At 38.5% G+C, this 70,915-nt stretch overlaps 2 protein-coding genes across 4 annotated transcripts; one reads left to right on the top strand and one right to left on the bottom strand.

Moving 5' to 3' along the window:
* Positions 1–439: 439 nt before the first annotated feature.
* Positions 440–31,773, bottom strand: N4BP1 (NEDD4 binding protein 1). Of its 3 annotated transcripts, none has more exons than XM_068202622.1 (8): positions 31,386–31,773; positions 27,145–28,904; positions 22,708–22,838; positions 22,218–22,314; positions 20,861–20,968; positions 19,262–19,369; positions 16,832–17,193; positions 440–458 (listed from the first exon to the last, which is right to left on the bottom strand). In XM_068202622.1, the coding sequence occupies exons 1-7, from the start codon at positions 31,626–31,628 to the stop codon at positions 16,863–16,865; spliced, it is 2,778 nt and encodes a 925-aa protein (XP_068058723.1). In that variant the 5' UTR covers positions 31,629–31,773; the 3' UTR covers positions 440–458; positions 16,832–16,862. The 3 variants fall into 3 exon arrangements, with proteins under 3 accessions (XP_068058723.1, XP_068058722.1, XP_068058724.1); XM_068202623.1 differs by lacking the exon at positions 440–458 and adding an exon at positions 19,028–19,085 and having other exon boundaries at positions 17,073–17,193; XM_068202621.1 differs by lacking the exon at positions 440–458 and having other exon boundaries at positions 16,674–17,193.
* LOC137481171 (circumsporozoite protein-like) lies at positions 12,350–13,393 on the top strand. Its single transcript, XM_068202695.1, has one exon. The coding sequence runs from the start codon at positions 12,350–12,352 to the stop codon at positions 13,391–13,393; it is 1,044 nt and encodes a 347-aa protein (XP_068058796.1).
* Positions 31,774–70,915: the final 39,142 nt, after the last annotated feature.

Below are 70,915 nucleotides of genomic sequence, written 5' to 3' on the forward strand. Positions count from 1 at the left end.
TTTCATATCGAACTCAGCAATCAAAGACCTGTGCACTAACAGGAAAAACTAAAAAAAAAAAAAAAAAAAAAGGCCTTTATGTTTTTGCTTTCTAGGATTCCTTAGATGTATAACATTAAAACTGATCAAGTTCACAATCAGCACAAATTCCCCCTTCTCCCTTCCATCAGATTGCACAACAAAAATGATTGAGCAACCCATCATAGATATCTTTAAGATTCCTTTAATTATCCTGGTCATAGCTCAGTATGGTTTTTATTATAAACAACTAGATAACCAAATGCAAACATAAAAATTATGAGATTAATGATGAATTAGAAGAAGTGATATTACATGTTATGCACAAGCCAACTGTAGGAACTGTCATTTCTGACTATCTACAAGCAAACCAGCTCTGGGTAAGTAACTTTTTCCCCTTCACAATTAATTTTCCTATTAAATTGATAATTATTAGTCAGAGCATTGTGATCTTACCTCGGCACACAAAGAATTCCCTTTACTTTGCAATTTTATTAAGCTGACTACTCTCATTTCTTCCTAGTTGCTTAAAATCCAGCTGCTTTGTTTTGAGATGTTAAAATCCCCCTAAAAAACTGTTTTGACCCTACGTGTTCCCATAGCGTTCTAAAAGTCTTTTTAAACACTGACAAACTTAAGTAATGCATGATGGAGCTTAGCAAAGTAAGGCCTTTTCAGCCATCACCTTGGCCCTCACATTGTTTTCTAATTACTGCCTGTTTGAACTTGTGCCAAACAACACACCCTTTGCTAAGCATCCGTTAAAACAGTAAATTACTCAGGTTGTGCAATCCCTTTTAACTCTGTCAAGTCAAATAAATATTGCCTGGACATTATGGAGACACTTCGGGAAACCAAACTGAAATGTACTCATAATATATAACCTGAGCTGTTTTCAATTAATAATAAAAACTTCTGGCAGAAGGGTAGTGCTCCAAAAGCATTTGTTTTCCTTTGACATCAATAGGAAGGAGCCAGTTAGGCACTTCTGAAAATTCCATTATGTAGGTATCTGAATATTCAGTTACCAGAAATGTATTTATAGCCAGAATTTTCAATGAGCTAGAGTGGTCTGGATAGATTGCATATTTACAATCCATTGTGGTAGCTAATGCTGCGGATTATACTTTTGAGAAGAGACACACATCTTCTGAAGCAAAGGATACCCAGATGTATTCTCTGCATGACTTTAAAGAAGTCAATAGAGTTTGTCCTAGTGTAATATATAAATTACTCATGTGTTTGATAAAAAGGATTGTATTCCCAGGAAACAAAAAGACATTAGGGCAGGTGTTTACAGATACAGTCAGGCTACGTCAGACATAAGGAACCTGTGGATCTTATTTTTAATCTGCAGTATGACTTTGAACCTGATTATCTCCACAAACTCAACTACATAGGCTGAGTTTATTTTCCATTCAGGCACTTCCAGTGAAACAAAAGAAGTTACAAATGCATCTACTTACAGGCAGGATTTTCTTAATGGTTACAGTCCAGGTCAACTCCCCAAGGTTTAGTTATTTATTATTAAATAGAGATTAATAAATTATTGCAGATACTGTTTTTTTAAGCTTAAGTACGTTTTTAATGTCAGTGATTAAGGAGCAATTTGAATTAGGTAGATTAATCATAGTTATAAACTCCTAAGAGCAGATAGCACGTAGGTTTGTGAGAGAACACTGTGTGCTTGTCATCAACTACTACTTATTTTGTTGCCAGTGCTGCCAGTCTTCACACCCTGACAGTGTCAGATTTCCATTCAGGTATAAAGATTACACCATGACAAATAAGTGTGTGTAATTCTTAGGGGACAATACCAGTAGTTAAGGCAACTGTATTTTAGCCTGTGTGTAGAAGAGCATTTCATTTATTACATATACAAATACATATGACATATATATGTGAGATACATGTATATAACATATTCTGTTTGGAATAGGGACAATACTATTAAATACTAATAAAAGGACTAAAAGCAGGCTGACCATAGATTTTAAACATAACTCCCAACACCTGCAGGTTACCAGGTGATCCATTCTTGAATCGTGCCTTTTATACTCATGTAGGCAATCTAAAGAGTTGTGCAAAATCTTTACTGCCAATAACTTCACAGGATAGCAAGTTCCAATGATGATGTTAAATACGTGGTTTGGTGGTCATATTGAAAATTCATAACACTGACTGCATTACAATATATGTAGGAAGGAAGAAGGAAGGACACAAAAATGTATGGTTAAGACGGAAGCCATCCTGAAAAGCAGCAAGTCACAGGAGGACCTGAGGGTCATTGCAACTAGCACAGTTCAGCTCTTTGTGCTGCTTTGCAATACAAAGAGTGCAATAGCCACATTAATAACTGGATTACTTCAGCAGGTCTTTACAATGGATTTTTGCATATTTCTACACAAGAATATCAAGTAGAAACAACACTCGACATCTGCAAGTGTTTGGAAAGACAGCTTCTCTTCAACTATAAAAATGTTTTGGAAAGCTTATGGCAGAACAGTGACACAGCAGGACGAAGGCTAACAAACCTCACTTTTGTGAAATAAAATTTTGATAGGTGACAAATTCTAAACATAGATATTTACACATTAGAAAAAGTGCTTTTCAGTTCTGCTGAAAACCAGAAATGGATGCAAGAAAAAGTCAGTATTTCCTACCAGTGGGGTTCCACTGGTTTTGACAAGCATTTTTATCAGCATGGGTGACAGAAAGATCCCTCACCCAGCCACTTACTCATCATTAGATAGGTCATCATGACATCCTCTCTCCTAATTCTCTATCTGTAGCATTTAGTCTCCCAGGATGCAAAAAGCTGAACCCTAGGACAACCATTCAGATTATTAGGTGAACTACAATTGCCTGTCATCCACATGTCAGGCTATACAATCTTGCTTGGCTATAAACTGTATTGAAGTGCAATATAATTCTATTTATTAACTACACAACAGCATGAGACTAATTATGAACATTGTAGTATGCTCATGGCTTCTGCAGGAGCAGGCACGGGAAGTCCTTGAATAGTAAACATTAAGTATTTAAAAATGTACTTCTGATTTACAATTAAGTACATGTAATGAAAAAGCCAGAGTTATAAAAATAAGTCAGAAATTTGCTTGGGATTCAATATTAACAATTCAGTTTCAAAGCTGCAAAATTCAAGCCCATTCATGCTTTTAGTGGGATTATTTAAATTTCTTAGCATGATCTACATAGAAAGACTGGTGTGATCAAGATTATTCTGTTCAATTTAATGTTTTGCCTAATGAATGCATGGCATACCATTTCCTATAAATCTAAAATGTGGAGAACTATAGATAAAATAGGTTTAAATTTGTTGACATCACCTGCACAATAAGGATATTTCCAAGATATATTCACCTTAAATTCTCTTTGTTTTGATAAACAGTAGCACATTCAAGCACAATTTTTAAATAAAGCAACTCATTATAGTATTAAACTGCCAGACCAGACTTTCAGCAGATGGAGTTAATTAACAAATGTAGTGCAATTCAGCAGGCAAGGAACATCTAAAAAAGCCAGAGTTAAAAGGAAAATGGTAATACACGGAACACTGATCAATTCCAAACCATTTGCTAATTGTGTTAGTGCTAAGAGATCTTGTCTTCCCCAGATTTACCTTGATGACTAAACAGGCGTATAATCTGTGAAATTTATACTCACTGTGCTAAGAAACCCCAATGGCTTTCTGCTGGAAACCTTTTCATGGGCTATTTCCTGTTGACTTGCTCTGCTTAGGTATCTAGCTAGTTTTCCTTGGCAGGATTTTCTGTTGCCAAAAGACTGGAATGTTGAGGCTCTTACACTGACATGCAGGTTTTCTATGTGTGCGATCTCCCCATTTTACACGTCCTTGCTGTTCTGAAAATGCCAAATTAAATTGAAATGCTGCAGAGGAAGATTATTTCCTTCCCACAAAATATATGAGAGATGTTTTGTGTCTGCAATTCTGTGTACCAACTAATGTACACACATTAAAACAACATGCAAAGATGATCCTACCAAAACCCGCTGAGGTTTAATTGTTCCTGCCCAGAAACATATCACACTTCTCAACCCAAGTTTTGCTGCACTAACTTTAACTTCCTTAAAGAGTTTAGAAAGCATTTCCACAATCATGTCCAAACATGCACTTCCATAGACCAAACTCATAACGAGAAAGCTCTTCAGTGTTTTCAAATATATTATAAGCTTAGCTTAAAAAAATTCAGCTTGACTTCCCCCCTGGCAAATTTGCAGCTTGGTTGGTGTGCCTAAACAGGGTGAAACCAGTTAAGGGACTTGAATGCATCCAGAGGGACTTAAGACAGGCTGGTGGCTTGAGTCAGCACAAAGCTTCTGAAATTCAACAACGACAAGTACAGGGTCCTAATTCAACAAGGGCAAGAGCAGGGTCCTACATTTGGGATGGAACAACCCTGTGGAAGAACACAAAATGAGGAGTGTCTGGCTGTGAGCAGCTGTGCTGGCAAGGAGCTGGATCCTGGTTCCCAACAAGCTGAACAGAAACCCATAGTGTGCTCCAGCAGCCAGGATGGCCCCAGCACCCCGAGCTGTGCAGATCCAGGGAAGGGATCATCCTCCAGCACCCCAAGCTGGCTGGCAGGACCAGGCTGCAGATCCAGGGAAGGGATTGTCCTCCCTGGACCTGGCACTTGTTAAAGTCAGAGCAAAGAGCCCTGACAGCTGGGAGCAGCAAGGCTTTTGCGGAGACTGGGCAGCAGTTCCCCAGCACCTACAGGGAGCTGGTCAAGGAGACAGGAGCAGGCTCCTCACAGCAACATGTGGTGCAAAGATGAGAGATAAAAGACAAACTGAATCAAGAGAGAGGCAGATTGATTTGAGGACAGACATCTTTGGGTCATGAGCACAGCTAGGCAGTGGAACAAGGGGCCTTATCTCAGTTCTTGGAGATTTTAAAGACCCAGAAGAATAGGGCTCTGAGCAAGCTGATCTTGTAGCTGACCCTGCTTTCAATAAGAGCCTGGACTAGGTAATGTCCTGAGGTCCTTTCTGACTCTAATTGATCTGAGATTATATTGCCTTAGTAAGCAAAATTGGGCCCTATCTTGCACTAGTTGTTAACCAAATGTAACAGCAGGGACAATAAAAGAAATTTAAAATCTTTCATTTAACATGCTTAGAATTCACAAAAGCATTCACTGCAAAGCATATAAGGAACATGAGTACTGATAAAGCCAAAGTAAATGAAAAAGGCCCACACTAATATTCATATTCATGGAAACAAGAATTTTCATATCAAAATTCTCATATCTACGCACAAGGAATTCCTTTTCTTCTACACCTCTTATCAAAAGGGTGTTCTGGAAAATTATCTTGGGGTCTTTTCACACAAGCTTGGAGTCTTATTTTTGCTTCAATAAGAGTAGATTTTCACAGTTACTGCGTTTATCAGGAATCTTGAATCCTAATTTGTATATATACAGCTAAAAAAATCTACCAATACAGAAGGATCTCTAAGGCCACACTGCATTTTGTTTACATAGGTACATCACTATTCAGAGACTCTGCATAAGCATTTGAAGTTACGGGATGTAAGTTACTGTAGATGGGGACAAAAATTTAAAAATTATTTGTTTTTATGCTTAGAACTTTATAAGCACTGAAAAACCATGGATCTTTAGATTGCTGCCTTGATTCTACAAATGAAATTCTATTCTATTTTCTAATTCAAAACCTTATGTTTGCCATTGAGTAGGCAAACAATGGGCCAAACAGAACTAATGTACAGAATCACAGCAAACATCATCAGCCTCTTCAATAATACATTTAGTGGAAAAAGTTCAGCCATGGAGACAATATTCTCCAAACTTTAGAAAACCAAACAAACATGTAATCCTGTTAAGGTCAGCTGAATAACATCTGTGGAACTGGAAAGATGGTCTATGATATTCAAGTATAATTTTAGAGTATTCAATAGACATTGTTAATGAAAATCGTGAAGCTATAAGCTTCCTAAGTAGCAATTTCACTGTTATATGGATTATTTCCAAAGATGGTCTCTGTGCCAAGATTTTTCTTTAATTCCTGAGCTATTTTTTGAGGGAAAACAGTTCCAGTAAATAGATTTCAATGGGAACTGTGCATCCTGGCTCAAATAATGAAATCTGATACTGCCTTCCCAGGTAATGTGCCGTTTTCCCCAGTGAACGCTTCAGTTTACCCCATGGACATGCCAGCTGGGAAGGTTCTGGGGCACTGCAATGAATGACTTCTTCCAGACCATATGCTCCCTGCAAGACCATATGCCCTTTATGGCAGTCCCAGATTAACCCAGTTTGGGTGAACTCAAACCCCACACATGCCACTTTTGTAGGCAATAGGAATAACTAAGAGTCTTCTTCTCTCTCAAAGAAAACCTCCACTATGATAACACACCCCCCCCAAAAAAAAACCCCAAACCTACCCCGTCCAAAATGCACCTGCCACCAAAAAATAAGATGTGCCCACCCAAAAAGTAAGCTCACACAAAACTTTTCTTTTTGGTTTTTTTTTTTTTTTAAGTATAACATAATTTCATTGCAAAGAGAAAGGAAGAGATTTACATCTTTTTTGGTTCAGGTGAAGCAAAGTCAAGAGTGGATTTGCTAGAAAGATTTGCTTTATTAAACTAGTTAAAACACAAACCCCTACATTAGGACATTTACAAATTAAACCCAAACTGTAGACCAGTTATGATACCTCTAGAATTCAGAGAAACATGTCTACAAGTCTTTTCATCTTCAGATTCACAAGCAATTTTGTTCCATGAATGAAATAAGTGGTATGTTCAATATTCTATTTGTGAATGGATTGGCTCTTGCAACTTAATTAAATGCCTCACTAACTTCACACATCCAAGCATTTCTGCATGGCTGCATCATATTAAACAATTCACAAGAAACAGAAAATATCACAAAACACTTCTGTAATCAGATATGGCATTGTACTATGAATTATTCTCGAGTTATAGAATCTGTGCCAATAAATACAGAGGCAGCTGGTAGAGAAGCCTTTATGGTTAAATGGACCATCATCTCTTTATCACTGGTTAAGCAGAGGGGAATTCCTAAGGAGACAAACACTTGTAAGAAGCTTACCTCCCACTGCCAGGCCAGGCAGATTAGCAGCACTGTCAGTCACACCGAGTCACCATGGCTGTTCCCCTGACGGCCGGGTCTCCATGATTTTTGCATGCATGAAGCCATTTATTGATACACACAGCTCAGTTTCTATACCTTTCAGCTGTAGCTAAAAATAGCACAGCCATAACATTTATGTAACTAAGTTACATTGCTTAATCAAAGCCTCCTACAGACCGGTGCGGGCATGGAGGGTCCAGCATAGTTTCCGCGTGCTAAGCACATTGTACCAAGCACACTGTTAACTTCTGCATGCCTCCTTCAGGGCCCTGCTTTCCTTTGCCAAGGCTTATGGCTACTGTGGCTAACACACACACGTCTGTCACGAGCTGAGCAGTGCTCTCATCCTCCTCTCAAGCTGTATTCCCACACTCCCTCACTTTTATGCAAGCTTTCTGTTGCTTGCTGGTTTTGTATTTTAAACCCACAACAGCTTATTCTAATGGAAGGGGTTCACACCCATGGCAAGGGGTTGGAAATGGATGATCTTTGTGGCCCTTCCAACCCTAACCATTCTATGACATATTAAAAAAAAACCCAAACAAAACAAAAGCAGAAACTCAAAAAAATCTCCCAAAAAATCTGCTTGTGTACCAATACTTCAAGTAAGCAACGTAAACATTTATGCTAACTTTTGTATTGAACATGAGTTATGGTGGAGGATGAACTATGAACTAGCAAAAGAAAAACATCTCGAGAGAGATGGAGCTTCTTGACAAGCTCCCTTTCAGGCCAAGAGGATTCTGACTTCACATTAGTGTGAGATCAAAGCATCAATACCTTTAATGTGCCAAAGACATTCAGAATGGCTCTGGCATACTTCAGATGAAAATGTATTGTAAATGCAGGTGAACCCATAGTAAGAAATGCTGATGTCTGACTCTAGCTCAGAAGGCTGAATGATTTCTTTATTATAACTATACTATAATACATTAATATACTATTTGAAGGAGATACTAAAACTACAGACCTACTTGTTCTAACTACCAAATTTAACTAACTCACAACTCGTGACCCTCCTCTGAGAGTCCAGCCACAGGTGGATTGGATTGGCCATCAGGCTCAAACAATCCTCACCAGAATCCAATCAATCACCCCAGGTAAACAATTCTCCAAACACATTCCACATGAGAAAAACAAGGAGCAAGGTTTTCTCTTCCTTTCCTCTGTGTTCCTCTATGAAAAAATCCCAAGAGAGAAAAGAATGTGCTTGCCACAAAAATGCTCTTTCTGCTTTGGAAAAGTAACATCCTGTGCCAGGTTTTGGACAAAACCAGACACTTTGATGCACACTGAAGTTCCTATGAAAGCATTTCAAAGTTGGTCTCTGCACCAAGATCCTGAACTCACTGCCTTTAATGCCAGCAAGTGACAGCTACTGGTATCAGTAGCTGGTATCAGCTCAGTATCTCAGAACTCACAACTTTCTCAGGTGCTCATTTTTTTAAGCACCAAACACAGGATGAACCCTGTAAACACAATCTCTGCCTGCACCAAAACCTTTTAATGAAACCAGTGCAGACTTTCCCACATACTCCAAAATTCCAACTGCTCACTCCCATGCAGCTGCTTCATGTTTATACCTCTAGCTTTGAGCCTCTCTCCCGAGACCCTTTCCAGCTTCATGGAAGCAATGATCAGAACTGGAGCTGCATCCAGCTTAGCAAGTGCACAGTTTCATTGGTGTTTTCCCCCCTCTCAGAGTTCCATGGATCGTGCAACAAACTGTAGCCACTTTTGGGGCAGGTTACTTGGAAATGATGCACAGCCACGTGGCTGCAGTTGTGCATTTCCTGTGGCATATGACACAGTGCTCCAGATGGTGCTAATGGCATGGGATCTAAAATACATTTCCCTCCCACTGCAAATCTACATCTGATTTCCTTTCTGGGGATATCACATTTTAGTGATACTCTATGAAGACAAAATATGGAATTTTCAAAAATATAAGCGGTTAAGTGCTAAAGTCACACTCCACCTGAAGTGCTGTGGTCCTTCAGAAGTATTTATGTACCTATGCATTTCTGAAAATGCCACAGAGTTCTTTTCTGTATCCTTAGGCCTCTAAGTACCATGAGTTCTGAGTACCTTCTTGAACGAAACCTGCCCTGCAAAAACAAGAAAAACCCCCAGAACATGACTGTCTTTTACTGTGGATTTGCAGGTCATGTGGCATAGAAGACCCTTAATTCAGATGGGCTCTGTCAGGTGTTCCCATAACATCAGTTACCCATCATTCCAGTATCTCTTCTGTTCATCTGGGAGCTAAATTACCTTGTCTGCAGAGCCTTGCTTTGGGAGTCCAGGTGGAGTGGGCTATCACAGATGTCTTCATATGGTGTTTGCTGAGAGCTTCAGGGGGCAACCTGGTTGAAAGGGAACACAGAGGAGGCTGCAGCCACCACAGAGTGTGCCCTATACACACACACATATATATATACATTCATATACCTTATTTCTTCCAAGATACACATAACAGAAAATGTGCACCTGTTTCCAAGACTGTTCAGTAGCCTAGAGTGTCAAATCGTTTAGTAGAACACAGAGATCTCAGAAAGGCTCTTAATTCAGATCAAAAGTTAGAAAGTGTAAAATTTTATGCCTGTTGAACTTTTACTTTACAGTAGGATATGACTCAATACCCAGCCCTTTCCACAACTGCAGTCTGTGCAGAGTGAGACAGTAACACTGCCTGTGGTACTTTAATAAGTCGTTATAACTCACAAGGAGAGTCTTTTCTGAAATATAAACACAGTTTTCCAATAGACTGTCAGATTTTTACTCGTGGTATAGAACTTACTCCCTACACCCACCCAGTGTGTTTCAGAGGCTCCGAATGTTTCTGATCATATTCCCCACCCTTCTGCACATTGATATCTGATCAGCCCTCCTGCATTCACTAACCATGAGATAGCCTGAAACAAGATTCTAATGGACAGATTTTGTGCTTGTTTCACCCAGCAAGAAACTAGAAACCAATGTTCATAACTTCAATTTTTCATACTTAGAAAAAGCCCCATTTTCATATCAGGGTGTAGGACTGTTGACTTTATTGTGTCACAACAGCACACAGCCTCTGTTTTTTGATACCAAACAAGGCTCCTCTTTGCCCACTGGCCTGCCTTCTTTAATTTAGCTGAGTTCCTCTTGCCTGTGTTTCTGTATGTTTACAGTATTAGGAGATATCATGCTAATGAAACTTTTTCAGTGTACACCTACCCCTTATTTTATAGGAGAAAGAGAATATATGCATGCAGCACTAGTATTTAATCCATAACCGCCACAGCTGAACAGCAGTCCTAAGAACAAGAAGGTGTCACATATACCTTAGTTGGGGGAAAAAAGAAGCAGACTATTTCTGTCTCTGCCCCTGCAACACTGACTAAACACTGATCAGATACTTCAATTTAAGATAAATTAAAGTCCCATTAAATCCTTTTCACAATGCATCACTCACCATTGGTGCATTATGAGACAAATAAAAGACAAGCAGGAGCCCATCAGTGAGGAAAGAAAGAAAGGGTTATAATATTTTTACAGAAACATTACAAACTTATTTAAGCTGCTTTATTATTTGTATATAATTAAATATTATATTAAAAGAAATCATAACCTCCCTTCCCAAATAGCTCCTCAAGCAGCAATTACATTTACCTCCTACCAGAAACATTTGAATAATGTCCCTGAAAGGCCCTGAGACTAAATCCACCAGATGGGATAGATGAGATATCCTGGGCTTTTGCATGAATTATTTCAATCCATCATCATTTGGAAGACTCATAGCTGCTGTAATATTGGAAAGCTTAATTTGATTTCCATTTACAAAGTAGGGCTTTGATGGATGCTGTAAAACAAAGGATAACAATCTAGCTACTATATCTTTATCTTCTGTGCATTTTTGTTGACAGCAGAGAACAGAGGGCTCAGACTCATGACCGACAAGAGTTTAAACCACTGTGCCAGCTGTGACAACAGAGAAGGCAGCACACAGCATCCAGCAAGGGCAGCTGCAGTCAGTCCCCTGCAATCACCCCAACACCATTTTAGGCCACTACATCTACTGCTTATGAACCAGAGCCCTAAATAATTTTTAGTCAAAATCAATGCATTGAAGGGTTTTATCTAAAAAAATAATCATGTGCACACACTGAGTTGATAGAAACTCTGCAAATTAATTTCATGATCACCCTAGCATTGTCTTAAACTGTTTCATTTCTAGTGCTATCTTCTTATTAATTTACTCAAAAGTCTGTTTCTGGCTCAAGTCTGGAAGGGAAACAAGTTTGGACACTGGGAAGCTATTTCACAATATGTTTCACAATAAGTTATATTCAGCCCAGGAAATTTCTCTTTAGATTAGTGTGAGCAGCTGATAGGCACACACATCAAAAGAATAAAAATTTGGTTTAAAGTTAAAATATGGCAAGTTCTGTTTTCCTAATGTAGAGAATCTGTGGATAGCTACAACTGCGGCAGAAAACATTAATTTATTCCTAATGAATGCCAAATATTACTATTTTAATGCCCCTTCACTTCAGAATGTCAAGAACTCCCTTATCCATATTCTTGGTGTTCTGCCAGTAGATCTGGCAAAAGACTCTGGTGTGCCTCTTTTAATTCAAGGCCCTCTGCTGTGAAGATCTCCCACACAAAGTATTTATAAACCACAATGTACCTCCTCCTTCTCCTCACACAAAACAATCCCAGACATTTACACTCTGCGTTTCAGATATTCCCAGTTTCCTTGTCTGCAAAACACGCCGTTGAGCTGGGTCTGCTTGGGTTCAGGTTGCAGGGATGCTCCTGACAGACAGGAGTCACCCTGCAGCGGTTTCAGTCCGGCTCAGTGCTGCGTGCTCCAGGGCACTGCCCCAGTGGAAGGGCGGCTCCTGCCCCTGGATCCTGCTTTGCCCTCACCAAGGGCCCGGCAGCCAGCTCTGCCCTCATGATGCCGTCCCTGATTTTTAATGCAATACTTCTGAATCTCGAAATTGATCTTTCTTTTTTTTTTTCTTTTTTTTTTTTAATTTTATTTAAGAATATAATTTCTCATGCGCCAATATCTTAAACTCCTGGCAATCAGAATTGTTCAAACAGCAGACTTCCGACCGCACTTCTGAATTCAAGGAACTCATATCAAAGGTAAACATATTACCACCAATTTCATGTGCCTATCAAACACAGACTATCAGCAAAGCAGGGCACGGTCCCTGAGCCGAGAGGCAAACGGAGCCTACCCGCAGCAGCAAGGACACCAAGCGAACAGCGGGACGCCAAACTCCGAGCGCAGCGGCGGCCTCGGGCAGGCCCCGGCTCTCGGCGGGCGGCGGCGCCACCTCCCGTCCCCGCGGGGCCGCGCCGCGCCCGCCCGGCCGGACACCGCGCAGCCCGGGACCGAGCGCCGGAGCGACCGAGCGCCGGAGCGACCGAGCGCCGGAGCGACCGAGCGCCGGGGGGACCGAGCGCCGGAGCGACCGAGCTCCGGGGGGACCGAGCGCCGGAGGGACCGAGCTCCGGAGGGATCGAGCTCCGGAGCGACCGAGCGCCGGAGAGACCGAGCTCCGGAGGACCGAGCGCCGGAGGGATCGAGCGCCGGGGAGACCGAGCTCCGGGGGGACCGAGCGCCGGAGAGACCGAGCGCCGGGGGGACCGAGCTCCGGGGGGACCGAGCGCCGGAGAGACCGAGCGCCGGAGGGGCCGAGCGCCGGAGAGACCGAGCGCCGGAGGGACCGAGCGCCGGAGGGACCGAGCGCCGGAGAGACCGAGCGCCGGAGGGGCCGAGCGCCGGAGGGACCGAGCGCCGGAGGGACCGAGCGCCGGAGAGACCGAGCGCCGGAGGGACCGAGCGCCGGAGGGACCGAGCGCCGGAGAGACCGAGCGCCGGAGGGGCCGAGCGCCGGAGGGGCCGAGCGCCGGAGGGATCGAGCGCCGGGGGGACCGAGCGCCGGGGGGACCGAGCGCCGGAGGGACCGAGCTCCGGAGAGACCGAGCGCCGGAGAGACCGAGCGCCGGAGGGACCGAGCGCCGGAGGGACCGAGCTCCGGAGAGACCGAGCGCCGGAGGGACCGAGCGCCGGAGGGACCGAGCGCCGGAGAGACCGAGCTCCTTCGGAGCCCCGCGCCGCAGCCACCTGCCTGCTGAGGAGGGCGAGCGTGCGTGTGCTTCCGTATAAAACACATGCAAGCCAGCCTTTTATTTTTGAGGAATAGGCTTCATATTTTGCCCAGCAAAGCTTTATCTTAAAATTATCAATACTAAGACTCAATACTTTTAATATCACAACCAGGGAGAAAAATTATACTTGACCTTGAATTTCAATCACAATTATTCCTGTAGTTAGTGAAAAATGATAATGAAATAAAACTCGATAGATTTCAGAATTCTGATGTCTTTGGACTGTTGTTTCTGTTTAATTAAAAATATGTAATATTTTATTTCTCTTAGCTACACTTAAAATATCATTCTTGAAACAGTTAAAAATACTGAAGTGGAGACTGAAAAGGGGACCCAGTGCATTCAAACCCAGTATGTTCTTAAAAAGTGCTTCCTTCGAATTAGCCATTTAAAATGATATAATGCAATCTGACAGAACTTCGTGAGCCACAAGGCAGACAGCAAAAAAACTTGGGATTGTCATATGCAGCTCAGCAGAGTTTGAACAGTACAATGGAACCACATTCTAAACATAAATGCATACAATACACAGGTAAAAAAAGTACAAATCTAAAATCCATCTGTTTTTTAAGCCATCGTCTACACCATCTACTTGAGCACTGCAGTATTTCCACTGTATGCACAGAGCTACATCCCAACATATACAAAACATGTAGATTTATGTACAAAATTGAGCACAAACAGTAGCAGTCAGGAAGGCTAGGAATAGTCTGAACACCATGAGTTACACTGTTGTAAGGCACTTGGATTTCCATTCTGTGATAAAAAAGAGAAACTGAACACATCAGAGGAACACCTGCTTTTATATAACCAGACTCCTCCAAATACCAGACAGCAGATTAGGTGTTGGAATCTGCAAAGTCATCATTATTCTAAACTGTATCTGTGAAAATAACAGGTCTTATACATGAATTATAGCAGAGCTACTCCTTTCCAATAAAAGAGAGCCATTCGGAACATAAACTAGCCCCAGATCTAAAAATAGCATTTAATGCAGCTACACAAAATTCTAGCAGGAAAGGCATTCATATCAAACACAGCCTGCAAGCTTGCAAAACAGAAGGAAACACTGCCAGTATTAGAAAGACACTGTGAGTCACTGTTTGTCATGGAACTTTCACAGGCACTCTCTCTCTGGTTCAGAAATGCTCATCCAAAACATGAGCTACCCCAAGAAGGCACTAAAACAGGAAGGAAAACAGCAGCACTAGCACCGACTACTGGGACTCATCTGAACTTTGCTTGTTGACAACCGCATTGAAATTGTTTACATTACATGCTCTTAAGACGTAAGAGAAAACACTCCTTTTAACAGTAAACTGTTGTATTTGTCATAGAAATCCTGCACTTGGCCTCACACCAGGACTTTACCCCTTTAAAGGGAGGGAGAGGGAAATGCCAGGTCACTCACACGTAAGGGAAAGTCCCTGGTATTTTCCACTCCAAACACTGCTTCTAGTTGTGTTTTTGCTACAACCAAAGGTTGATTAGCACAAGACATGTTTCAGAAACAGACGTTGGAGAAAGAAATAGAGAAAGGAGAAAGAATACCAATCTCTTTGCTCTCGTGACAGGACTTGAGGCTTGAAGCTGAGTGGGGTGGATTTAGGTTAGACCAGGAAAAAGCTCTTCAGCCAGAGGGTGGTTGGGCACTGAACAGCCTCCCCAGGGAAGTGGGCACAGCCCCAAGCCTGACAGAAATCGAGAAGTGTTTGGACAATTCTCTTAAGCATGGGGTGGGATTGTTGAAGTGTGGGAGGCCAGGAGTTGGACTGGATGATCCTTGTGGTTCCCTTCCAACTCCATGAAGCAATTCTCTATGAAATAAAGATTACAATATATTTATATCCCCACACTAGCACCTAAAAAGTGGAAACAACATATGCAACCAGGGATATACCTAATGAAAAGAAGACAAGTTCTTCAAGGAGCATGTTAACACATGTATACAGGCCCCCCAGGCAGTGTGAGGGAGCTGGTGATTTATTCTCTTACTATTTATTAAAATTATACCAACTATAGTCAGTGAAAGAGGCTTTAAGAATCTGCATACATTTTTATGGGGTTAGAACTCAGAGATTACATAACACTTCACAGGTAAGAACTAGTTCTTGGCAAACATGTGCTGGTCAGAAGAACTCTGCCCACCTGAATAGCAAATCTCCCACTCACTTATACAGAATAAAGAATAATTTAGATTTGTCTGATTGGATGTAGAAACATTAAAGGCCTTCCTTCATCATCACCTGTATTTTTGAGAAGCTGTAACTACTGTTCCTAAAACTTTTTTGTTCTTTCTGCAATTCTCTTTCAGGTTGCTTGTGTTCAGGGAAGAGCAAGACTGCCTTCTGTTTCTGATGTCACAAAACGTGGAAGGGCCATGCAAAAAAGTTTTTCAAAACAGTCTTTCAAATGTCTTTCAAAACCCCCAGTTCCTCAAGTATATTTCAGCTCTTTTGCATATAAACAAAGAGTGATTTCAGACCCCTTGGAACTGGAGAGGAAGCCACTAATGCTTTAGGGTAAGGCTCAGTTCATCAGAAGTTGAATGTAGGCTCTGGAGCCCACGTTTTCTTTGCAGTCTAATTTGAATTTACCCATGTGAACATTTGGCACCAGAGACTGGTTAAAAGGAAGGGGTAACAACCTTAAGTGGGTACAGAGATGCAGACAATCTTAACTTTGCTCTGCTTTAGAAAGTGGTCCTATTGGTCAGCTTTAATAAATTATCTTCCTTTTCCCCCCTTACTTTTGGGATAGATCCCAGAACAGATTTAAAGGGGTGGAGCTGACTACAGCTGTAGCTCTGCACAAAAAAGCCACTTCTATACAGTGTTGCATTCTGTTAACATCACACCATTCACACTTAGAACAGACAAGGCAGCAGTGCAATTGTTAAAGATATTAAAATTATTCTGAGAGAATACTCAGAAGTCAAGATAATTCCCGATTTAAAAACCATTGTAGGTTTCAAATATTTTAAAGAATTCAGAACACCTTCTTCGTGAGAGCTGTGAATTTATACTTTCTCTTCTAACTACCCCCCACAGCACTTCCAGCCTGAAAGAGCAAATGGATTTTCTTGGATTTTCTGGCCCTTCCCGGGGATGCTCACGGGCCCGCGGCCGCCACCTGCTGGCAGCTGCTCCCACACGCGGGTCTCCAACTGACAGGAACGCTGCCTTCCAGGAAAAGGGTTTTGTGAAAAGTATTAACACACTGCTCAAAAGGGAGTACTGCCACTGCTTTAACAAGCAGTTCAAGTGAAGCAGAAGACTTGGGTTTTTTTTTCCATAGAAAATATTGCTAAAAATCTGTAGTAGCAGCAGTCTTTAATTTACCAAAACCTGGCATCTATTAGCAACAGAACATAGAGAAAAATATCTTTGTTTATACAAATAAAATTAGGTTTTTAATATTCACAAAGTAACATAAAAGAGCGACATTCTTCTTCACATTGATAATTGTTAGTCAGCAGTTGTGATATAAAAGCTGTGGATGCATTCAGTCAAGCACCATGGCAGACAGTGCATTAAGATCTCTCATAAATGGATGATTAGATAGTATTTGATCAATCTTCTGCCGTTGATCATAGTCAGGAAAAATTTTGATCAGGGCTTCTCTTAGCTGGGCTGTTTCTGAGGGAGATCTCTGTGGTGGAATTTCTGGACAAGGCTCTGTGTTTTCTTCCCATGGAAGCCACTGGGATGAACGATCAACGTGCACTCTGCCTCCAGGCTGTCGACTGCTTCTGCTTACTTCGGGGAGGAAAAAGGGCATCTCAGAAGAATATTGTCCGCTGCTCTGCAAAGCCTTGTGTGCTGACCAGGAATCTCTATGGAACAAAAGAATTTTTAAAAATTAATTAAGCTAAAGGACATGCTAACTGTAGCCCTCTCTGTACATGAGAAAGAAAAGACAAATGTGTATAACTTAAACTTCCCTGCTGCTCATGCAGTTACTGACTGGAATCAAATGACAAGCATTCTTTCAAAGTGAAACAAAACAGGAGGTTTAACAGCTCTCAATATGAATCTGGCACAACTAACATTAATATCACCCAGGAATAGCCTCAATATGCTGCGAGTCCTTCACTTGGCAGATTACAGCAATTTTTATGAAGGTATAGATAAAGATACATTGAACACATGTACACTGATGTGGAGCATGTGAAAATGCTGACAGACCGAAGGGGCTTCCAAGACTGCTTCACGAGATTATTCCTCGTGTAGTTTTGCTCTGGACTGAGCTGTGCTCCTGTTTAGATCAGGGCCTTGTTTCCTTTGTATGGTATCCTTAACAGGCCAATAAAGTTGTTTTAGCAATCTCAGGATTTGAATACTCTTAATTATTGCAATTTCACTTCAGACTTTAAAAAGTTTTGCTACTCTATACACTGCAAGCACTACAAAATATAAAGGTCAGCCTACTTCAGATGCCAGCAGATACCAGAGAAATGTGAAGTAGAACTCATGTTACAGTCTAATTTCCTACCACCAAGGGAAACAGTACCTAAATTACACAGCTCTATTTTAAAAGCATTTGGGTTATGACACCTCCAGTTAGTCAGTGTGGAAAGGTTTTCTAACTGCTAAAGATCCTGCCAGTTTCTGGTCTTGTTCCTGGTGCCATTTATGCTTTCTGCATAACTTAAATCACGTAGAAAAGTCACAGGGAAGGAACAAAATTAACTCTTTGCACTGGCAGCTTTTCGCTGTTCTTCCTGGTCCACACCCCCCCCCCCCCCACCAGCACAACCCCAAAACAAACACCAAAGCCTCGTTCCAGTTTACAGATAAGAAACCAAGCTATTCTGTGGTCTTCTCAAAAGACTCTTTCCATTTCTACAATCATCACACTCACCTACCTCAGAACACTGTTTCCAATTTATTTCTCTCAGACACAGGCAGGTAAATCAAAGTGCTCCAAATAACATCTCAAAGGTTTTGTACAAGAGTTGAATACTCTGCATTTCCTTCTGGAGTTCTAGCACTACACTTGCTTTTTTAATGTCAACACACTTATTTTCAAGTCAGCTTGTAATCTATAGTATAAAAATGTTCTACTTTCCTCAAATGTTTACAGTAGATTAGATTCCTGCTTATTCTTTGTATTAATCCTTAAGAATAGCTTGCCTTTTCTATTGAGAATTTTTAAGTTACCTCACTTGTTTTTTAAAAGCCCTCTCAATACTCCTCAGAATATTAGCATTTCTAATTCCTAAACTGGTGAAAGAACAGAATATTATATAATATTATATAATATCTTGTGCAAAAGAGCAAACTAATCCTCAAATCTTGGCAATTCATACTTTGAATATGTGCACATTTAAAAAGTACATTAATCTTAAATGAACATATGTTCATTAATACTTATAATTATTACACAAATACAAGCAGATTTAATAACAATGCCTCAAAAATTGTTTCGACAACAGTAAAGTACCCTCAGCCATGAGGTGAAGTGTCTCGCCCTGACAAAAGAACCCAAGTGCAGAGTGTTTGTAGCACCTATTGTCCCACTGTGAAGAAGTGACCAGCCAAGGTGTCTTGGATAACATCAGTGTAATTAACAACACATACCCACATCTCTGGCACCTCTGGGTGCTGTTAACACACCCGTGCATGAAAGCCACCACAGTCAAATCTCAGAAGAAGATTTTGTTGTACTTATCTCAGTTCTCAGAGAGATCTCAGAGGCAAATGTCACCAGTAGTTTCTGAACCAACTGAAGTAACAGGAAAAACGTTTTGGTTTTTTTTTTTTTTTTTGTTAAACTGCTTCAAGCTACAGTGTTCCTGCTTAACTTTACTGTGTTTTACAGTTGTGTGAGTGAAGCAGGAGAACAGTTTATTTCAAATGTGAAATAACTGTGTCAAACAAAAGTGAAAACAGTGTTTATACCTAGAACAGCCTTCACTTCGAAGGAAGTCATCTAATCTGGGTCCATTTCTTCCCAAAGGATCATCAGGAACCATAAATATGTCACCAGCAAAAGTGTACTGGAGCAACCTGCAAGAGAGTTCTTTTAAATAACAAGGTATTTCACCCTTGTTGTCCTTCACCTTTATAGCACAGGACAAATGCCCTTGGAGTAGACACCACATCAGGAGTCCCTGAAGACTAATTAGTAAACCCAACTAAGACACAACCAGCATTCCCTGTCTAACTCCATGGGAACTGTGAAATCTCCCTATTACACTGCAGAACACAGCTTTCCCTTTTTTTTTTTTTCAGCAACTTTTTTATGACAGAAAATTTGCAACAAGACCACTATGGAGTTTTCTAGGTGATCAGAGATTTTTTGGTTGCTCTCCTTTTCCCTTGCAAGGATCTTCAGTCATGTAGCTGAAATGCCTGTGTTAGCAGAAAGCCACACAACTTGCAAATATAGTATTAAATGTTTACAGTTAAGACATAAAACTTTCTGGAATCACTTTGGGACAGGTAGAAATATGCATTAAAAAAAACAATCCAGTTCAACTGAAATTTGTCTGCAAGGAGGAGATTTGGTACAGTGGAATTTCCCCAGAAGTAAAACTAATAGCAGATGTTAACATAAGCTCTTAAAAAACCACAGACTCAAGATGCCACGCCAAGTATTCTTGCTAAAGTTCTGTGGGAGAACAGAACCTGACTTGGGTAGAATTCACTCAAGAAATGATGTAAATGTCTACATGATCAGCCAGCATCAACTTCATGGTCTCACAGCTATATTGTGTGAATCCAGGACAAGTTTTTAGTTCCTTATTTCATTAGAGCTATACTGACCCCAGCCACTGTAACAGATGTACCCTCAGAAAATGTCAGGGACACTGAGCGATTAGTGGGAAATTTTACTAACAGGAGATCACACCTCAACAGTAAAATAACCTGATTTAACTGAAACTGGAAAAAAAAAATCCCAAACACCCAAACCCAACAAACAAGAAGAAACAAGCAGAAACAAAAATCCACAAGATGCAGCAGGGATATTTAATAACTAAGTGAGCTCGTCTAAGCCCAAAGAACAACAATTGCAGGGAAATGGCTACATGGATATGCTGCAAGTGCTCATTTTGTTTGGCTGTGACAATCTGTCCCACTTGAGTAAAGAGTGATTGATTCTGAATAATTAAAAGTGATACTACCTCCTCATCAGCTATCATGTCTCCCTGAAAAAAAATGAGCTTTCAGACAAGAGAGGCTGTGAAAGTGGACTGCTCAAACAAGATCCAACACTGACCTTCAGAAGTGACACACATGCTGTTATGCCAAACTCCTGCTTATGAGAGCAATTAACACACATACATGACAGAATATATGAATAACAGGGACATTAGACTACTCAACACATGACTGTAAGGCCATGAATCACCACAGTGAGTCACAGAGTACTTTGTTTGGATCTACCAGAATTGCATGACAGATGAATTAAAGATAGGAAAATCCCACAGTAGGTAGAGTGCCTACAACTGCAAGGACAGACATCCTTTTAAGACTTCACAGAAATTCAATTATTACCTTTTTTGAATAATTTCTCTCCAGGCAAATGATTCTGTCACAAATTCTCTGAAGTTATCGTTAGTCACAATAACACCTCCAGTTTTAGCAGCAAGGTGTAACAAAAATCTGTAAAATTAATTCCAAAGATCACTAAGATAGTTTGTTTTGCTGAAAACAATCCAAAGATGTAGAAAATGAAACATTTCATCATCTGAAAGTAATCTACTTGCATGAAAACATGTACCTTGATTACCAGGAAATTACTTTGTTTTTACCCATCTTAAACTTACAACAATGTTTTCCGTAGCATGCACTTATTTAGTGCAGCAGAGTCTTCATGGGATGTTTTCTTCCCCATTAGAAAACCCAGACAAACAAACCCACACAAGCAAAAGCCCCCAAACCCCATAATCTAAATATCTGCACAGGTAAATGGCATGTTTTATACAGTACAATATTTATTACACAGTCCAAAGCAAACTCATTTCCATACGCTTTTTTGCTTAGCATTAATATCTGTGTTCTGTATGTTAGTTGTTTGCTCTATCAACACTTCTTAAAAACCTTTCTGTTAAACTATGACAAAACTACTGGTTTATTAAGAAAAAAATATTTTTTTTATAATGTCTCTGAAAATACATTTTTTGCCATATGAAACAATTTTAGCCACAAGATAATGGATGGTGTCCTTTTAAAGAAAGTGCATGCTTTTAACAAAAGTGCAAATATGTTATAATAACACTTATTTCCACAGTAATCTCAACTGCACTGCCAGAGCATTTCTTATGAAAGGCTGGGTATATATAAAACATTAATGAAGTACTACGAAACTCCCACAGACTCCTAAAGCTTACTGTGTGTTGTTCACTGACAGATGATCCCCACATTTTAAAGCTGATCTTTAGTGGTCAAATTAACTTAAAAGTTCACTTATGGCTGACTTATGCATTGTTACAAATACACTGCTCCAAACACACAGCAACATCTGTGTGGCAACATGAAATCAAGAAGAAAATGGAGCTAAGTACTATCTGATCAGCAGCTGATTTATGCCCCAGGAATAAAAGGCAATTCAGGGATAGAGTGATGACCAGGAAAGCATAAAAACATTACTGGAGGATTAATTTATTCAGACAGCTTTTTTTTTTTTTTAATTGCCATGAAAACTTGTAGCTCTCCATGTATTTCTGAATACATAGTAGTGTTTCCTACAACAGTGAAATAATGCAACATGTAAAACCCAGTCTTAAGTTGGATGCATACTCTGTCTAGAAAGGCTGCAGAACTAGCTAACAGAACTGCTCATGAAATATTGAGCTTTTACAACCATTAGTCAGATGTTTAAAACTACTTTAAAGCTACATATATTCTGTACCTGTCATCATGAGCAGCAATTCGTGCTCCTAACACCATCCTTGCAGGGGTTAAAGACAAAATTCCAACATCCTCGAGCTGCGTTAAGAAATTCTGCTCTGTTAAAACATGATTTGACAATTAGTCTGAGATAAAATCAGCAGAGAGAAGATGGGCTATTTTTGTACCAAATTAAGCTATAGAAATGACATTGATAGCTGAAGAATTGATCATACTATAAAAATGGGGAAGAGGAGGTCAAAACTAGAAATTAAAGAGCAAACAAAACCCAACCCAAACAGGCCTCCACCGATGGCACACCTGTTAGCCTACAGAGCATTTCAGGGTCTCTCACACTGTGTATGGAAACCCAATTGGTCATGCTGAGCAGCCAGACTGCTCCTGCTCAGCATTTGATGAAACATTCCTTCTCCATCTATTCTTCACAGAAGTACCCAGAGAAAAAGTTACAGGCTGGTTTAATTAAGGAAACATTAGGAAATGTCCCTCACCTGTAATGGAAGGGTCACGTCTTGTTCTCCACTGTGGAACAAACACAGTAATATTTCTGTGGCCACGTTTCCAAAAGTAGTCAACAGCTATTGCAATTCCTCGACAGGAGAAGAATTTCCTTAGACCATGACTGAGGGTGAAACAAAAATAAGGGAGATTAAATTCACTAGGGTTTTACTACCAGGAAAACAAAGAAAATGGAACAAAACCTTGCCAAGTGAAGCTGAAAGTCCCACATAGACCCTCAGGAAAAGAAAAGGCAGATGGATGTTAAAGATAAGGAATCTTCTAAATGGAAAGAGCTCTTCAGTTGAAGAAGGTAATAGATATATCACTTTGCATCTTTATAGCTCAGTCTCCTTTCAGTTTCCTGGGCACAACAACAATGGAGTAATCAGAAGCAGGTTTAGCTTTAAAAAAGAAGCCCACAGTGATGGCTGCTGTATTCTATTGAGTATAGATTAAAACTATAATAATCCAATATTGTAGTAGCTCCAAATACAGTCCTACTATAAAATAGAACACCTTTGGTTCAACTGATTACCAAGGATTACATCTGAACAGCTACCTGATACTATTAGGGCCTCCTCTCCCTTCATTTCAACTGTCTGAAAAAGTGTTCTGAAGCAAAATAATGAAATTTCTTTCACGAAATATTTTCAAAATATTGTATTTTGGCATTAATCTTTTTTCTCCATTTAAAAATATAAGATATTCATTACCTGTTTTTACAACTCCCTTAAGTGACTTTCCAGAAAAACCAGCAACTGCCTAAAATGAGGGGACACAGACTTGATGACCTTGTGAGGCCCTTCCTAACTGGAATTATCCCAATGACCCTATTTGCCTGTTTAACACATGGCACAATTAACTCTCTAACCAGACTCCAGCCTTTCCATAGAGGCTACACTTAGACAAAACAAAGATAGGATTCCCTAGAAAAGACACACTGATTGAGCACTGATGGCATGAAAAGCCAAAGCATTTCTTGCAAAATAGTGTATAATCTGTGTTTTGAATTAGATGTCAAATCACTACAAAGTACTTTTAACAATAAATGAGCAAGTGGTATTCCTTTTTTAAACCAGTCACCCAAATAGTAGGCAAGTGCTTATAATTAACCCTAATAGTAAGCCCTGTTAGTTTTGAACAGAATCCTACCTTTAAACCCTAGTTTAACCTACCAAGAAATCTTCCCAACATAATGGTCTTTAAAAGATTTTCATGGAAATATTTTACAGTGAAACTCAGCCTGCAGTAGCATTCATTTATACCTTTCCAGTTTTGTAAATTCTGTAAAAAAAATGTTTACCCAAATGTAAATCTATTAAGGTTCTCTGAATTTTGAGAGGAATTCTTTATGTAGAAAGGCAGAAAAATGAATAAACCATATCTGAAATATAAAAGGCAAAAAAATCTGACTTACTAACAGACTTTCCAGAGGAAAAAAAATACTATGCCACATTGTCCTTAATAAAATTAAGCATTCTTGGTGCCAAGAACAGTCAAAAAAGGAAGGCAATTTTCATAGAAAAGTTACTCTTTGTAAACCTTCTGGGACATAAATTTTAAATGCAGTCATCATCCCACTAATTTAAGGTAGGCATCCTCTTCATTACATTGGAAAATTCTCTTAAATATTTTCAATTAATTAATGGTTCTCAACTGGACTTCAAGAAATGCAGAGGTCTCAATATTCATGTCAAAATTTATGCTTTCTCTTCTTGTCCATCCTCCTGTTTTAGAGCTCCAAGCTGGTTGAACTACAGTGTACTGTTTTTAAGTGTTTTGAAGCTTAGAAAACCAGCTCCCAATTTGTCCTGAATGATCACAAAATCCTGCTCTCCTCCTACTTAAAAAGCATGCAAACAGAAGCAACTTTATGAAATAACGTAGAATTAATGTAAGCAATAATATGAACAAAAATGTCACCGCTAAACTAAATTAAATAAGAAATGCTTTAACTGAGTTAGATAAACACCTGATGGGACAGCAAATCACCACAGCAAGATGGTCTTTTCAAGAGATCCATCTCAAAGATTGCATCTGTTCTCTAAATGCCATTGCAAATACTGCTTTTGCCTGTGCCAGTTCTTTAATATCCTGTGAAGACCCTACAAAGGTATTTCCTAAAATAAAGAAAAGATGATCACAAGCAGCACAAAGGACCAAAGAGCAGGTCGCCTTCTGGGACATGTAACGTTTTCCCTTTGGTTTGTAACTAAAGTAAATACTGTTGCAAAGGAGTGGCTTGGCTGCTTAAAGAAACAAAGTCAATGGTATTGCCAAAGGCAGGGTTTGATGTGAATTTGTGAAAATATGGCTTCACAGAGTTTGGAGGCAACATTCACTCTTGTGAACTTGTGAAGATTAAGTTCATTATTTACTGCACAGGTTAAGGCATACAAAGATCAAATAAGAATCAGTTTGCACTGATTTACACAGAAGCCAGGAATGCAGAAGGGGGTGAGGGTGCAAAGCATATGGATGCAAAGGTAAGGGTGAAAAAGGGTTTAGCAGCATTTAATCCCTGAGTACTTTAACATTTACAAAGCAATTCCATAGGGCTCTCTATAGTTATAACGATGACTTAACTGTAGATTTGGGGCAGTAACATTCATACCGTGATCAAACGCAGGTACACAATGTGAACACCTAATTCTCTGTGCTTAAAGGAACTCATCAACAAATTCCACTCAGCGTCAGTGAAACGCTCACACCAAGTCCCTTTGCACATCCCAACATGCAAGGGTCACAGCTCAGGAAGTGTGGAGAGGTGTGTGGGAGCTTTGTCACCAGGAACAGTCCTCTGAGTATCACAAGGGCGAGGGTTTGTGAGCTCCCAGCAGTGTCCCACTCAAGGGAGGTGCTGCCACAGCTGCTGAGCCCCAGGAGAGCTCAAAGGGCCTCACTCAGGAGCACTGGCTACAGGGCCATAGGATGACTGACTTTGGCCAGCAGTAAATGTCCCCCTGGCCACCACTCAACTCAGAAACTCCTGGGCTTTCTTCCACAAAGCACAGGAACAATGGTGCCCCTCCACTTGGGCTATGATTCAGGTAAATAATTTACCAAGGCTTCAAAGGATAATTGCTTACCTTTTGTTTCTCACACTGTTTGGGCACCTGACCTTTCTGATTGGATGCACCACAACAAGTACATATTATTTACAAACTATTCTAGGAAAATATAATTCCATTCATTCTGAGTTTCTTCCACATTTTAATAACATTTAAATTATCCAACAAGTGGATATTGCAGTCTGCCCACAATGTATGTTTTCAGCATACAAAACCAGGTAATTTAAATAAAATACTTGTTAGCAGCTAGGGTAAACTTAAACTCTGGGCATTCCCTCATTCCACAAGCACCCGGAGACAATGTGATAACAGATCAATGTGCTGCACATGTCAAAAGAAAATATTCTACAGCTTTTGCAGTTTTCTAGACTTATGACACGAGGCAAGCAATGATTCAGGAACCCATACAGCAATAGTCTAAGCATGTGGGTGATACATTAATACCCACACTCCCATCAAAAAAGGGGGCCAAAAGAACCCTGAATCAGCATAGGCATGGAAGCAGTTCTCAAGGTATTGAGAAGTAAAACTGAGAACAATTCAAAGCAATTTTGCAAACAACTCTTCACTTTATGAAATGCAAGAAACAAATGAGGCTTTATTTAGCCAGAGGGAAGCTGTAGAATTCCTACAAGATTGAACCAACAGGCCCTCAAGCATTGGTTATTTAGTAGGACATCTGAATATCTCAATGGTTCTCCTATTTTGAGGCAGCTCTGTCCTTTACATTTCATAAACAGTTTTCATTTGGTTGAGTAGGAGGCACCAGGTGTTATATAACCTTTTTGGAGACTGTATGTCAATAACACCCAGCCACTATGCCCTACTCCAATGTGGGGTGTGTGCAGCCAATCCACAGGGGTGCATGAAGGAAATACTGGAACCTCAGTAATGCACATTCATAGTTGGCAAATATACATACATATATTTGTAAAAAATAAGAGGATCCAAGAAATGCAATGCTATTGGAAGAGAAATATGTCACTACTAAATGAGAACTTCCATGAACTACAAGATATTAAGAGAACAAAAAATTTCCCCAAATCCAAACCACTTAAGCTGACAATAATTTAACCTAATTGTTAGGCACTGGCAAAGCAAATTAAACTTTATGCATAATGCTGATTGCAACAGAGCAAAGCTTGCCCCAAGATTACTTCTGACTGAAGTATTACATTGAGCTGAACACTGGTGATGAAAATCAGGTTACTCTGAAATGGCACAACTGTGTACATGCACACCAAAAACCTAGCTAGCAAAACCTTAACACATACCACTGCAACCTCTTAGCCCCCAATTAATCTGAAAGTTCATTGAACTGTTAATAAAGGGATAGCTGAAAAGAATCATACTTACGAAATTGCAACATTGCTTCCATCAATAATTATATGCTTTAAATATGGTTTTCCAGGTTCATTTATCAACTCCAGTTTGTATGGCTTCTTCAGAGAGTCCAAAAATCTTTGAACTCCAGTAACTGAATGATCTGGATGTGGTCCCAGTGTGTCTCTGTCTGGATTTGAAGTGCGTTTTTGTGAAGACAGTAAGTGGTCTGGGACAGGATTGTCATAACGTGAGGTTTGGGAAAGGTGCTGGTGGAGAGGCCTTGCTTGAGAAGAGCTGCAGTGTCCCAGCTGCTCCTCAGAACCAGGGTGGCTATTCTGTACAGTTGAGGGCCCTGCAGATTTGTGCTGAAATGTAGTTTTACTCTTACTTGAGATATGCTGCACATCTGAGCTCCCTCTGGCTACAAAGCCAACGTCTTTTAGAGCTCCAGCATGCACAGTGCTGAAAGTTACCCCACCATCAGTTTCTATGTTGATTGACTTTGAGTTGTGATTCTTACCAGGGCCATAAACATCTCTCTGTTTATGGCACAGAACTGAATTTTTCCTGGGGGGGGAAGAAGATCCACATACCAACCTGTGCATTTTATCTTCTGCACCAACTTGTGTGTCTGGATCACCTCTTATTTGGTGATATTCATTTTTTGTCTCCTTTGAAGTATGACTGGATTTAAGTGGACTTTTATTCCTAGAAATGCCTTTGTCTTCTAGCTTTTGTGAATTATTTACATTATTTCCTAAAGGAAGATTGACAGTTCTAGGCTTTTGAGATGACTGCTCATGTTCTTTTTTAAACTTCAAACTTTCCTTTTCAATTTCTTCTAGCAATATCAATGGTTCCACAGATTGTCCTAGGATACCAATAACCTTTTCAACAATACTTTGGGAATATCCCATTGTTCTGAAAAAGTTCACAAGAATCTTATATTCCATTTCCTCAGTGAGAGCATCACCTTCTTTAAGGCAGTAAGTAGGACCATCTGATTCTGTGCAGCTATCTAAAACCAGATCAATAACTGCATCAGGGTCCGAAGGATTCTTGTGTAAAGCAGATTTCACTTGCAGATCATCTTCCAAAGAGAAATGCTTTTTAGGGAGCCTTTCCTCCTCTTCAGAGGACCTTCTTTTACATGACTGCCTCTCTTTACAGGCCACTGCCTCTAACAGAGGGTCCTTTATGGGAACAAACCTTGTTTCAGAATCATCAGAAAACACAGTGTCCATTTGCTTTGTAAGCTCAGTTACAGGTGTGCCAGCACTGCTTCTTGCTTCCTCTCCACCTGCCCTTCCATCTCTGTTTGCAGCAATGACTTTGGAGGTGCTGCTCTGTCCAAGCTGCTGTGGGCTTTCAGAGCCTGTGAGATCTATGATACCAGTCACCCCTTCAGAAACAGCAGTTTGGGTGAGAGCTAGGAGTTCTCTTTTCAGTGCACTAGGCAAAATCAGTAAATCCATTGTATACTTATCTGCATGTGCTTCCACAAATTGTCTGAACTGCTTTTTAATCTCCGATTCGTTGTCATTTAATAAGCTTTCATTATTCTCAAAAAGCTTCACAAACTGCTGCACGTGACTTTGAGCCATAACAACAGCTTCTGCACCCCCCTTAATATTGAGCAATCCCATTTCCAGCACTGTTACATCAGCACAGGTATCCTGAATAAGGCTGTTAAGAAACAGGCTCTGTGCACCAACGAAGATGCAGTGCATGTCCTTTGGGTAGTACTCCTTTTCTTCTAGCTCAGGTTCACACAGTCCCTTGATGTACTCCTAAGAGGAGAAAGAGAGCAAAGTGAATAGTTGCGAAAAAAAACCTAATATATCCAATTGGTTTTTACTAGGTCAGTAATGGACAGAAACATTAGAAAATAAAGCAAACTTAGCATAAGTCATGTCAGAAAGTAAACGCTACCAGTAAACACGACAATAGAAATAAAACATAAATATCTAAAATGATTTTTAAATAGATCTCAAAGAAGGCTTTTTTATATTTTCTTGTTTATACCTGATAGTAACAGGCAACTTAATTTGTAGATCAGTTTAAAAGACTGTCAGAAGAGACTTATTTTCTTATCCCTATTCTTTGGTCAAAGAGAACTCTTCATGAACAAATACCTTCCACTAGAGTTCTACCTAGTCCATGAATCTGAACTTCTAAAAAGTTTCAAAGTGCATTTCCTAAGGCTTATCATGCCAGCAGCCATCCTGTTTTTTTGTTACTGACTGAGAAAACTCCAGGCTCCAGATACTTCTGTGTTCATGAAGTTCAAGATTTTCAAACACACAGACACAAAAAATTATATATATATACACACACACACATATATATATATATCCCAATGCTATTTCTGCCACCTGTAAGCTACTACAGGTAAATTGGTAAATTCACTATACTACCTTGTTTTAAATGTGTCAAGAGCTCAAAACTCTGTGAATACAGTATACTATTTATTCTTTCATTAATAAATGAAAGAATAGCATTATTTTTCCCAAACTACCTCCTTCTGTGCTTAAAATTCTTTACTAAAGTGAAAACAGCTTCTAAGCTGCAGTCATTGTATTTGCAGAATTCCCAGTATGCTATGTATATTTTCTCTCAAACATTAATTTTTTTAAATGGAGCTGAGAACCAACACAAGGTAATGAATAATGTAACATCATTTCCTATCACCTCGAGTTACATCATCACGGCTATCAAGGCAGGCTGCCTCAGGAGCATATCAGTACAAACTGCTTCCGCAGCAAAACCCACAGGTTACTCTCCACGCCTCACTCATCACATGACTGCTTATGCAGAGCAACAAGAGAACATAATTAGTGAAAGGATACTCTAAATCTAGGAACTTTTGTTTTTAACTAAGTTGCAATGGAGAACCTATACATTACCTATGACTGATAAATTATAACACAAATTGCTACCACCAAACCTTTCAATGGAAGACAAGCAATCATACTTTCTATATAATAATTTTTTCAGACAGTGTCTGAAAACTGCTCTACCTATAAGAGAAATCAAGTTTTTTTAATACCCTTTAAAGTATTAAGAGTAGAAAACATTTTTTTATCTTGTTAGGAAAGGGAGCAATTATAAAATGGAAATCTTGTGCTATTTATTTCTTGTGCTTTAATTTCCTGGAAAAAAGGGAAGTTGCAGATACCTGGAGAAGAATAGCTATCTGTAACAGTTTCTGCATTCTCTGAGCCCAGGCAAATTGGTTTAGAGTAAGTTTCAGACTCAAATAATTCAAACCCCTACACAGCCATAGTATTTTTCTTACAGCTCATTGGAAGGAAGTGCATTACATGTTGAGGAACATGTACATGACACAGTTAAGGAATAAAGTTTTTGAAAGCGGGCTGCCAAGTCTGAAATCAGCCCCAAAACACATGCTCCGGATCCCCACGAACATCCGAGCAGTTAAACGAACAGACCGACCAACGCCCATATATCGAGATTTTGGGTTTGAAAGGGACCTTCAGCCTAGCTACTGCTCACACCAAAATTCTCATCACATGATTCAAGCAGCTGTACTTGCCAGGCTCATTATGAGTAATATCAATTTCAGCATCACTGCTGAGAAACTCCCCCCAAAGGTTAGTTGTGCAAAGCATTTAACACGCGTGAAAACATTTCACAGCAACTGCTGCCCCCTCTGAGACACAACCTGCACCCGCGGTTCTCTTAACGCGTTAGAGCGGGGTCGAAAAGAGAACTACCTGCTCCAGACTGGTGAAGCTGTTCAGGTCTGACAACTTTTACGTGAAGGAAATACTAGCTGCGTTAAGCTTTGGTAAGAGCTTTGCCAACGAGCTACTAAATGTCACAGAATAAGCGAAGTCTGTAAGGCAAAACACGGCAACGCCCAAACAACTCCGAGGAAGTTCTTGACTTCGGGAAGAAGGAGGAAAGCGAAAAATTTGAATCTCGCTTTAAAACAAAACTCGCCCCATCCCCACCGGTGTTACCCCTCAGCTGCGGGCTGGACTATTGCATAACGCGGTGCCCGTGAACTTTGCACTTCCCAGCTGAGTTGTTTCGTTTTATTCCCTGCGCTTATGTCAACACGGCGGGAGACTCCCTGGCACCGGGCACACACCCACCTGCCAAAGCAGCGCCGTTTCTGTTTCCTCACTCGGCTTTTCCCCACCCTTTCTTCCTCCAACCCACGGCCCCGGCCGTGCCGGTCCGGCGGGCCCCTCCGCAGGCAAACCCCGCTGCCCGCGGCCCCAGCGCCCCGCCCGGCCCCGTACCTTGGCTCTGCTCACGGCCTTCGTGCAGCCCGCCAGCTGCACCCAGATCCTGGCACTAGCGTTGGGCGGCTGCAGCGCGGGCCGCCAGTCCCCCTGCGCCCCCAGCACGGCCAGCCGCACCTCGAACAAGCCCTCGATGCGGCCCCGGCTGCGCTCCAGGAGGCAGCTCTTCTCGGCGGGGACGGTGAACTCATCCACGCCGGGCCCCGGCGCGGAGCCGTGCGGTGTCCGGCGGGCCGCCATCAGCGCGGGGCGCGCAATCCCATCGCACCGGGAACAGCGACACCGGGAAACGCCGCACCGACCGCTCGCGTCATCGGGCCGCGACGGCGCCGGACAGCGCCCGCCCGCGGCCGCGCCGCCATGTTGAGCACCGGCGGCCTAGCCCCGCCCCCGGCCAGCCCCGCCCCCGCAGCGCCGTGTGGGCGGGGCCGGGCCGCCCCTGAGGGCCGCGGGGCGGGGCCAGGGCCGTCCCCGAGCGCAGCGCCGCGCCCCGGCCGTCCGGGGCCACCTGCACACCGCACAGCCTTTCTGGGCAGCCTGTTCAGGGCGCAGCCACTGCACTGGAGAGAAATTCTTCCTCATGTTCAGGGGGAACTTCCTACGCATCAGTTTCACCACGAGCAGAGCCTGGTCCATCCTCTCGGCACCCCCTCTTTAGATATTTATACACATTAATGAGGTCCCCTCTCAGTCGTCTCTTCCTGAGGCTGAACAGGCCCAGCTTCCTCAGCCTTTCCTCGTGAGAGAGATGCTCCAGTCCCTTGACCAGCTTTGTCACCCTCTGCAGGACCCGCTCCAGGAGCTGCCTAGTCCCGGGCCCGCATTCTCCACCAGCTCTCCGCCTCTGGCGCTGAGCAGCCCCGATCTGCACAGAGCCCTGCAGGCGCGGCCTCCCCTCCCCGCCTCCCGGTCGTTCCCCGCCCCTCGGCTCCTCCCATCCCCGTGTGTCCGTGTGTCCCGGCAGAATGCGAACGCTCCCCGCAGCCCTTTTCGCCCTTATCGCCCGGCACAGCCCCACGGAAGGGCCGCTCCCTGCCCCAGAGGCTCCCGCCCGCCTGGCGGGGAGACCTTGGTGAAACACACTTTTGGCACCAGCCAGCGGGTATTGCGTACTTGGATTTCATTTAAAAAGAAGTGCAAGCTTTATCCCTTCTGATGGCAGGGAACTGAAGTGTAGCTCCGATCCCCAAATCTTTAGCTCTGATAGCTCGGAAAATATAGAGGACGCACTTTTACTTAGCTCTCCCCCCCCAAGCTGTTAAAGAGACGTGAAGGATAAGATTAGATCTTAAAAAGTATCTCTGGGACTGCTGTTGACTTTTGCGTGCCTGGAGCTGACAATACGGACCAGCTGTTGTACAAAGTAAATGTCTCCTTTCGTTCCATCCCAGACACAGGTTCGTATCTTCCAAGTTCCCCTTGGAACTATTTGATTCCTTCTTGTTTCGGCCATCTCTTTAGCATCGCTGTGAAATTAGATTTTAGCAGCTGTTCATTAAATACAGCCTCCAAAGGGAGAACAAATATTTTATTGTTGTGCATTTAAATGTGCATATTTTGTTTTAATCTACTTGTATGTTAAACCATGAAAAGCTTAATACAGAAATATGAAATATCATTTTTATAAAGCCACTTGTATCCCTATTAGAACTTTTAAAGCAAATGACAGTTTGCAGTTCTTAGACCATAGGAAAATCTCGCTAAAAGCTTATGTTCGGGTATTGCTATATACACTTTCCAATCTGAATTTAAAGTCATTATTTGAGCCAAATAAGATGTTTGTCTGTGACAGTGGTAAAATTAAAAAAAAAAATCAAACGTGTATACAGGCTGCATTTGCACACAAACACTCATTCTGCACAGGACAGGGTTTTCACAGGGAGTGTGATATTCAAGAAAGATGCTTTCCCTGAAGTACTTTCCTGAAGACAATACTTTTTTTTCCTGTTTTTGTTGTTTACACATTTGCATTTTGCTTTCACATTTGAATTATGCTACAAGGTTCACACTTAAGAATGTAATCTAAGGTTTAGGGAGGTAATTTCTGAGGTGATTGGTGCCATCCACTGTTAAAACGCAGACACTGCAGCCAATGTTGCTTTCAGCTGTTATTACTTACGATATTATAAGCAAGGAACTTCATAATAAAAATGCAATTACCAGCATTTTGAGACAAAAAATATCATTCAAAAGCTGAAAGAAAATTTATTTCTACCACATCAACACAGTCTTTTGGAATCTCTCATATAACAGAAGGCTTACTGACTTCTAAATGATGTGGATAACGCTTGGTGCTGTGAATATTTTCTTGCCTGTTTTGCCATGCTGTATGTTATAAAACACGTTTTCACTACTGAATTTATTGTATAAGTGTAATTCTAGATATATTCCTGATAAATCTGTATTCAAATGCATTACAGTGGTCTGAGGCTGCTCTCAGGGAGGTCGCTGTGAGTGTGAGCAGTTGTGGCTCTGTGACCCAGTCTGCTGAGATTAGGTAGTACCTGACATTGTAACATTCAAGGCAAACGAAAGCCCTTTTGAAGTGGAAAAAATGCTGTGGAAAAGGGTTACTAATGATTATATACATGGGACAATTATTAAAACAAGTTGGAACTTTCTCCTTGCATTGTTGTGATGTGGACTCGAAAAAATATAATATTTTTACCTTTTTTTTTTTGGTTTTGTTTTGGAACTGCAGCCTCAATTTAATCTTCCTCATACTTAGGAGAAATTTCAAGCCTCTTGCCATAAGCACAAATGCAGGTGTACAAACCCTAAATGTGAGCTAGGTTGAGAACACTGGAAATTCTCTGACATCTTACAATAAGGCTGCTTACAAAGTGGATTTGTCAGGAAAGAATGATTTTGTTTTCCTCCTATGGGAGGAATTTATTTTGCAGTAACATATACAAAGTGACAGGCTCTGTCTAGTTGCAGGGGAAATTTCACTTTCCTGGATCTTTGGTTGTATCTTGTAAGTTTATTTTAGAGATGGAAAAGTGCAATATTTTGCTGGTAGCAGTGAAATGAATTTGACACACCCAATGCCTGGTCTTGCTTTTCTGCTTGGCACACCTGCAGGATATATTAGAGATTTTTCTGAATGTGAGTTGATGCCAAGTTTATTGTTTGCATTACTGTTGGGGAAATATTGTAATGGTGATGTGTAAATAGGTGTGGGGTTTTTTTCATGCTTCACAATAGTTTGCTTCAGCTGTCTGGTGCACCTGCTTGCTCTTTATTAGAATTTTTGCAATTGAAAATTGGTTGTGTGAATGATTTTATGAAACTGGGCCTTCCTGAGTAGTTTGGGTTTGGGCTGCATACTTGAAACAGGAGCTGTACTGGTTGAAACAATGAGGAAAACAGATTTCCAAACTGTCTTTCAGACCCATACTAGGTAAATGAGCTATGGAGTCTATGAATGCAGTTTACAGATGGTGCTCTGATCCTCAGTATTATGGTCTTCAGTGAGGTTATTTGCATGCATAAATTTAAATATTTGTTTGACTGCAGGATGTGGACTTAAAGTACTAGGGTATAGGAAGTATCCTGCATTAATATGAATAGCAAAAACTTTAATTTGCAGTCTTAGCACAAATAGTAGCGTATTCTAAGAGTGATACCTCAAATAAATTCTATGTATTTCAGAAGGATATATATATAAATAATGTAACTAGAGCCCTCAAGTTTTCTGTGTAATATAGTCCTAAAATGTAAGGCAACCCCATATTCTCAATAGGAAATGATGGTATATTTTTAAACTAAAATTTTTGGTTGTTTTTGTTGTTTACAGAACTACAGGGAAAAAAGCCAAAATGGCTTGAAATGGAATTATTTAAAATGCTTTATAGAGGCAAACTTTTACATCTTGTTCAAGTCCCCAGTTATAGTTATGGTGTGACAGACATTTATGTGTGCTTGAAGCCCTGGTGACTAAGAAGATGATTAAGAAGGTTTCCCTGTTGGAGAATTTGTTGCAATGCTGCCATCTTAATGAACCTATAGATCATCAAGTTTTGTGTCAAGAGGCAAACTTTTTGAAAATGAGCCAAGGTATAGGTTCTGTAATTAGTAGTTTCCACAACCAAAATTTATTCTATCCCTTAATTTTAGAATTAATTGCTTCTCTTAATTCCAATTTCCTTTCAAAATAACCTGTTGTAAATAATTGAGGCTTTATATAAGGAAGAAAAGACAAAAGTACTGCAATTACACATGCATCAATTGTTGAGAATGGGTAAGTTTTTTCAAGTAATGGACACTGCATTTGGTTTTTTGAGGCTTTTTGAGTGTGTTGGCTCAAGTTTTTTAATTAGTTACAAAAAGCTGCAGGTGTATTGGCAAAGACTGTTACTTAGCCTGGGAAATATTCCAGGAGACAGTTTTGTGGGGCTTTTTTCTAATGTAAATATTTAGCTATATTATAACCAGTAATTTTAAAGGTTCCACGCTGTGTGACTACTGTGTATTTAAACATTGCAGCTTCACTTGGATGACTGACAGAACAAATGATAACCTAAGGGTACAGTCTTTATTGTGAGAGGGGATGAACACTGCTGGATTACTTCAGAAATGCCAATCTGAAGAGGTGCCAGCACCATGCAGCTGGCTCTGAGCAATGCAAAAAGTGAGCAATGCTCAAGTACCACTCTAAGTTAGTTTAAAATAGAGTACTTTGTCGAAGTTTCTGCAACTACAAAAAAATAAAGCAGCATTCTTTCTAATCTTGCTAAAATCTAGGGATTTCACAAAGCTCTTTTGAATAATTTTTTATAGGTTATCAAAAGTGAGACTCTTGAGCATCATTAAGGTTTTATGACTCTTGCAGCCAATTGGTTGGTTTTTTTTTTAAATTTTCATAAACATTTTGCTACTACTCTGACTACTGGAATTTAATTTTCTTTTTTCTGTAAAGCACTAGGTATGGTTAATTGCTGAGCAATTAACATGTCCTTGCATGTGCTGTACCTGTTAGGTAGCTGACTGATAACAGAATAGGAGCTTACAGCTGATTTCTGTCTTTTCTGGGAGGTTCAGTTCAGTTTCAGAGTAGGTGGGAAGTTGCACCAGTAATTGAAAGGTAAAAGGCATGCAGTAAGCTGTGAAAACGTGCTGACAATGGCTTTTAATGCTTTAAAAAGATGCAGCCTGTAGTAAACCTTACTGTGGGTGAATTTTTTTTTTCTCTTTATATTTGTGCAAAGCAGGATGAGAATAGGTATAGAAACGTCTATATCTGAATTATGTCAGTTTGCAGATATTTTGCACAAAACCTCACTGTTATAAGGTTAAGACCAAGGTAAATGAATATTCACCTGAATGTATGGTCCTGTTCACTTCAGTTTGCTGAGCAGACTAAATGCTGATTTACTTCAGTAAGGTTTTCCAGAATCTGGTCCTAAATGTTAGCATTATTTTAATGCCTGAAACAGTATGGTAATACTTGGTTTGTATTATCTTCTATAGAACAACATTTTTTCTTCAATTACAGATGAGAGTTCTTTCTGAATACACCAAGGTTTTTTTAACTTTTGTGTACGGAGATTAAGCTGGGCCAGACTTTCTGTACAAACAGTGATTTCTACACTGTCAAAGTGTGTGAAGATGTTTCTGATATATTTACACTGTAATTGATCCTCTCTTGAGAGGTATATGAAAGCACTGCAGTCAAAAATTGGACTCACAGGCTTCCTGTGAGAACAAGGCTTAATATAATTCTACTAAAAATGGTGGGATTATTAATCAGCTGATGTAAATCAGAATATTTCCAACAATTAAAAAAAAAAATTCAGTTACAACAGCTAGGCATGCTAGGCTTGTATATATAGTGGCGAAAAAAGCAAATTAAGCTGATTTTCTTTACATAAAGCACAATGATGCATTCACATTTGATTCCAGTGTATTTTATTGCATGTCTCACAGCAAAGGCAGTTCAATTAAATATCAGTGGAAGGCTTTTTCTAGATAGAGACCGCTGGAAATGGCTTCAACCCTTTCACATTGAGAAAGCATATTTAGAGAAATGGAATGCCTCCATTTATGTGCTGTGTTTCACAGTTGTAGAAAAGCAGTAAAATGTTTTCAGGATGATACCATCCCATTTCAGCTAATTCCACTATAAGTAATAGTATTTTATTGGAGAGTCCTACATCAGTATCTAGGTAAAATAAGTTGGAGGTAATTTGCTTTATATGACTGATAAAATTTTTCAAACTTGTGTCAGTCATGTTATCCACTTTTTCATACTGCTGTTCTGTCAGTCTGCAGCCTTCTCCAGACTATTAAACCCTTAAAAAACACACCTCCATCATGCATGTAGAAATATGTATGTCAGGTCTATCCCCAATGGCATTTGAGCTGTATTTTAGCACAGTTAAATGCAATTTTGCCTTGGAAATAAGATGCAGTTATTCGAATTTCCTCCCTGGACAATGCCTACTCTTGACTGGTTTAAAATCATCTCCTTTGCCCCTAGAACATTATATATTTATTTAAATGTACTTCTAAGTCCAGTTAATCCATGGAGATTTGTATTATTATCTATATTTTTATTAGAAGACCATAGCCATGGTGCAAACTTGAACCGGTGTTACTCAGGCAGTACTGTGAGGGCCAAAATTCCTGCTAGAAACCATCAACAATAAAAACAAAAAGAAAACTCAGGGGTAGAACCTGATTTCTGAAGTTATTTGAAAATATACTCTTGGGAAAACATGATACATATGTTTATGACATACAATCTTACAAGTTTGAATACAATTCGTATTTTGCTAAACCTCATCACTGAGTCTGTCTTGGGTCCAGTTCATTTTGAAACAGTAAACCGGCATGAACATTTTCCCCTCTTATTGATTGAGCTGTAAAGTTACTATAAATGAGCAGAAACAGTTCTAACCAAATGTTTCCCAATATACAAGTACTGCAATTTCAATTTTGCGTGCTCTGACAATGAATGACAAAATTTTTTCATTTCTCACACTCAACTGCAGAGGTATCCTTATAAGAATCAGGTAAAAGTGTTCCTCTTGCATCAGTGTTTCATTGTGCTTTGAGCTGAAAATGACCAATGCAAGGTCACAGTAGTATTGTCTAAAAATCGTCACACATGGTAAGATTTGCGATAAAATAGGACTTAGTAATAAAAAAGCATGTCTGTTCATGTCAGCTCATTAACTTTGCCTACTGATTTAATTTTGGTTATTTTTGTGGCGCAAGAACTTGTGTATAGCAGCCATTTCACTCTGCAAGCCTTGAACAAAGGTAGGTGATAGCAGTTCTAAGATTAGATATATTTCGGAATAGTCACAAGGGTGTTGAAGGTCAGATCAAAGGCAAAAATGTATCCAATAATATTTATGTAGTTTACTTTGAAATAGAGAAGTTCAGTGCTTCCAATATCTTTAAGAATTTGTAGGTTATTTTCCACTTACACTAGTGGAAATCAAGACTTAACAGTATTGATATCATTGGGTCTACTGTGGCTTAAAAGCAGAACAAATGAGACACCAGTAAAAGCTCTTCAGTATTTGAGCTCTCTTTCCCTGAAAAGTATTTCAAACAATAACCTTGTTGCTTACCTGCCCATTAAGAAATCCATTACAACAGTGTCTGTGATACCAGAACCATAAAACTGGGTTAGGAATTGAGCTGTGGTCTTCCACAACCCCAAGGCATTGTATGGGATTTGTTAGCTTTTAATGAGTTGTGTCAGATTGCTACCAGACATCAAACACCATCCTATCAACTTTGCTGTTTGCAAAATATCACTGCTACATAAAAGTTATTTGAAGTTTGATGTAATCAGAAATGCATGAAGACAAAAAAAATTGAATTGAATCTTCATGCTTTCTTCATCAAAATGTGTAACTCCTGAAAAACTTAGATTCTATATCCTCTCTAGCTGTTTGTGTTCCTGAGAGTTTCCTCTACAAGTAAAGGGCCTTCATATATTTTAATTAAAGACCAAAGAAGAAATAAATTGTCCTTGGCATATGTCATGCTAATGAGTACTAGTTAGTTTGAAAATACATGTTCATTGGTTTTACATTATAATTATCTTTGAACCAAACTATTGTGTTTATACTGAAACATTTTCTGGGAGCAGTAGGGGGCATCATTTCCCTTTTGTAATTCTTCAGAGACATTAACCTCGTGCATTATGTGTGCAAACTGCATTTTCGTTTTGTTTATGGCATTAATCCTGGGGTTAAGGTTGGCCTGTGGTGAGCAATAATAAGTTTAACCTTTGACTTTGTGCAATAAGATGTAATTTATTATTTTTAGACTCTTCTTGAGTGCCACTGCCCTCACTTCTGCTTAAAATAAATTGAGACAAGTGAGCTTTAGATATCAGTGATCTTTACATGCAAGATATAAATCTCATTTACTTATTGTCTGAGCTTAGTTCTTTAGCCTCTGATTATGTTTTTTAAACAGTGCAAACCAGTGCAAACATTTTTTGTTTGGTTGATTTATTACTTGATTTTTGTAATTCATAGAATCTTTGCTCCTTCACATAGATTTCAAACCAGTAAACATAAATCCTGGAATGTCTAAATGCATAGAAACTTTATGAATGTGGAAAAAAAGCAAGCAAGCTATTCATATGCATAATATTTACTTGCAAACTAACTGAGATCAGGAAAACATTTAAAATTCAATTTTCAAAGGCATTTTAAAGATGATTAAACTACTAGCAACATGTAAATAAACTGTTTCTGTTGCCTTGACTTATAATGTATACGTTATTTATAATTTTTCTTAATTGTAAATGAAAGATTTTAAACTTTTTTCTTTCTTTGAAAAACACTGCACTTTAATTTGCATTGATTGTTTGAGTTGCCCTTTGATTTGTAAGTGAAGAACAAATTTATGGGAAGTTGGTCTTCAAGCAAAAAACCAAAAAATTAAATTGTGTACTGTGAGTACTTCCTCTTTTTGTCCATGTGGAGAAGGTGGTGACTCATCAAATATTTTGGGTGGAGTTTGAGGTATATGCTGATTTCATAAATGATTTGGTTTAGGATTATTCAGGTAAAATGAATCAGGCTCATGGTAAGACCAGAAAATTGAATCTCTCCCATATCTCAGGCTTTGTATTTTGATAGTGGGACCTGTGTTTATCTTAGCAATAATCATATAAAAATATTTTTCAGTATATATGGAGTGTGTGCAAGTTAAAGGGCAGAAAAACTTGAATAGAAATAAAAGTTATGTAATGCTATCTTGGAAGAGTACTGATGTTTGGTAGGATTCTAAAATAGGTTTTTCAGTCTGGATTTAATATTTTTGAATGAAAAAAGGAAGTTAAACCACATAGATGAAGAAGCTCAAACCATTGATACACTCTTCACATGAAAGCTTATATAGAAAATATGTGTGCAATGGCATCATTTCCATGGCAGGACTGCCCATGATCACTTTATTTGGTCTTCATAACACCAAGGGTTAGTTTGATGGTAGTTTCAATCCTGCTCCTGAATTTAAATGTTTGACAACTGAAGAGACAGCTAGTGTCTGTAGTATGTGCTGATATTTGATTTTTCTTCAGTTTTTTTGATATAAGTTGTCTTTTGGCTGAGCTTGCTCACAATAGAAGAGCACTCAGTGGATGAGCTCAGCTCCTGCTGGCTTGTTACAGGTAAGAGATGTGCAGAATATTACAAATCCAACAGTAACAGCTGTATCTCATGACACACAATAGACAGTGATGGATTGTCAGAGTAATTACACTCCTTACAATCTTAGAAGAGTAATTTTGAAAATCTTCCTGCAGCATGACTTTTACAGATATTCTTTGTAATTTCCCTTAAGTTTCAATTGTTTTAGATAATGAACATGTAATAGTTAGAATTGAAGACACTATCATTTATGCTAGTTTCATACTAGCATAGTTTCAACACTGCAGCTGTGTTGAGTAGAATGTGTTTAAATGTGAGTTGAGGAGGAAGAAATTATTCTAGTGACACAGAAGAAGGAAAGAAGAAAGGAAGAGCTTTTTTTTTTCAAATGTCACACATATGACATTAAAAAAAGGCAATTTATTTTTTAATAGCTGGGCTGTTGTATTTGAGAACACAGCAGCTGTGTGAGAGCTGAAGGATGTGCTCCTCATTGGTGAACCAATAAAATGTATTGCACTAAGCTGTTATTCATACTGTAACACACCAAATATTCATACTGTTCACACCAAATTCTAAGATTGCTAATCCTCCTCACAGGGTTAGAGCATCAAGGGATGGTAACTTCCACTTGTGGCAAAAGTGTGTTTTTCAGCTAATGATAATAAACTATCATTTGGAGGTTGATCAGTTATTAAAAAGGATCTCTTTTTGTGCACCAACTATTCCCCCCCCCCCGAATTTGGAAGATCTGATGTTATCAGAACTCTTGGGTTTGGAAATTCCAATCTGGAAGCTGAAGATCTCCAATGAGGGATAGAAAATGTGAGGATAATATACGTCACTTAAATGCGTTAGCCTACCCCTGGAAGTGATACAGTTAAGGGGTATACACTGTAAAATGTCGTAGCCCCCAGTTTGCTGCTATCCTCAGGATAAGTCAAGAGGCCTTTTTCTCTGTCCTTTTTGCAGTTATTAATATTTAATGTGCAGTTATGATAAAACAATATAGGATGAAATCCCAGGACTCTTCCCAAGGCAGGTATTTCTTCTGACTGCTGTAAGCAGATCATCCTGAGTGCCATTACCTGGCCCATGCAGGATGCCAGGGAATTGTGCCCAGTCACCCTGGGTTTATGAAAGGCAGCTTCTGCTTGAGTAACTCGATCTCCTTCTGTGACAAGGTGACCCACTTAGTAGATGAGGATAAGTCTGTGGATCTTGTCTACCTGGACTTAAGCAAAGCTTTGACACAATTTCCCACAGCATTGTCCTGGAGAAACTGGCTGCTCATGGCTTGGATAGGTGCCCTGTTTGCTGGGTAAAAAACTGACTGCGGTGTTGGGACCAGTCCTGTTTAATACCTGTATCAATGATCTGGACAAGGGGTTCAAGTGCACCATCAGTCTCCTTGCAGGTGACACCAAGTTGGGCAGCAGTGTTGGTCTGCTGGAGGGTAGGAAGGCTCTGCAGTGGGACAGGCTGGATCAATGGGCCAAGGCCAGTGGTCTGAGGTTCAATAAGGCCAAGTGCTGGGTCTTGCACTTGGGCCACAACAACCCCATCCAGGGATCCAGGCTGGGGCAGAGTGGCTGGAAAGTGCCTGGCAGGAAAGCACCTGGAGGTGCTGTTTGACAGCAGTTGAACATGAGCCAGGTGTGCCCAGGTGGCCAAGGAGGCCAAGGGTACCTGGCCTGTATCAGCAATACTGTGCTCAGCAGGACCAGGGAAGTGATTCTTCCCCTCTGTTGGCCCCTGGTGAGGCCACACCTCAAATCCTGTGTTCACTTTTGGGTCCCTCACTAAAGGAAGGACACTGAGATGATGGAGCATGTCCAGAGAAGGGCAGCAAAGCTGGTAAAGAGTCTGAAGGGTCAGTCATATGAGGAGTGGCTGAGGAAGCCAGGGGGCTCAGCCTGGAGAAGAGGGGGCTCAGGAGGGGAACCTTCTCACTTCCCACAACTCCCTTAGACGAGGATGGAGGGTGCACAGTTAGGGACTAACCTCTTCTCTTAATTGACAAGTAATGAGGCAAGAGGAATCAGTCTCAAGTTATTCCAGGACAGGTTTAGGCTGGATATTAAGAAAGATTTCTTCACCAAAAGGGTTGTCAGGCTGTCCATTAGAACAGGCTGTCCAGCGAAGGGGTGGAGGCCATCCCCAGAGGTATCTTAAAGACATGGCACCTGGGGACGTGGGTTAGTTACGGACTCGGCAGTGCTGGATTAATGGTTTGACTCACTGGTCTTAGTGATCTTTTCTAAACTAAAATACTATGATTCTATGATTTCATCTGCTTGAAATTGTCCTTGTGGACCTAACAGAAATGATTCTAGCATTGTTGCTACTTCTTTGCTGTCCATGTGTCTTTGCCAAGTTGATTGAGAAAGTCATGTTGGTAGTAGAAAGGAAGGGAATGGAAAGAAAAATCCTGATTTGAAGGTGTTAGTCCTACATTTGCATTGCTGGACTTACATTTTTCCTGTTCTTTCTCAGAATGGATTGTAACAAATGGTATGTACTATAAAAACATTAGTTCAAAGCAGCTTTCTTAATGCAAATACTTTTTCATTTGATCAAATAAAAAAAACTTGAGGCAGCAATGAGCAAACTGCACAACACGTAATGGCTAAGTTACAGGAGAGACATATATATATAATATAAATACATTTTAAATATACAATATATCAATACATAGTGTATATTAATAATATAATATAATATAATATAATATAATATAATATAATATAATACAGTATCATATAATACAGTATCATATAATACAGTATCATATAATACAGTATCATATAATACAGTATAATACAGTATAATATAATACAGTATAATATAATATAAATGCAATATATCATATACAGTGTATATATATCTTTGTATATAATATGTATAGACTATAAAGCAACAAGTTAGCAATCTATCAGTGGCCACATAAAGGCTAAGGTCAAGTGAAATGTAGCTCTGAACTCTGAATATACAACCTAATTTTTCTTGTGTGTTCCTCTGTGCTGTTTAATATAGAAGTTATAATGACAGAATACTTAGAAATGTTCGCTACCAGCATGGGAAAAAAAAAAGCTTCCTTACTTGTCAGAGGCAGCAGGTATGAAAGTCTATCCTGAGACTCTCCATTTTACTAAGTAGAAATCTCTTTCCACTGGATGGATAGTAGTTCTGACAGCTCTTCAAGGTTTACATCAAGTAATGCAAGATTTTTCTTTTTGAAAATAAACCCAACAGTGCTCAACAGTATTGGGATCTTCATTCTATCTTCCTTTCCTGGTGAGTTTCTCCTTACTTATTGCAGGGTTTTTAGGTCAGAAGAATGGTTAGCCTTTAAAAATCAAGGGTTAAAGTTTGGAGAGAGAGAAAGTTTTGGCTCATGTAGAGAAGAGAAGCACTTTGGTAGCTGAGGATGAATTAAAGTTTCACAGCAGGGAGCTGCTGCTGACCTGTTACCTCTAATCATTCCAGAGCTTTTCTGGGGTGGACATTTGCTTCAGCTGCAGCTGAGTCATTGGTGTACCTGAATTGATACAGCTTCTGGTACAGGCACTTTGCAAGAGTGAAATGATTCAAAAAAGAAAAAATTCTGGTGCAATTAGGATACTTGCTTGTCCACACTAGACCTATGTGTTGGTGCAGCTGCTCTCAGTGGTTTTTCATTGGGGCATATTCCCTTTTATAGACAAAGACTTAAATAATGAAGAAATTCAGTGGGAAACTATAAAGACAGTGAAAATTTGCTCTCACTTAAATGAAAGTGAAATGCTGAGAATTGTTTCAAAATTATCTTCTGTGGGAGATGCTGTATAATTGTGGATGTTTATTCTTCCCTCTAAAATTTGCACTGCTTTGGCCAATGGCCAGTAGAAGAGTAGCATTCTGACAGTTTTGCCTTTTTATAATCCTATCAAATACTCCTAACTACCCAATTAAGGCAGTTTCTCCTCCACTTACATGCTTTTTCCCCTTGTATTTTCCATCAAGAGTTTTTTTTTTGCCTGAGTTTAAATACTTGAATTACTGCTTCAAAATGACAGTTGAACATTTTTAGGTATGCCGAGATCACTTCAGGTGATTTTTTTCTGATAGGTTGTTATGACTTAAGGGCTCTACAGATCCTAAGCAGTGGCATCTGAATGAAGTTTCAGTGCATGTGGAGTCTGGCCGTGGGTTTCAATGTGTTGTCTTTTCTCTCTATTCTTTTTGTAACAAAACAAAATATTTCTGGGAATTTCCAAGGAGTACAGTGCACTTAATTTTTAGTTGTCAAGATAGCTGACAGTTTATTATGGTACCATGAATAAATTATTTCAGGGTTCACACTTAAAACAAAGGCAGAAAGACTTTCTTTTTTCTTTCTTTCTTTTTTTTTTTTTTAAGCTGACATTTTGAATTAGTATTAAGCATAGTATCACCTGAATACACACTGCATGAAAATGTAGACTATTCATAATGAATTATTAACCCAAAAATTTTACCCTTTCTTAGACGAACTGGAGATGCTCCACAGGATACTACAGGGGTATGAATGTGGGAGAGAATAGGGGGTTTCTAATAAGAGGTATAGCAGGCTACAGTATCAGTGGATGTCATTGTTCAGCAGCTATTTTCCATAAGAGAAAGTTTTTTATTACTGAATGTTGTGCAGAGATCTCTGAATATATCATTAGAAGCACAGTAATTTATGGATTTACTTTAAGTAACCTCCTCATATCTAGGTTAACTGCATAGTCAGGATTGTAGTTTAAATGTAGGCAGTGAAACTCTAATCCAATTAGCAACTGAATTTAGTGCACATTTATAATAATGATATTTAAAATGTCTAGGTTTAATCTTGTCTCGGTTCTGTTTGAAGAGTTGACAGTCTCCATGTACCTCAGCTCTTTTTTCAAAATGAAATTATCATCTGCAGATAAGATTCTTCAGCTTCAGGTTTGGTGAACATGGTGGTAGGTGGCTTGAAAATAGCAAAAGGGTACAGGCAGGGCTTTTCTAAATAAAAATTGCAAAGTTTGTCTTGTATTCTTTGATTCACTTGTATTAGATGAATAACTGAAGAGCAACAAATGTTACAAGTGGAGTAAAGCTGCTATTGATTTCTGTGGACTTTGAATCATAGTCTCAGGGTCATATTACTGATTGTCAGAAAGTGTAGGATATTATGGGCTTGAGCCTTTTTTCCCACTGTAGTCCTAGAATATGAAAATACATGGAGTTATATAATCAGCAAGCTTCATAAAAGGACCTTGACCTGAATATTATGAGAAGACTTTTGTCTCTTTTCAACTCCTTTAATGTACTTGTTTTACTGCCAAGACCTTATTAAAAAAAAAAAAAGTTAAAAAAGGGTCAAAATTACCCAAGAAACTGAGGAAAAAAGAGTTAATCCTTAGACAGTTAATATGCAAGCCTCAAAACCCCCAGTTAGCTGGCATACAGGGTTGGAGAAAATGAAGCTTAGCTAGGGCTAAAATATGAAAAAAATCATGCTGGTGACTTTTGCTCTACTTGTGATAATTTTCACAATTACTTTAGTCTTCCAAAGCATCTTACCTGGTTTCTACTCAGTAACTTTCTTAGCCAGAGGAGAGCTGGAGTCTTCTCAATATATTCCTACATGATAATTGTTTTATTTGAAAACATTGTTTAGGATGTGAAATGATGTTGTTCCTCTGACTTTCACCATCTCTGTGGAGATTCAACTTTGCATTTTTAAGTAATCACTCCAATGTTTCTTCCTTTACCTTCTTTCATTTTTGGCTGACATTTTCAACTTGGGATTAATTAGTTTTCTGTCTTTAAATTTTATGAAATTGTAGTACTTAGAAGTAGCAATTTCTGAGTGGCAATGCTATCTGACCTGTAATTCCTTAAGATCAGGCTTGAATTCAACGTACAGCTTTAAAATAGGGATAGAAACATAGTGCTAATGCTGCATAGCAGTATAAGAGGTGCAATGAGGGCAGATATTTCTTAAAAAATCCTGCCAGAAATAACAAATATTTTCCTCTTTCAAACATTTTTTTTCCCTTTGTAAAAAAGGCAGTTTGAAGTTTCAGTTAAACTGCTATTTGCTTAACACTGAGCACTAAATTAAGCACAGAAAAATCTGGTTTGGTCTCCTATAGTCCAGAATGTTTGAAGAGTGACCAGCAGAATCACTCTCTCAACATTCTCTGATGTTGTCATGTTTTATAGCAAACAGCACTGTATAAAGGGTTCTGGACTTCACAGATTCTTGTAATGCTTCTGTACTTTCATGACATTGTGAAGGTCTGTTTTATTTGTCTTTCTAGCTGCAAGATCTTGAAATTGATATTTAGGAATTATTTTACTTGTTGAGATAGCTGGGATGAATTTGACCTCTACTTTGACAGGCTTCATTTGGCTAAAGTATGGGATATGCTTATGGCTCTTCAGTTGGAGTCAAAAAAGTCATAGGAAGATCCAGAGCTGCATTGAAGAATTTCAATAAATGTGAAAATGAGTTTGAAAATAAAACATGAAAGAATTAGAGCAGTGCCCATTTTCAGCTTTTAACTGTAGTCCTCTGCACAGAAGCTTGAATTTCTACAGACCAGAAGAATTAATAGCTCTTTTTATTTTCTAATTATATTGTAACCAGCCAGGAGATAGTAGAAAATCTGGGTGCATCTTATGTTTACAGACCTATGATTCCTGATTTCCATGGATGTTCTTAATTTTTAAGAAAACATATATATATATATATATATATATATATATATATATATATATTAAAAAATGAGCAGGAATTTCTCCCAGTGAAAGTCCAAAATGGACTTATTACTGACCTGAGTAAAGGGAAATTCACTTCCCTTGATTAACAGAACCACCATTACTGTTATGGTGCAGAATACAGTAATTAAAATATAGTTAATATAAGACACCCTCATTTTGAAGCTGCCTCAGTTTGCAGCCTGGGGGTAAGCCAAGTAATTAAATTTGGCTGGAGCACTGAAGGGAAGATTCATCTTACTAGCTAAAAACTCAAAATTATTTGGGCAGTAATGGCACAGCAAAAGGCTCCAATGTGGTCCCAGAGCACTGTTTGTGGCCCTTAGTGGACTGCTGTAAGTGATGCTAATTTCATGAAACACTAGAGTTGAGTGTTTTACATGTCAAACCATGGTCATTCTCCAGGATGTCCAGCCCCTCCTACAAAAGCAATGTCTCTGCATTCAAGAACCTGGCAGTTGAGGTGACTCTGATTGCAAAAACACCCAACTTGTTGCAAGATCAGGCAATAAAAAGGAGTCACTTCAGGTTAATAAAAGCAGCAATTTGAGTGATCTGTAGATGGACTGGGAATGGACAGGGGACATGAGGAATATGAGTAGATATGGTAAAGCTGGCCTTGGGAATGACCACTTCTGTGGTAAAATGAGCACCTGATCCTAATTCCACAGGAAGTTGCAGGAAGTACCCATATCTGAGGCTAAATTTTGTGGACCTTGATATTTACAGGAAAGATAAAACCATGACAAAAACATTCACACTTCCAAAAATTTGCAGATATATCCCTAAGGACTGCGAGAGTTTGAGTGAACATTTCCAGTTTGACTGCCAGTGTCTCAGTGTCAGTCCCATTATTGCAGTTCTGCCCGAATGTTCCAGTGTTTCCTATATCATAGCTATGATGTAACATATGGTAGAAATGTATGTATATATACATAAGTGTATTGATTGGCATAAATTCCTCATTTACTGACTATTGCAAATTAAACTGAGTCTGCACTGAGAATTATCATCCCTAATAACATCAGCCGGCTTGTATATTGGGGATTTTTTCAGACTCCAGAAGACATCATGGTATTAGCAGAACAGTGTAGGTTACTCCATTTCTTTAGAATCCCTATACTTTAATACTATTTTCACCACCAGTTTTGTTCAGCCTTCTATTTGCAATATTGTGTTAGGTGGTGTGAAACACCATGTCTTCTAACAGAAACCAGTTAACACATCTGATGTGAAGAATCTAAGAGGATGCTTATCTTGCTTAAGAAAAACTTGTCTCAGGTATTTTTTTTTTCTGGTGAAAAAGAATAGAAATAAACTCTGGCTTCCTGGGCAACAAGTCTTCTCAATAAAAGAACTTCTATTGCCTATGAACACAACTGAGGTTTTGCTGAGAGAATTCTGGCTGCCACATTTTTCTGTACTCCATGTGCTGTCAGCAAGATACTTTGTTAAAAAGTTCTTTGGCACACTCTGTCCTTAAAAAACTATGACACAGAACCAAATTCTGTTTTATTTGTGTTACATGGAAAAGAAACATATCCACGTGTTCATCATGATTTTATATTTATTTATTTTAAAAATATTTTAAAAATCTATTTGTAGGACAGTTAGCTGTGGCATGATTGATAAATTCAAAATTGAAAGAATGGTTGCATGGAGCAGGGAAGGGATAGGCTTGTCTGACAGGGTTTCACTGAACTATAACCAGCTCTCAGACTGATCCTACCAGAGAAAGAATTCAGAGTACATTGTGGTGATAAAAATGAATGGTATAAAGAAGAAAAATAATGTCCAATTATACTCTACAGTTTAAAATTTAGTGCATATTTACTTTACTGGTCTGGAATTTAGCTCCATGCTAATGGCTGCAATCTCTATTGATCTGGGGAATGACCTAAGGAATTCTTCCAAACCTGAGTCAGACCCTAGCTGTACTCAGAGTGAAAGTGATAGGATGATTGGATATGTCTGTTACAAACTTAGCACATCTGCTGGTTTTTTTAGCTTTTCAAAGGAGCTTGAACTCATGTTGCTTTATCCTTTACACTTTGAAACTCCTAAAGCATAGACTGGGGAATGTGTGTGTTTTCATAATACATGCTTTTCTTGTGACTGGCATTGTTATTTTGCAAAACAATTCATACCCACAAAATTCTCAAGTAAATTAATGGAACTACAAATTCACTGTTTTGTTTTTTGTATCTCTGTGCATCATCTGTGAAGGCTGAATGGATGGTCTGTGGTATGCAGAACACAGAGAAATGGTGCTGCAAATGCTTTTGATCCTTGGGCAGTCTGCAAAGTGGGAAGCCACATAAGGAATACTCAATCAAGGAATAAGGTTACCTAAAAAATATTTTCTCAATAGCAGAGCTTTAACTTATAAAAAACGTTTAGAATATCCACAGGGAAAATCTTTGGTTCTTCAGTTTCATATTTAGATTACTATAGCTGGAAGTTAATTAGCCCTGCTAGCCTTTTTCTTTTGGGCTAATTAGTAAGAAAACTGGATATAAAAAGTCAAAGTCGTTTTGAGAGAAAGAACTTCAGCATTTCGTACTGAGCAGTCCCTTTGGAGGATATTATCTCCATAATGACCATAGGATGCTCTCCATTCTGACAGAATGTAGTTCTACAGTCTCTGGACTCATTTAGATGACATCTTAGTCATTAATGATTTCAGGCCTAGCTGCTTGCAATTGCCAGATGAAACCACATGACATGTTGTTTAATTATGCAATGATCAGCAGCCTTTACATTTTAATTAGGGAGCCACTGTAATGAAGCCGTCCCACTTTACATATGGCTCCTTGGGCTGAAAGGTTGTCTTTACTAATTGGTTGTTTGGAAATGTAATTTTGACACAGCAATACAGGTAGACTTGTCTACACTTCTAATGTGTTTTCTGATCTCTTTTTTTTTGATTTGGCTAATTAGTGCTAATATTTTAAAAGCTCCATGGCATTCCAAAACTCCTGCTGTTTACTATGTGTATGGTAGTTTTGTTAACAGATTTTAGTACTGTTATACATGGTGACATACTCCTAGTGCCTGCTCACAATTTTCTTTGGTTTTGTAAGATCACAGGGACTTTAGCATCATGCTATCCTTTTAGTTAGCTGTGTGTGAAACAGATTCTTGATGCAAGGAGTTTAAAGAACTATAATTTAATAAAGATTTTGAGTATTCTTTAGAGACTATTTGCATTGGAAAATGCATGATCTTTTGAGTTTAAGTTTTTCAATGATTAATTCATGAATATATCTGCAAGAATGCCAAGGTCTCCAAAATGATGAAAGCTTATCCTTTCACTGCTGTTTGTTTTCATTTCAAATCAAAGCTGTCTTGTTTGTTTGTTTACTTTAAAAAATAATAGTATATTCTTTCCACTGGGCTTTTGATAACATTTTGACAAGTAAAAAAATTAATTTAAATTAAAGAATCAAATAGATAAAAATTCCATCTCCCCCTGTATTATATTGTGTGATATGATAAGCAGAAACATTCCCAACCTGCTCCACCAATCCAGCCCACATACTATGTCCCTTTCCTAGTTGGTGCTTCATTTTATTTATAACAATAAAGTAGATCGAGTTCATCTTAGTTCCTCTCAGGGATGGCTGTTTATGAGGATCCGAGCTTAAAAATATTTGTCTCTGTGTCCTTTCTCCCTTAAAGCTATTTTTGAGTACATCCAGTTGGACGAAATATAAGTTGCTTCAGTTAGTCAAGAGACTCAACAGGAGCGTTCCAGGCAAATGTTACCACTGCTCACTTGTTAGAGCTCTTTTCTGGCCAGACTAACATTGATTAAATCCAGGGTTACTTTCACATGACACTCCCAAACCTTTTACCATCCTTCCCAGAGCACTCCTTAGGTTTTCTATTCAGCAGCTTCTGACAGCCACACAGGCTTTAGATCTATACGAGTTCTCTAAAAATATTGTTTCATTTCAAAGATTTCCTGTGCATTTCAGAAAATTAATCCCATAGTTCTCATCTGTTACTAATGTAGAAGTGTTAGAGTGGGGACATATTGTGCTTTGTATTTTTATTTGCCTAGCAAAACAAAGAGAATGATGAAATAACTTTGCAACACTGATAAAAATTGTTAACAATTTCTCAGCTGTTAGAAAACTAACAAGAACTTGCACCACCTGCTATCTGGCATTCAAATAATTTTGTCTCCCGCGTCACAGATATTTATGTGCATCACTACTGTATCTTCAGCCAAGCCATTCAGATTCCTTACTTGAAGTGAATAATGTTTGTAGGAGATAGAAGGTTATCTTGATAATTATTTCCTGTGCTAAAAACTTTTTTTGTATAACTTTTTTTTTTGTATTGGTAAGTTGGCTTGGCATATACCTCTAGGGTACTAGAGCTCTATGGGTGTTGTTAAAATAAGACAATATAAACAAATCCTTTTGACAAAAATAGAAATTGTTTAATAATTACTAGATGAGATATATAAGGAATGATTGAGCAAGTTTACTTTTTCCATGATCACTATCAATTTTTTATAGTTACTTACAAAAACTTGTTCTAGCATAAAGAACTGTAGATAATTATTACATATTCAAAACTATTTCCTCATTTTCATCAGAGTAAATACTGGATTATGATCATTACACTGGAGTTAGAATGAAAAAATTTCACTAAAATTAACTTTAGCTGGGATTTCTGAAAAAGATTCAAGCTCATCATGTTTACTTCACATGTCCAGCTCATCAAGACAGTTGAACTGGACCTGTGAAGTAAATGCATCTGTCAGAGTGTATTTGGCCAATAGGATTCCATTGCCTCCTGCCAAAGCTTTGGCTTTTAGCCAAATTAGTTTTGTTGTGTTTATACAGAATGGAGACAGGCCACAATAGATAACAAGGTGCAAAAAGCTGAAGTGATTTTTATCAAAATATGACACATGAGATGGTAAGAAGAATTTTGTGGTGCATCTACTACTTATTTCTGAACTTTATTTGCATCATTTCTACACCTAAAATTTATGCAATTGGATTTGACTATGCATGGTTTTCTGTTTACTTCACATCCAGCAATCAGGATATGATCCTTCCTGATGCTAAGTGGTTTTGCCTTTATTTCCCATAGCAAGTGAGTCAGTGTTTCATCTTTACCCTGGTAGCAATGTCTAAGTTTATTGAGTACTTGTGTAGGCTAAGTTAGAACAACTACAGAATAGCCAGGACTATCTACATGCTTCAGTCTTTAGCAACTCAAGACTTGTACATGCTCAAGAAAACTCTAATGGGATAATAAAGCACTTGCTTCTGAACCAAATGGTGTCTTTAAAAGGACATTGCTTTTGCAATTGTGAAGTTGCTCACACCTTCTCTTTTGGAATGCACTACATACATCTCTTGTTAACTGCCTCCTGCCAGGGGACTCCTGTGACACTGGCACATTTACACATTGATCTGAGGGAAAATAAAAACATGTCATTTCAATAAACCAATACAATTCAGTTCATGCTAACATGAAGTGAAATCTATTGTGCTTCTGGTTTTATGGGTTGGAAGTTTTTTTTAATGACAAACACATCTCAGTGTAAAATTTGTTTCTGTTGATCATAAATACTTTTGAAAAATGCCCTCTTGATCATCCATGTTCACTTTCTGTTGCATTTTTGATGTTCTTTAAACGTTTATTTGGAATTTAGAGAGATGTCTTTAGTGAGCTGGTCTTTTTAAAATGTAGTTATGACAGGGTATTGAAAAGAGGATAGCAATGTGAATAAATATGGCCATTTTATTTTCTCATACATAACAATATGTTTGATATAAGCCTATACCTGTTTACCCTGGTAAATTTAAGACTCTTTTTTTCAGCTTTCTAGTTTTTCATCTTGAGAGGCCCAAAGATGACGATCATTAAATTTGCATGGAAAATTGAATATCAAACAAATAATAGCTGGATGTTTCAGTATTGAGAAGGTCTTGGAAGACTGATCATGCAAAGGACAATCTTCGCAAAAGAGCCCTCAAGTGATAAGCAGTCTCTGGAATGATAAGAACCATCCCTTTGCATTATGGAGAGATGAGCATTTGATCAGCATGTTTCTAAGGTCATTCTGGCCCTATAGATTTCCATAACAGGGTGTAGTTCTTTCTTGGGTTTTCTGGTCTTTGAGTACATAATTTAGTTAAGGTTTCTATAATGCATGTGATACTTTTTTAGCTTTGTAGTCACTGCTCATGAACTACTAATATAGGAGTACTGTTTCTTTTATTAAGTTGAACAATGCCAAACCAGGGCCTTTTTAAAGCTTAAATTTAACTTAAAGGTAGCATTCTTGTTTGATGTAGCATTTTTGTAAGAGAAATTAAGAACTTTAGTATTTATGTTATATATGCAGATATATTTAAAGTTTAGGATGAGTTTGGTGGAACTGCACAGGAGATGCACTTGGCTTTACTTATCATACTACATAAACCCAGGACTTAGATTTATGTCTCTTCTGAGGAAAGGACGGTGCATACACAGTTCTGACTTCTACAACATGAAGAATTCTTGTGTTGTCAGTAAAATTATATGCAGTGGTTAAGAGTGGACATGAACAGATCAGCATCCGGTTAGTTTCTTTCCATTCTGCATTATGGCAGATTACTTACTGCACTGTCTGATAAGTAGGTGTCACGTAACTTATGACACCTTATTATCACATAACTGATACCAGGTTTTTATTGTAAATCCTTGGGAAAAAGAGAGGAAAACCTCCACAATTAAAGGCAGGCAAGTACACATCAGGTATTTAGATGAAGTAGATAAAGGTACTCAAATCATTAGCTGGTGATTTGCTGATAATTATGTCTACATTTCAGATTTGTAACTCTGTTTGCCAGAATATATTTAAGTTAGATGCTTTTGCATTCAAAGTAACTATCTAAATTAAAAATATGTTGCCAAAATTTTAGTGGTTGCATTAGGATTTTTATGAACCTGAATTTTAATAGTGCTATATCAGCATAGCTGGTAAAATACTTGAGAAGCATGAACAGGATTATTGTTCCCTATGGTTGGCTCAAAATATTAAGTATTCAGCCTATATCTTATTTGTGCATTGCACAGCACTATCTGGCTTTAGCACAAAATATGATTTATTTGTTTGTAACCCACGTGAGGGATGGGGATACCTCCTATAAATGCTTAGCAAAGGACTAAACTGAAGTCTGCCAGCACCAGTGGGAGCAATTCTGTAGATTGGAGTTTGGAACCAGGGCCCAAGTACACCCAGGTGGTCATAGGCAATCCAGGTCTGTGTCTACAGCCAGGTTAACTGAGGAATGCCAGCAGAACAGGAGCCAGAAATGTTTGCCTCATGCAGAAGTGCAGGTTCCATAGCCCACATCCCGCTGATGGGATGTGTCCACCATGTCTGGCAGAAAACTTGCTGCTCTTGCTGCTCAGCAAGGCTGGGATGCTGCCTGGGAGAATGAGAGGTTCCTGTGGCTGAAAGCAACTGGTCAAGCAGCTGGGTAGAGATAACAATACAGCCTGACATTGACTGGGAACTACAAATGGTTCATGGTCTTGCTAAGCCTCTTTCTCCAATCTGTTTCTCTCCTTTTTACCAGATAAAGCAGAATATTTGATTTTATACAAGTTGGTTTTTTTTTCCCTCCAGGGTATTAAATATATGTGACACAGCAGATAAGGAATTATTATAATAAAACAACCAGAGTGGTATGTCTTGCTTACTACTGTTAGAAATGTTAAATGTTAAAAAGAACTGATAACAATCATAACAGGGTATCCCACAGCAGTTCAGTGGCTTATCATTACTTGATTGGATTAAGCCTGTAATGGAATTCCCCATCCAGTTTCTACAAGACTTCTAAATATCTCACACTAAGTTCCATCTTTCTTTTAAAAATGGCTTTCAATTTTTTTTACTGTAGTACACAACCAAAAGGCCTCATGCTTGCTATATTGTGTTAGTATGAGCTGGTGCATTGAAGTAATGAAGAGTGATTTTCATACAATCTGGACTACCTACATTCTTATTTATCTAGCAAGACAACATTCATCCCCATCATATGAATATGAGTTTTTGCTGCATCACTGTTTTACAGCTAGAGATGAGAAATGCAAGCACATTAAGTGTGTCTCTGTAGAGAGAAGCATTGCAGAGCAGAGTCCTGGATTGACACCCCTAAGCCTGTGCCACTGCCCAGGGCAGTAGGAAGCTCCAGGCAGGGTTTACTGGCTTCAGTGGCTACTGCTTCAGCCTTTCCTCTTAGATCCTTGTGGATTTCCATGCCAATGCAAGGCAGCAGCAGCGCAGGGTGCCACCTCATCACATCCTTGCTATGTTCACAGTGACATCTAAGTCACACTTTTTTTTGTAACAGAAAACAAGGCATAAAATTTGCATTCACATCATGTAAATTGGTGCCTGGATCACTTGTTTCTCTCCTTAAAAAAACCTGAAAGTTACAGCATATTCACCATGATGTCCAAATATTCTTCAGAACCAACAGTGAGCCTTGCACATCTGTCTGCTGAATACTTGTGGGAGATCAGCTTTCAATTCCATTTTACATGCTCATCCCAAAAAATATTTGTAAATCTTAGGGATTAAGTCTCTGACAGGTGGTTAAATTCTGCCTTTTGTTGTTTTACAGAAATAAGTGTAAAGAGAACAGGATAGGAATTAGCATTGGAACTACCTTAAAAGTTATAGAGACACCTTGAATACTTTCAGTTTGGACTAAGAAAGATGCTTCCAATTACAGAACTGACCTTGGTGTATCTCAGAATGAACATGGTGGGGGTCATTTATACCGAGAAAGATTTTGGCCATCAGGATAAAAACAAAATAGTAAAAAATACCCCTTCTAACAGATCAGGATACTCTGTTGGAGAGTCCTTGTACTGCAAGATCTGTATGTGGTGCCCTGAAAATTAAAATTCCAGTCTGTTATTTATAAGAAAAATCTGCTGCTGGTAAAAAGAGCACTCCTTTCTCTTTCTTCATATGAATTACTGAATGTTAACTACAATTCTTATTATCTGGCTCCCTTTTTTAAACTCTTGTGCATACCAACTTGTATTAAATTGTCTTTTTTACTAACTGGGTGTGGTGAAAAAGCAACGGCTAACAAACGTGGTCAAGAAAGGTTGTTTTTTATTGTTTGAAGATGTTAGTTACATAGTTAATTACATCTCAGCTAGTTAGGACAGTTGAATTCAAGTTAATCCAATTAAATATTTTAAGCAGTGACTTTACTTAAATAACATTTTTCTTTCAGCACAGCTGCCCCTGAGTTTGACAAAATAATTTTACTGCATGATGAACTTTGCTAGTACAGAGAGTAGCTAGACCAGCTAGTTTCAGAAAATTCAATATTTATTTTAAGAAATTTGTTTTTTTGTTAATATTTTATTTTTCCTGCTTTATACTTCCCTAATTTAATGTGTGATTTATAACAGCTAATATATGTCCCTGCTGCTACATCATAACAAGACAATATAGTAGCTGATTAAAAATAAAATAACTGAAATATTTTTAACACTTGTAAACACATGAAAATAAAATATTTATATTTATATATATTCAGGTATTGTATTGCTGACATTTATTACAAAAAAGGTAGTTTGCAGAGATATAAAAAATTGTGAAACTGACCCTTTAAAAATGTGCTTTCCTGAGAAGCAAAAAAAAATAGATAAAGAAAAAGTCAAAAGTTGAAATTTAGTAAGAAAATCAGATTCTGATTTTTAGTTGGCTCCTAGATGTTTTTGGAAAGTGGAAGTAATTGCTATTCATGCCCTTGTGGATGTGATCTCAGCTGTCCCTACAGCAGATCTCACACCCTGACTCATGGGGACCATGCCCACCGAGGGCAGGGCAGCCTGGAGGGAGCTCTGAGGATGGCAATGGCTCTTCCAGCAGGACAGAGCAGTTTGCTGTTCCTGCCTCTTGAAAACCACTAATGCTGACCAAAATACAGTGAACTCCTGATGCATTGTAGCACAGGAGAGGGGCAAAAGCCAAACCTTGCTTTTTTCACAAGCTTTATTTTACAAGCTGTTGTTGTTGGAGTAAGGAAAAAATGAAACTTGAAATTTAGTCTTACTTCTTGGAAGTGAATTTTTAATAGGAACTTCTCCATAGGACATGTTTAGTGTGAGTTCCTAGGTTTATTTCTTTCTTCAAACATGAACTTTTCTTGCCTAGTAAATATATATATTTTCACCTGTGTGTCACTGCAGGTTATTTAAATAAATTACCTAATTTACATGTGCAAAAATATTAAATTAAAAAGTCCCTTATAGTGACAAGTGCAGGTGAGTTACAAAGATCTTTAAAATAGCATATTTTTGAAACATACATGAAATTTTTTAAACTCAAATCCATGTTAAAGAGAAGACAGGTTCTGCAGATTGGTTCAGATAGAGAACTCAAGGAATTAATCTATTTTTACACAGTTTGAAAAGAAGAGCAGCAGACCAACCTTTGGTTGGACCTATCTTAGAGATTTTTCTAGCCTTAACAATTCTGTCATTCTATGACTTTCTAAAGTAAAATAAGGTAATTAGAACTATCAATAGAAAAATGCCACAGCTCATCCCTGTTTATTAAAGAAGATATTAAAGTCAAAGTTTGAAATGTCCTGGACTGTCTTTTAAAAACAATATTTTGAATTCTGGTTCAGTGAATCATTTGAGCCCACACTTTATTTTAAGTAAATTCTTAAACTTAAGTAAATTCCTCTAAAGTGTTGCTGAATGGAAATGACCCAACAAATACATTATTATTGTTTGTTTGTTTTTCCTGATCAGAACCTCATTGTTCTGTTAATTGGTGTTACTTTCTGAATGCAATACTTTTCCATTTTCATGAGGAATTAGCATGAGAAGCATTAGCAGAAACCATATTGTTTCTGCATTTCTTAATCCACTTCAGAGCTATTTGCTGAAAAATATTTTAAAGAAAATGGCAATTTTTCTAACAAATACTTATTGTGGTTCTTCAATTCTTCAGAGGACTGCTTTTGCTGGGTTACTTGACTTAAAGGTTTAGCACATCTCTAGCAATAAACAAGCATGTTGGACATGTTGTTTGATAAGCTTCAAAGATTTAAGCACTCAGCTTTAATTACTGATGGTTTTAGCAACAGCACAATAACGATGGGCTCCTGCTTCACCAAATCAAAGAAATGTGACTGAGGGACTTCTGATCCAATTGTTCTCATTTAGTTCAGCTCTCACAAACGTGGCTGTAAAACATCATTGTGGCTTGAGTTGACATGAAATGCAATTGACATCAATCAAATAAATAAAAAAATTGTGAGAGTCAATACACGACACAAACCTGGTAGTTCCAGCTGCTTAATCAACTGCACATATTTGTGTTTCATTTCCCTCCTGCCACTTTTTCTCTCCAAATTCTACTTTATTTTTTTTAAACACTTGTCATCTGCAACCCAGTAAAGCTTAGCAGCTGCTGAGATGAAAGGATCAATATTTCCCAATCAGGTTGATCTGAAACATACTATTACTATATAGCATTTAAGTGCTATTGTTACTGAGTAAAGCTCTGTACCTTTTAGTTGTTCAGTGATAATAACAATCTTTTGTCTGCCTGCTGGTGCAGTTGTGCACACTATATTGAATAGTTATGATTGTGTGGCTTGTCAGCATTCCAAGGTTTTGCCACAGACCCGGCCATATGAACTCATTCAGAGAAGCAGGGCAGGTTTAATGGGCAAGTTGGATGAAGCATGAAGCCAGCTGGTGTCAGCTGCCTCTTAACAATTGTAATATGTATCAATCACTCAGCATGGATTTTTTTTTTATTGGTATGTTTTTGATCTTTGAGGTCTTATACCAATAAAACATAATTACTGGGATTTAAAGGGGCAGCATTATTTAGAGGGACAAGATGAAATATTCATTGAATGGCTAATCTTCAGCATTGCCACCTCTATTGACAAGAAGATAATTCAAAGGAAACTGATAGAAACAAAAAGAGCTTCTTCTCATTGGATTTTGCAGAGAGAGAATCCAGTGCATGTTTTCTACAAGGACTGTGGGGTTCTAAAGTATATACTTTAATTTTTTTTAAAGCCAGGTAACTTCAGGTTAGAAAACTAGTTTAAAATATCCAGCAGATTATCTTGGAATTACTAGATCACCAGATCTCTGAGAATACTCATTAATATAATGCCAGGAATTTATTTTTCTGTACTATAAATTTGATATCAATATTGTATGCCTGATATGGATAGCTTAACAAAACTTTTATGTTTAATGTGAGATTGTACAAAAGGTGAAGCAATATCCCAATGAAGCTGAACTGATTATTGTTCCACCATTACGTGTATTGACTATGTTGTGATCTATCAAAACAAATGTCAGCCATGTCAAAACAAAAAAATCCTTCCCGAAATCTTGTCTGAACTGCCTCCATCAAAAATCAGCCACAAACTGTACTGTGAAAGGTGTGATTGTGTTCAGGCAAGATGTTCAGAGTTTTTGCATTGCTGTGTTGAAGGCAAAGAAGAGGAGGAGACAAAAATGTTGTAGCCAATTAGGTAAAATGGTACAATTGGTGCATTCTAAGCTTGATGGGCTCATTAAGCATTAAAACTCCTTGACATTTCCCTGTTGTACTGATAAATAGGAATGAACAGTTTGCATTTTATATTTTACTAAATTGTATGTCTTTTTGGCTTCTTTATCTGTCATGTTTTGCATGTTTAATTTTGCATCTATTTAATTTAAAAATTCATCACTAAAGTTTCTTTGCTCTTCTTCTAATTATCTTCCTTCTAATTATCTTCCTTTAAAAAACTAGTTTTGTATCAATGATATTGTTTGGTTCTAAAGTGTAATAGTTAATGCTCATTGTTAAATTGCCAAAAGGAGATAGACTAATTTAGCATGTCATGGCTGCTTGGTGAAATGCCATCATTAGTGATCCATAAGTTGCAAAGAAAAATAGAAAAGGGAGAAGGCCAACAGTCTCCTAAACACTCCAAATGATTTTTAGAAGTCCATTTTTATTAAAACGGTTTTGAATGGAACCCTCCTTGACATCGTTAAATACATTAAAACATCATCTTTAAATGGAATTGTGACTGCATTGATTTAATAAATAGGAAAGAAGGAAGTTTGTGAATGAGATGGTGTTAGCCTTTTTATATTAATGAAATTAACCTCAGGAGTACCTTTCTGTACTATTGCCAGTTCAGAAAAAAATCCACCTGGATGGGATATTATTTGCATGAACTGATGAAAAAGACCCTCAAGTTTTCCCTTTTTTTACTTCATTTGAATTCATAACTAATTTGTTCTTAAATCCCCTTTTGAATTTTCAATCGTGGTCTCTCTCTGTCTTAAGAGCAGAGCTCCTGATAAGTCCTTATATTCTCTAGGTTTTACAGGTCAGCAGCAGGCCAGTAGCTGCTAACTTCTGTGCAGCAGGACAATAATTGCTAACCTTGTCCTTAGAAGGCTCTGGTGGCAGAGGTGGCTGCAGGGCTGGCCTCTGTGGGAGGAGTTCAGGGGCTGCCCAGTGCCAGACCTTGCATTAGACACAGCAGTCGCCAAAGCCAAGGCATTTGGAGGAGTCTGTAGCACCTCTGTGAAAACCTGTTTAAGACTGGACAGAAGAACGGAGGGAAGAGGGAACAGAGGGAAAAGACAATGAGATGGAGGAGCAGTTGCTCGATGGCAGGGCATGCACACCCCAAAGGGACTGTGGCTCCTGGGTGAGCCCATGCTGGAGCAGGTAGGACCCCAAAGAGGCTGTGGGCCGTGGACAAGCGCAGACCACAGCAGGTTCCTCACTGAACACACACCCTGTGGAACTGCACCCTGTGGAGCATAGGAAACGAGTGAGGAGCACAGAACAGCAAAGAGGAAGCTCTGTACACTGACCTTGACTGCCTGACCACTCATTGCCTCCCTGAAGGGTCTGAGTGTACCCTGCAGAGATAACAAGGCAGGCAGGAGAGGGGTCTGGAGTCAGCTAATGAAGTTGAGCCTGATATTTTCCATAAGTAAATTTTTGTCTTCTTTGTTTGCCAACACCCAAATCAATAATCAAATATTTATGTTACTGGCAGTAAATTAATTTGTTCTGACTATAAGACAGGTTTACCTTTTGCCACCTTTTTTGACATGTTACAATATTCAGCTAGATAAATGTGCGGTGCTGCAATAACCATTTTTTTTCTCATCTAGCACAAAAAGTAACTTTAAAAATATCTGTTAATTATAATAATACCCCTTTTTACAGTTCTAGTAGTCTAATGGGACTTATAGTCATAATTAGCATGATTAACTTTCATGCTGGGTAGACCGGAGTAGCCAGTGAAGTGCTGCAAAACTGCAGAGGTTCTGTTCCCACGCATTATTTGTTGTTCCTATGCTGAGGGCCTTAGGCTGACTTTATATTCCCTGTGTTCTACCACATATGATGTAACCAGCTCACACAATTGCTCTCATTCAGGTATATGGAACTGCCAGAGATTGTTCAGTTCCAACACCTATGTGAGACTAATAAAGCTTCCATGAGCACTGTCAGGGTTACTCCTCGTGCACTTTCCAAACCCTCGATACTCCTGCAGCAACATGAGCTCCTATAAATGACAACAAGGCCCACAGCCATGTATTGTGTCATTATGAAATGACAGAGTTGTGGGCTGACATGAGCTATTCTTTATGAAAATGGGGGCAGGTGGCTGAATAAAAGCCTTGCAGAATGTTTTAATTCACTCTTTTAGAGGCTTCAGTAAGTGTTAATTTACAAGGAAAATTTAAAAACCCCGACAAGCCACTTGCTGCATTATTTATTTTGGAGGAGTGTATTTTTTTTTATCCTTTAAAATTCTATTGGTCTATCATAATGTTTATTACTACAGCTATGTCTGTGGTGATTTATCACTATGTTCTTTGCATTGTCATAGACATATTTGGCACCACTAACACGGTGTTTAAACTTCAGACAGTAGAGTTTGGTATTGGGGTCATCCAGTAACACATGGTTTGTATTAAATGCGTGAATTTCTGTATGCAATGAATTTCTGTATGGTCCCTCTCCCTCTCCCTCTCCTTTTCCTTCTTCCCCTTCATTCCCTGCAACATTCCTTTCTCTCTCTTACCCACTCCCCCTGTTTGCCCCCTTTGCAAAACTTCCAACTGTTATATTATGGTAATTCTATTTATCTCCTTGGAAATTGTCCTGACTTATCTTACATTCCACTTAAAAAAGTATTATTTCAATCACTTTAAGCACATATATATCACTATGTAGTTTCTATATTCTTCTTGCAAAAATTTTTACCACATGCATGTTGAGGAAAGAGGTTCAAAATATTTACCCACCATGGTATGTATTTAATCATGCAGTGTATTTCCCTTTTTGCAAAGAGGCTGAAAACAGCTCAGAATGGAATCTATTCTCGTAATACTAAATTTTGATTCTCCTTCCTCACCATCTCAAACTTCAGGTTATTGGACCAAAAATTTAGCGAAATATTCTCTCTAGTAAACATAGAATTGTGAAAATAATGCATTTGAAGGTGTTTTCTCTGCTTTCCTATTTTAAATGATTTTTCCTAAGTGTTGTGTTCTCTTTTTTGCAGTGACTGTATTCATCTGTCATTCTGCTTAAGCAGTCACTCTTTAGGTCTTGATTACCCTTGCTTTGGGCAATGCCTTCTCTTTTAAATAATATGATGAAAGCAGATCCAGTGAGGCTTACACAATGAGACCTTTGAGGTGCTGCTCAATTCTATCTGGTCTTGCTGAGACAAAGATTGGTCTCTCTTTCCACAGGATTCATGATCACAAACACAGCTGTTATTATGCTTACAAAAAGTATCCTATGATGCAAATACTTAACAACTATAACAATGCAAGAGACTGGCATTGCTCTTTCTGCTGCTGCTTGATTTACTATTAAGAGACACGTTTGTTGGTACCAGGGAATAAAAACGTTTCAATTGATAGGCTCACTGCAGTCAGTCTGGACAAACATTGGATTGCCTCTCAACACACTCTTGATTAATTTTAACAGAAAAAAAAGCAAAAAGAAATTAAAATTTTAACTGTCTTTCGCTGAAATTGGTTATACTCAATATCCATGTGGGCAGGTCGCTTCATGTCCCTCAGTGGAATCTTTGTGGATGAATTCTGTGGCAGTTCTGGGATCTTCAGGCTAGATTTGTAACTAATAGTGATGGAAACAGGGTAAAGCCCCACAGGTTTGTCACCCAATTCAGAGTCAAAACTAACAGCATTTGTGTGCCACTCTGAGGCCATTGATTAAAACCTCTAAATGCCTTTTATATGTGTGTGACATATTGTGAATAGTTCTGTTGCTCTCTTATGTGACTGAAAAAAACAATTTAAATGGGTGAACTGGCCAGACTGACCTTCGCCACAAGTTGGGATGAAGAGTCCCAGTTTGTTTTAGCATCTTCTTTGGGTTTGGAACTGGGGTTGTAAAATCCTCAACTGCTTCACATCAAGTCCCTTCTTCTGGGAAGTGTCTGCCTGGCCAGCAGGGACTCCTCACTCGCTGGGCCTCCCTTGCAGGAGGAGTGTGAGTGTTGCCTGTTCGTGCAAAGATAGCAAGTCCTTTCCAGAGGTGTTTGCTCCCTTCCCTTGTCTTTGTGCAACTATACAATCCCACTCAGAGTCTATCTCTTGTGTAATCAGTTTCTGAACAGAAAATGCTCATAATGCCTTAATATATTTTTTTGCACTTCTAAACCTTGAAATGAAAAAAAAAATATTGCTGTTCAGAAGTGTATCTAACTCAGTTTAGGCTTGTGGTTAAAATCTATTTATTGGAACGGACTCTGAAGGGGTGGCTGAAATTAGCACATTCTTGAAAGTGATCAGTCAATTTTAATGCTTTGATACCAAAATTTATGAACTGAAGCCAAGGGATTTTTTTTTTTTGCTTGTTTTGTTTAGGGAAAGTTTCACAGATCTACATAAACATAATCACTGAGGATTTTTAGGTTTTTTCACTGACACCAAAAAAAGAAGACAAAAATAATTTTGAAGCCAGAAAAAAATTGAGATTAGTACAAGTAGGAAGAAAATATTATAATTTTTTTAACAGGAATACTGAATAAAGAGAATTCCTAAAATGAAAGAAAGTGTATAAATTTTCCTCCGGCACTTTCTGGACAATATTTTTAATTATAAAAAGGCAGAAACAATAAGTTGCACCAAGGTTTTTGTGGGAAACGAGATTTTCTGATAGGAAAGTTTCCACATCAGAAATGCAAAGCTAGGCTAAATAGAAATACCAGGGTTTTGTCTTAGGTGGAGTTTATAATCCTGCACACCCATTTCTTTTGTCTTTGCTTTGAGATGCTTGGGCAATATAAATATTGCAGAAATAAAACTTTAATCACAACAGCATAAGACTCCACTGATGGCACCTGCCATCAGTTCCTTACCTGTATTATCTCTACAGTGGCCTTGGCTTTTAAATAGTTCTTTCATTGGAGAGGAAGGAAAGGTCAGTGATCTCTTATTGTTCAACACCACCGAGGGGTTTCCGGAGATTGGCAGCCAGCAGAACCTTGCAGGAAAGTGCTGGATAGTGCTGCCAGCACAGGCTTGCATAGATCAGCATTTCATTACAGAAATAGCAAATGACTGATGTCTTTTCTAGGTCAAGGTGGAACGAGTTAAATAAGGATACTGACAACTTGAGTAGGGGAAGGTGGCTATTGTGTGCAGTATTCCACCAGCTGTGGATGGACAGTGTAATCCTCTTTCCTTTCATTATATAACAATACTTAAGTATTTCTTCCCTGAAACCTATTGTGTTTGGATATACTAGAGGAGCTACAAGTACTTCTATTAAAGAATTTTAGATTCTTTATTTAGTCATGATTTAGGTTTAGTCATGATTTAAAGAGAGGAAAAAAAAGTAGTTTAGTAAAAGTTTTAAAGAATTTGCTTTTTTTTCAAAATGTTCTTCATAATCACAGCATCTCATCTGAGCTGGTAGAACCGAGGGTTTCAGGGATGCAACTTAGGAAACTGAAGCTATCAAGAGGAAGAATGGCTTCTAAGGCAACAGGATGGTGTCTCCAGATCTTTCAGTTTAGAAGGCTCAAAAATAAGGAAAAGCATTGTAAGATCATTGAAAGACTTCTTTAAGACAGCTAATTAGTTCCTGTCTTCTAATTATTGTTCAGTTTTAACTATCTCTTAGTTGTTTCACTTTCCTGAAAGTAAGAATAATGAAGAGGTTCTGCCATTAAAAAAATCTTAAGAGCAATCCTTGCTGGTAATTTATCAGTTCTGTGCAATGCCAAGCAACGTTTAAAGTGGATTTTGGCAAAATTTAATGAATATTATTCCCTTTTCAAAAGTATTACAAATAATTGCCTTTCTTCTATATCCTTTTGCTCCTCCTCTGTAGAAAGAAGCAGGTGAGGTTAAAGTAACATTTGTTTCTCTAGGGTAGCTGTTTGGAGATGTACACTTAGAATCTGCAGAATTCAGAGAGAAGTCTGTGTAAATGTGACATGGACACAAGTGACAGGAGCTGATCCTTTGCATTCGGAATTCTTCTCTCAAGGCGGTTTTGATGCAGAGCAGGTGGCTTGGCAGACAGAGCTCCACCTGGATAAACCATGGGACATCAAAATAGCCCGTTACCTACTGACATGCAGGAACCACAACAGGAAATTGAGATAAAGTATGAAAGCCTTTTTGCTACAAATTCAGACAGCTCTTCTGCTAAGGTGGACCAGGGAAAATATTATAAATTTCTTATTTGGGTTAATACTGAATGTTTCTTAATTTACTTTTTTTTAACACTAGTTAATTTTGTATTTAATTTCTTACATTGGTAATCAGTTTTGGATTATCACAAAACCAAACAATGGGCAGAAAAATTAGAATATATTTGTTTATTTGTGATTGCAGAGACAGGAGAGCTGCAGGTTTTAATTCTGAGGTCAGAATCCTCATCAGGTAAAATCTGGTGAGGTTATGTTACACAAACTTGGGTCCTCTTGAATAAATGAAAATAAAACTTCTTTTTTTTAAGTTGAATGTATTTCAAGTTTTAGAAAATCCCATTTCATACTTAGTCTTTACAAAAAATCAGAGTTTTGTCCACAAGACAACTTAGAGTTGTCACCAAACTGACAGATAACAAGCTTATATCGTTCAGGAAAATATATCACAATTTTATCTACTTGTACTGTTCAATAAAACATTAGTATCTCAGCATTTTTATTTAACAATAGGCAACCCTAGGCCAGTAATTATGCAACAATTATAATAATAAAAACTGTCCCCTGCTGCTCACCTAGAAACAGGAATATATTAAACCAGTACTAACCATCTAAAAGGAAAGCAACAAACTACACTCATTTTTAATGCCCCTGCAGTGCACCATGGGAAGCTAATAATTCACCCTCTAATTAGTTTCCCTTCTGCTGCTGTTGGCACAAGGACAGACAAAGAGGTACCCGCTTCATTACAAACTTGCCTTGGTAATCTTTAAATGTCTTTCTTCTCTGCAGGTCGAACGCGTGAAAGAGGGGCAAATAGAATGTGCAATTAAAAAAGGTTTGCTGATATCACTAGCCTGACCATGCATCCTGAGTCTAATGAGTGCACTAAAAAGTGAAAAAAAGCACCATTTGAATGCACTCATGCTCTTTTTTGGCTATATTGTAATTCTTCCTTCTTTTCCTTCATTAGTGTCTACATTAGCAGAAAAAAGGGATTACACCAATGGGGTAAAGATTTGATAACTTCACAGCATACCTGCAATGACAGTGTTGTTTAGACTTTGAGCAGTTCGTAAATGTTATAAATCTACTTTAAGAAAAAATGAATGATAGTAGGCCTTAATTAATGCTTGAGAAGGTTAATTGTTTCAAGGGGAGTATATAAATTTTAATACATTTCTCTTTTAAAAACCAGAATCATTTTGCCACAGGGCACTACAGGTTTGAAATATGCAAAGCATTTCTACATATTTTTTAGTACTGTGGCAATTATAGTGATCATACTATTAGAGTGATGCTTTCCTTTAAGTATCTTGTTTGCACATGCACAGTATATTTGCTGACTAATTTAAGCTTATAAAACATGTTGCATGACTGAGGATATTTTCAACTTGCCAATACACAGCTGATTTAAATTATTGTAGAGAAATTTCAGTTTTCACAATGGCCTGCTGGTGCTGTCAGAAGCAAGGCCAGCAGTGTACTGGAGAGCACTAGGACCTTGTGCTCTTGTTCAAATATGGCTTAAATCAGTTGTGTTATTTCCATTTCATTACTGTGTAGTGATCTCTGTGAAGCCCATTAGTAGGCTCATAACAAAGCTAAGTGCAATGTTACCTCTTCTGTTAATTTTGAGGATTACTTATTGAGTAATCAGAGGACATGCCTCTTCATCCCTATTTAAATCCAGTCCTGCTCTCTGTGAGATTCTGATTCTGTAATCACTAGGAGAGTTGAATATCATGTCACATTCTTATGTACAGTCAATAGAAAATTTTAAAGTGAATGACCACAATAGCCAGCTTAAGATTTTACCTTCTATTTTGATATATATCTGTAATGCTCTGTGAATGAAAAGGTAATTAAACTTTTTTTAAAAATAAATATGTAGTTGGAAGAAAATTAGTGGAGCCTTATAATCCTTCCTCTTAGATATTGCAACCTAAGAGAAGATGAGTACTGGATTATCAGTATGTAAATTACTTATAGTACTAAAAAAGTTCCTTAATTAGTTTTTAGTTTTAATATTAATTAAAGGAGCCACAAGGGACGTGAAGGAGTGTTGTCTGTAAAATGAAAGAGGATCTTCATTTGTTGTTCTCTCCATCTAAAATAAAGATATTCCAGAGGTTCTTATAGGAGGGTAAAAGGACATATGGTACATGTGATTGGAAAAAAAATTGTTTGCTTCCATTCATACAGTGCTTCACTCTTGATCCCAGTGTGTCCTAATTCAAATGTGCACAAATTAAGAAATGAGAAAAGTTGTTTTCTTAGGCTGTGCGTACACTTGAAAAGGAAGTCTATACCATTTTAGATTATCCTAGGATTCGTGTTGGGAAATAAAAGATCTGGAGGTTGTCCTGATATAAAATCAAAGAAGAAAAATCTATGGAGAGCTTACAAGTTTTTATCAGTATCTGTCCGGGGAATAAATGGAGGACTTAATCAAATGGTTCAATAAGTTTAGGCTTGGCACTGAATTCACTTAAAAATGTCAAAATTGGATTTGGTTGGCATTCAATTGTAAAATATTACTTTCTAAAGAGTTATTCTCCATTTCTATTATTGGAGTATCCTGATAAGAAGATAATTTGATATAAATTAGAACATGTTGGTTTAGTCCTGCATGAAGGCATACTTTACATGAATAAGAATGGAAGCAAAACCAAAATCCTAATGATAGTCTCTTCTAAAACAAACATATATTTGTAATAATGACTAAACCACAGGTCACTTGGTTAATTGTTAGTGACACGGTGGATTTAATGGATCTGGATGTAGCACTAGGACACTTCTATAACTGGCCATTAATCTCAACACAAATGCTTTCTGCCTCAGTCATTATTGCTTATTGATCTGACACACTTGAGCATAACTTCTTATTATCTTATGAATGGCTTTTCATCCAGTTATGTGGTGCATTGCATCAGGGTACATTGTTTTCCATAAAATAATATATTAAGTCTCTATTTTTTATGGTTGACTAGAAACAGCAATGTCTGGACTAGCAAAACTCTGTGGTGGACAGAGTCACAAATGTGTCCTTGACCATGTCCCAGCTCCCACAAGAAGGAAAACTTTATGGGCCAAAATATTAAGGAATATGCAAAAGTTTTCCATATGCAAAAGTTATTTTTATTGCCATTCCTTTCAACAGCATCATGACTGGCTTGCTCACCATGATGTATTCCCTATGGAGTCTGTTCCTTGATTTCACTTTCCCAGAAAAGGTTTACACTCTGGAAGAGAAAAAATAAATCTAGACACAACTTCATGGTTTTATATTTTGTAACTCCATAGAGTAATTTTGTAAGTCCATATATCCTGAGTCTCAAATGAGACCTTCTCTGACATTCTGGCTAAAGGGGAACTTGTGCTCCATTCATGTTATGCCTCTTGTGTCACCTTCAAAGTTTAATGCAGGGAAATTCTGCTTGGTTTTGTAATGACTGGTGGCAACTTGGGGAATTATTACAATAGTAAATATATTAGAGTTATAAATATTGGTAAATATGTTTGTATAGATTCCAGCTCCATAACAGTGGTATTTTAATTCTATTACTTAATTTATTTTTTTGGCCTTTATTCTCAGAAATACCGCTATTCTGCAGAAATTAATCATGTAAATCAAATTAACATTGATAAATTTTAATCTAGAGAATGTGTATTTCTAAACATTGATCTAGATAAACAGTTTACAGAAGGTTTTAGCTCAAGCCTGGGGTTAAATTTTTAAAATGATTATTGGCTGCTTTCAATTTCTGCTATAAATACAATATTTTTCTTAAACACACCGCATGTTCCTCTTTGGTAAATAGTGAGATTTTTCTGAGGAAAAGAAGTAGTCTAGAACTACTTAATCTAAATTGATCACTACTTCTAGGAAATTAATTTTATTTGTTGCCTTGACATGGCAAAAAGCGTAGCTAAGAAGTCCTGAATATTTGTGAGACAATTTTCTTGTGTGCTGCACCATATTTGAAAGGTCATACACCATTATAAAAGGTGTAAAATTGTTGGAAAGACAGAAGGCAGCAATGGAATCCATGTCATCAGCATTCTAGATTAAGTTTTTAGTACATATGAATTCTGCCAGTTTTCCTGCATCTGCCTGCACTGACTTTAGAACATAGTCTTGTGCCCACTAAATCACTGACAGCTTTCTCTGGTGGTTTCAATGCAACTGGTTTAGATTCCTGACTTCCACAGTGAAACTAAGAATGGACAAACAAAAAAGAAAATTGAATAGTAATTAATAAAGCAGATAAAAGAATTGTGACATCATTCTTAATTAGCTTTTTTAAGAGATCTATGCTTTTCATACTGATCTGTTTTTCTTCCATCCCACAGGTCTCAAAAAATAATTTCC

The sequence above is a fragment of the Anomalospiza imberbis genome, chromosome 12, assembly GCF_031753505.1.
Source record: "Anomalospiza imberbis isolate Cuckoo-Finch-1a 21T00152 chromosome 12, ASM3175350v1, whole genome shotgun sequence".
NCBI classification, from domain to species: Eukaryota; Metazoa; Chordata; class Aves; order Passeriformes; family Viduidae; genus Anomalospiza; species Anomalospiza imberbis.

What these genes read in the sequence shown, in the direction of transcription:
- N4BP1 (XM_068202622.1), bottom strand. Translation starts at nt 31,628, where the DNA reads ATGGCGGCCCGCCGGACACCGCACGGCTCCGCGCCGGGGCCCGGCGTG. An exon ending in GGAAGCAATGTTGCAATTTC is followed by an intron (nt 22,839 to 27,144) that starts GTAAGTATGATT and finishes TTTCACCCTCAG; the next exon opens with TCATGGTCTAAGGAAATTCT. An exon ending in ATTGCTGCTCATGATGACAG is followed by an intron (nt 20,969 to 22,217) that starts GTACAGAATATA and finishes TTAATTTTACAG; the next exon opens with ATTTTTGTTACACCTTGCTG.
- LOC137481171 (XM_068202695.1), top strand. Translation starts at nt 12,350, where the DNA reads ATGTGCCTATCAAACACAGACTATCAGCAAAGCAGGGCACGGTCCCTG.